We start from the raw sequence: 53,391 nt of genomic DNA on the forward strand, positions 1-53,391 counted from the left end.
AGATGGAGCATAAAAGGGTCAATAGTGCCACCTTCACGCAGCTAGAGGACATAGAAATTTCCTTCTTTTCAATGACTAGAAAGCAAGTCTCCTTCTATAGACATCAGATACATGGGTTTATGGCTCATATCAAGGCTAAATTTCTTATGTAATTGTTGAAACTGCAGTTCATGAATTTGAAACTCCAATGGTTTGAGCAATTTTATAGCCCTAAAACAAACTGTGGTTCTTTAGATATACTCATTGTCTCTCTCTCTCTCTCTCTCTCTCTCTCTCTCTCTCTCTCTGTGTGTGTGTGTGTGGTGTGTGTGTGTGTGTTGAGTTTCATATTTGAAAGGGTAAATGGTGGTTCAAACTTTAAGTTTTGCTATATTATCAAACAATCGACATCTCCTCTCTAAAAGTTGAACTGCATCTGGTATGAAGCATGAACATCAGTTGGTTCTTTATTCAAACAAATGGAGAAAACAAAGAAGACATTGTTATTTCAATGTGTTTTATTTAGTTTTACAAGCAACATGCTCTTCGCCTTTAAGTTGAAATTATCCCACCAGCTGTATCAATACAATATTCACACTACTCTCTCCATGCTGCAGTTTACTATTGTTCTGATGATACTAGTGTGCTCTAGCTTTCAGTCTTTTTAAGTCTTTAGTTGATAAAAAGATTTTCTTTCTATATCCTTTTTTATTATGTATATTGAAATCACAAGAGTCTCAAGTCGTACTTTTTACTCTATAAGAAGAAAGATTCTACGTTAGACATTGAACTACTGTACTTACACAAGATATATTCGCATGCACGCATGAAGTTTGTAGATCCTTGAGTATATTGTTTGATGGGTGAATTGGTGAAGGATCATATTTGTATTAAGCTTCACACGAGACAAGAAAACTTCAATTCATCCCTCATCAATAGGTAAAGCTACTAGGAAGCTTAGTACTGCACTTAAAGCTGCAACTAGTTCTGGCTGTTTATTCAAATGGACCATAGGATCTGTACAGTATCTGATAATCAACTTAGAAGCAGAGCAGGTTTATTTCTTTATTCACTCTAGTCATAGTGACCTATGCTCTTTGTTAACTGTGCCTTAAATTTCTTAAAATGCCCAGCTCCATTCCAGCTCAAAAGAAAATTGGAGAAACAAACTAATTAGAAATTTCTTAATCTCTTCCGAGAGAGTGTGGGGATGGAGCTCCCATTGTATGGACCGATCCGATTCTGATATCACCTTCTTTTGCCTTGCTCTAGAAAGGTGTGAGAATCGAGATATCTTGAGGTTAGGGTTTCGTTGGGAAGCAGCTCTGTTCTTTTACTCCATCATTTTAATTATAGTGGAGTCTCTAGTCCGACCATGAATGTAGGCCTATGGCCGAATCAAATAAATCTGTGCGTGCTGTATTTTTATTTCTATATTTTCGAATCTCTTTGTTCTTCTTTTATTTTGAACCTAAAAACCTTGTTTGTTCTAAACCCATTCCAACAATCCTTAATACATTCATTGAAAATGTATTTGTAATCTATAGTTATCTTTTCATTCACATTGACTCCAACACATGAACATAATTTGTGACAGACAACCCAAGAACTACCATTTTAGGCTTTTGTCAATCGTGCCTCTAAGTTGCCGTGCTCTTAGCATTTTTTTTTCATAGAATAACCACTAAACAGGATGAAATATGTTAAAGCCTCTTCTTAAAAGTATATAGGTTAAGAATCCCCTAATAATGGATGAAGAATACTGCAACAAAGATGCCCAAATAGAAGAAGCACGCTTTCATAACCCATTCTCTATGAGCCTATAAAGCTCTTTTCAAAATCCATTGTTGTGAGACCCGCTCCTTGGGCCTTGCCTGAACCAGGCCTGGTCCATTGACTGGCCTGACTTCGAGATGGGCCAAGCCCGATTAAGTGGGCCGGCATGAACTCCGCACGAGCTCTGTAGAAACGGATTCCCGATGGGAATATTCTTGCTCGGTGAACTCGAAGACGAAATCCTAGATCTTGTCGGAGGGGCGGAACCTACGGCGTACCCCCCATCGTCGAATCTTCCCCAGCCATCGTCGATTTCCATGGTGAAATCTCTTGGTTCTTGTTGAGATTCATCGCCAATCGGGCCTTGATTTCTCGCCAAAGCCGAGGTATTGGACCTCCATCATTAAGACTTTCTTCTTCCTCATCTTCCCCGGTCTTAAGGTTGCTGTTGCGGATGGATTGTCGCTGGATTCCATCAAGACAAACCTCCCTTGTTTCGATTTGCTTCTCCCCCGTCTTTACTTCTTAAGCTGTGATTTGAAGCAAGTATGCTTGCCGGAGCTCTGGCCGAGCTCTTAGCGACTCCTCGCAACTGTTCGAAGGAACCTCGGCTGCTGATGAGTGAGCCGAGTTGCTCCAGTCCCCTATTTTAGGCTAATCCATGCGTCAGTTTTTCTTTTCTCTTTCTTTCATCTTGCCTCCGGTCACTAGCGTCTCTACCGCCGTCGTAGCCTTCGCCGAAGGCCAAGCCTCTGCCCTCTGGCAAGTGCGCTCGCTGCCGCCGATGCCAGCCCTCCTCCACTCCATTTCAAGGACTTCAAATCCTCCCCTATTTTCGTTACCTTCTCTTTCTCTCTCGTTCTCTCTCTTTTTAATCTTTCTCATCGTATCTCTCCACATGGTTAATGGACCCAACAAGAGGGTCCCAAACTCTTTGGACTCGTTTGGTTCGTGGGAAAAAAAGAGAGGAGAAAAGTATGGTTAATGAGAAAGTAATGAAATGCCTCTTGTTTGGTTGGAGTTTTTAAAAGAGAGAGACGAAAAAGTTGTATTCTCATAGGAATATGATTCCCATATTTCGAGCTCGTTTGGTTTGCGGGAAGCAGATTCCCTCCTAGGAATATAATTCCTGGGAAACAAATTCCTAGGAAGAGGATGCATGGAAAAGTACTTTTGATATGTTTGGTTGACCATAGAAAAGTAACAAATTTCCAAAGTGCTTATATTTGGTTGGCCATCCACTTTTCTGGAAAAGTTATATATAATTCCTATTATGCCCTTAATAAAAATTAGGTCTTTAATGCCTCTTTAATGTTGAATGGCCTTTTTGGAAAAAAGTAAAAATGGAGTGATTCCCGCCTCATGGGAAAGTAACTTGATGCAGGACAACTGCAGGAATGAGAGGGAAGGGGGAAGAAGAGGAGGGGAAGAAGAAGAAGAGAAAAAGAGAAGGAGAAGAAGAAGACAAGGAGGCTAATTTTCTTTCATCATTCATCAAACCCTAAACATCAGGATGGACCCATATATATAGGGTCACAAAATAACAAATAACCCCTACAAATAAAATAATTCCAAAAAGCTCCTAAAATGACAATATGCAAATAAACCCAAATGACAATATGCAAATAAACCCAATCAACATAAAATAAATCAATCTAAAATAAAATCAGGCTGGCTGAATCGGCTGGGACCCGCTGAGCTGGCTGGATCCTGTGGCGACCGGCTGACCTGGCACTGGTGTCCGCACCAACTCTCCTCGGGTGGGAAGAAGTCGACCTCGACGAAAGCGGTTCGGTAAAGCCCCGGTAGTACTCCAACAAGTTCGGATCAATCGGCGGTATCTCCTCGCGCTGGATCCAAGTGTAGCCAGACCTTGGTCGTCCTCGCCAACGAACCAGAAAATGCTGGATGCCTCCATCACTGGTAAAAACTATTTGCTCGGCTAAAATAGAATCAATATACTCTTTTTGTGCTCGATGGAGGGTAAAAGGAAACGAAGATGGCATGAAATCAATAATGGGATGAACAACGGGCGCAGGAAAGTGTGCAGCAAAAGAGTCATCAGGGATTGCAACCAAATCTTTAACAGTAATAGTAAGGCTATGACCAAAATCAAATGGAAAGTCAATGGCATAGGCGTCAGTGCCATCCTTGTGCAACACCCTAAATGGTCCAATACTAAGAGACTGCAATTCCTTAAGATGGATCATTATGTAACCCCAAGTTTGAAATTCTTTAGCATGGAAATCAGCTTGCATCTTATACTGAGCAGTACATGCATGAATGCCCTTATGGATTTCCTGATACGACTTATGAATGTGTTGTGTAAATGCATATGCAGGCTCAGAAATCCTAACATCAATTTCGATGGGTTGTGCGAGGGCATATCCAACTACACTCATGGTAGACTGGTCAGACTCGTTATCTGACTGTGCAAGCAAGCTAGGTGGAGTGTGGGTGCATCCTAGGGTTTCAGGTTTGTCATCACACTCTTCCTCAATGTCCTGAATGTCATCGAGGTTTGGTTCATAGATTTGCTCCTCTAAGTCATCTATGTCACCTCCCTGCTCTTGCTGAGCAATAACGAAAAATTTGTTCGCACATTGGGAGGTAACGTGACCAAAACCTTGGCATTTGTAACACCGAATTTTGGAATGTGGTTTGGGAGGCTCACCAAGCATTCCCTTGCCATTAGTGTCTCGGCCTGTGACATGGGCAGTAGGAGGGGGCCTATGAGTAGTGGACCCTATAGAAGGTTTGGACCCTAAGGAATTAAGGCCGGTGGGAGTGCTCCGTGTGTCAGGGCGCCTTACAAATGTGGACTTAGTGTTCCATCGATATAGGAGATCGTCTTGGTAGTTAAGGGGCAGGTATTTTTCTTTAAGTCTCTCTTTCATCTCTACCCAATCAGTTACTTCATGTTGATGTCTCCTAGCTAACAGATGTTCGGTACTTTGCCAGAAAAGTTTAGCTCGACCAATGAGCTTCATTCTGGCGAACCGAACCTTCTTCTTTTCAGACAAATTATACCACTCAAAGAAGTGGTCCATCTCGCGTAACCAATCGGAAAAAACCTTCGGATCAAGACGACCATCAAAAGTGGGGGCTTCAACCCTAATGCCTCGCATTACATTTTCATCAGGATCACGAGGTTCTCTGGGTTCTACGGTATGTCGGTGACCTCTATCAACATGAGGAATGGGACCAGGTCCTCTAGGGCGAGGGAAGGCATAATGGTGACCTGGAACAAACCTATTATCAAAGTTGTCCTGCCGAACCGAGGCTTGTTGTTCTAGGATGTCGTCCTCATCAACACCCGGTAAATGGGGAGTACTAGCTCTTTGGGATCCAATAACCCTTTGAAGTGAAACCTCAATTGAATCGAGTCGGGCATTAACCTGGGTGGACATTGTGGTTAGGTCATGAATTTGGGCGTTGTTTGCTTGGACTTGGGCATTGGTATTTTGGACTTGAATATTAGTGTCGTGGATAGCTTTTAATAGGGCTTCGATTTTGGAATCCATGCCTAATTGGGACTTAGGATGAGATGCGACACAACCACTACGTAGATGCATAAAATGAATAACAAAATGTATGATCCTACCAACTATAGAGGTTCCTAAGTAGACCTAATGCATGAAAGTAATTTAATATAGCAAGGTATATGCTCAATATAATCGGAAGCTAACTCAAGCAATTGAAATTGGCTTTGAATTACGTAATAAATTCAGATAAGTAGTTGCAGTCAAATAGTACTAGTTTTCAGTGCGTTGCAGGGCTGCACAGAGCCTCAAAGAACTCCCAAAGCTTAGATAGCTCTACAATTAATGACAAAGATAGGCTACTACTAGGATTTTGGTGTTGTTTGGGGTGGATGTGTTGAATTTTCAGGAAGCAATATCAATAGAGCACTTAAGAGTTAATTAATTCTAAATTTAGACAAACAAATAAAATTTGTAGTAAGGGAAGAAACCTGACCTGGGTTGGGGTGACGACCAAAAATGCTGCACAGTAAGTAGGCTTGTCAAACGGCTCCAGTTGGGGTTGATCTCAGCAACACGGCAGGTCGAAATGGGCTCTGCAGTGGCGTTGCAGGCCGACGGGCTTGGGCCTGTGAGGAGGAAATCGGATTGGGCCCGGTGTTTAGGGCCTGAGAGTCGGGCCCGGTGGATTCTTTGGGGGTGCGGGCGCGGGCCCGATGAGAGAATCGGCTCGAGAGAGAAAATGAAGGTGGGGTGGGAGGTGAGGTGGGTTCGGCCGTGAAGGAAGAAGAAAGGGGAGGAGAGATGGGGTTACCCTTGATCCCACAGAGGGGAAGGGGGGGTGCGATCAGTGGAAGAAAGAGGAGGGAAGGGTTAAGGGAATCGTGGCACGGGGGAGGCGCTGCGTGTGGGTGGCGTAGGAAGGGGGCGGCGCTGCGGTGGAGGCGGAGGCGGTTGCAGCACGGGGGCGGCACTGCGGTGGAGGCGGAGGCGGTTGCAGCACGGGGGCGGCACTGCGGTGGAGGCGGAGGCGGTCGCAGCACGGGGGCGGCGCTGCGTGCGGGCGGCAGAGGAAGAGGGCGGCGCTGCGTGCGGGCGGAGGGGAAGCGGCGACGTCGGAGGCAGCGCTGCGGTGGAGGCGGAAGCGGCGTATGAACGGGGGAGGAGAGGCGGAGGCAGCAGTGGAGTTGCGGACGATCAGAGGAGGAAGATGAAAGGTACTCTTCTTTTTTTTTTTTCTTCTTCTTCTTTTTCTTTTTTCTTCTTTTTTTTTCTTTCTTTTTTTTTCTTTCTTTTTTTTTTTTTAACCCGATTGGGTTCGGGTTAGCGGGCGCACCCGCTCCGGGAACCCACTACGGGTTCGGCTCCATCGTGGGGCTTTGAGGGGAGGAGGTTGCAGGTGGTTACCTGCTTCCGCAGCAACCGGTGCATGGGGTGCGGTGGCGGTTGAAGGAGATGGGGGGCACAGGCGGGCGATCGCTGCGAGGAGTCGAGAATCGCAAAGAGGGGAAGGCAGCGACGACGATCGGGACGATGGGCGCTCGGGAGTGGCAGTGCCCCTTTCCTCGGATCCGGATGAGATCGGCGACCGGGGACGCACGGGAGCGTGTGGAAGCGGGATACAATGGAGCGTCGATGAGTGATCTGGCCACGGACGGCGACGCCGAGATGCAATGGAGCGTGGCAGCTGGCGACGGGGACGCGAGCGGAGCTGAGCGCGTCCTCCTCTCTTCCGTGCTTGGGTACGGCCACGGTTGGCCGGTGGCTCAGGGAGATCCTCTTCGTCGGGTCGCAGGGCGCGCGGTTGGTGCTCTCGGTAGCGGTTGCGACGGCGTTGGAGGTGTCGGACGTGCGCGGGGTGGGGTGGGGGAATCGTCTTAGGGGCTTTTCCCTTGGGAGGATGATGGCAACGGGAACATGGATTCTTTTTTTTTTTTTTCCCCTCTCGTTCGTAGCCTGACCCACGGCAGCCCAGAAAAGAAAAGGGTTTTGGCAACAGAGGCAAAACCGGGTGGCTCTGATACCAAAGCTGATGCAGGACAACTGCAGGAATGAGAGGGAAGGGGGAAGAAGAGGAGGGGAAGAAGAAGAAGAGAAAAAGAGAAGGAGAAGAAGAAGACAAGGAGGCTAATTTTCTTTCATCATTCATCAAACCCTAAACATCAGGATGGACCCATATATATAGGGTCACAAAATAACAAATAACCCCTACAAATAAAATAATTCCAAAAAGCTCCTAAAATGACAATATGCAAATAAACCCAAATGACAATATGCAAATAAACCCAATCAACATAAAATAAATCAATCTAAAATAAAATCAGGCTGGCTGAATCGGCTGGGACCCGCTGAGCTGGCTGGATCCTGTGGCGACCGGCTGACCTGGCACTGGTGTCCGCACCATAACTTTTCCATGTTTCTCATGGGAAAGACTTTCCCACGAAATGTGGAAATTATATTCCTATGGAAATTCAACTTTCTCGTCTCTCTTCTTTAAAAACTCCAACCAAGCAAGAGGCATCTCATTACTTTTTCGTTGACCACACTTTTCCCCTTTTTTTCCCCGCGAACCAAACGAGCCCTTCGGGGAAAGTATTTCCCATGTTTCATGGGAAAGTCTTTCCAATGAGAAACATGGAAAAGTTACTTTTCCATGAGACGAAAATCACTTTATTTTTATTTTTTCCTAAAAAGGCCCTTCAGCATTAAAGAAGCATTAAAGAGGCATTAAAGACCTAATTTTTATTAAAAGTATAATAGGAATTATACATAACTTTCTCAAGAAAGTGGATGGTCAACCAAATATTAGCACTTTGGAAATTTGTCGCTTTTCCATTGTCAACCAAACATGTGAAAAGTACTTTCCTAGGCATCCTCTTCCTAGGAATCTGCTTCCCAGTAATCATATTTTTAGAAGGAAAAATACTTCCCGCGAACCAAACGAGCCCTTAGTGGAACCTTGTTTACCCTAGCAGGGGGATTCTAAACCGACATTGCTATTACCCTAGCTTTCATAGGACATCCATCATTGACAATGCTTGTCTTATCACCTTTGAACTAATTGGATTCTGATCGAGTCACTCGAATCGGATCCACTCAAGTTGCCAGGTGATGTTATCCTGATAGCCATATCCTTCTCTTTCTTAATTTTTCCACCATCGACCATAATCACTTTATGATTTTTCCTGCTTATTGATTTCAAATATGTATAGGTACAATCGACTAGACGAGAAGATGTTGAGCAAAATGGCTTTATGCTTTAGTTAAGGTAAAACTCTAATCCTTTGTTTATCTTAATTTTGAATAAAGAAAGGATAGAGAAATTATGGATAATTCGAATATTAGGATTCTGAAATTAGGAAATTAGTGAGTAATTGGTTTATTAATGTTAGTGGTTGATCGGGAATAAGTTGGTTTTATATTAATGTTAAATTAATTGGACTTATTAGGTGTGCACATGGATTGGTAAACACTGTATCTAAATTTATCCATACAGATAAGAATTTCTGTACATGATCACCAGTATATATTTATAGATTTGTACTGTTAGATTTGTATCAATGAATTCAATTTTATATGAGATGATACTGTTTTATATGATTTTCGATATGAGTAAATTTATGTGTTTATTATACATGGATACTAGTTATTGAAGATACAGTGATAAAAATTATGAAATCAGTTATCTTGAAATTATAAGAAGTATACTGTTAAATTGAAATTGATTTGATAAGAATAATATGTAGTAATCAGATGGATAAGAAGTGGTTTGGACTAACCCCATTATGTGGATAGCTTCCTTAAGCTTATATGCGTTTGATAGTCTCCATGGGCTTACGCGTAGGATAGCCTCCATAAGTTTATACATGAGATATTCTTCATGGAGTTACATGTAGGATAGCCGCCATGGGCTTGCACATGAAAATTATATCTATCAGTCATGGACTAGGCATGATCCTTGTTAGTCTAAAGCCAGAAAGTAAATTATTATCAAATCTAAAATTGTGATAAAAGAGGAATGGATGATAAGGCACATGAAATCTACGTTAAATATAAGATTTTACTTGTTGGTATATTGTGATATATCTCTTTTGAAGATGGATACTTGATTTATGTTTATGCGGATATTTGTTGGTTAATTAAGTTATATAGGATGTTTGATAAGAGATTTCATGATTTATATTTCCACTTTGATATTGCTTATTGTTATTTACAAATTATATTATTATATTAGTGTGAATGTATGGAGATTTTGATTGGACTGTAAAGCTCATCCTATCCTTTTTCTTTTTCTTGACTATGCTTAGGATCACTGATGAAAGAAGGGCTAGATATAGCATATGCTAGCATAAGGCCTTTGCAACTTAATATGCTTCTTTATTGGCTAAGTTGAAAGACCTTCAAGTAAGATTGAGTTAAAGCTTGAAATTTTTAACTCTGATAATTGCAAATGAAGCTTAGGGCTAATATTTTGTAAACTAGATATCGAGTACAATCTAGTTACTTTTTTTTTTATGTAAGTATGGATGTTTTGATGATTTAGATTCGTTCCTAATCTAGTGTGAACAGTTATAAAGTAACTTCCCTATATTTGTTTTCAAGTACCTTGTAGGCAGACATATCATCTATAACCATTTTATAGTAATATTAGGAACTTACGTCATATTCATCTAAATTCAAAAGTAAAGACAGCATGTTTCGCCAACTTCATATGAAACTTGAAAGTGAAGGACTCGAGCAATTTAATGATTACTTAGGGAGATAAAAAAATATATATTTTTCTTAACAGCCTCTATACCTAGATATATAATATGATATTGAAAGCTTATTCTGGCTTTATATGAGACAGAATTTAGAAACTGAGTAGTATCCCTAAAGGGACTAGCATAGCAGGCCTAATTTTATATGGTGCTTGTTAACACAAGGAACTAGATCTCAGTTAAGGAAACAAATTATTTTCCTTCATCATCTCATATAAAGAGAATTCAACAAGTTTTGCTTGACTCTACAAAAAGTAACTTAAAAACTTGTAACTTTAAGAACCTAATTAGAACTTCAAAATGCTTTTCCTTTAACATATATTTCAGAGCCCGCCCAATCCAAAACGAAGTTCATAAATCATAACTCAATAACTTGCAAATATTTCAAGGATCAAAATACGAGTTGGGAAATAATTTTTTCCAACAATTCTATGCATAAAGTCCGCGAGCTCTGGCGATTCCATGCAAGGCTTGTAATAAACAGCTTATTAGCAATATTCCATCTAGCGGCAGCGGATCTGCCAACTTCTTACGAAGCTCAATACTCCATGGAAATACCTTCTTATGAAGCAATACCTTCGAATGATTTTAAAAGTACTACGAATCTTATGGAACTCGTGGGTGAGACCGGTAGGGAAAGAAATGGATACTATAGATTGCTTGAGAATGATGGAAGAGACCGTTAATTTATTTAAGTTTCTTTGGGATAATGAAAAACTAAAGAATTCCATTTGTCTTCCTGTATTACGTAGGATTTGTGGGACACCGAACACTAAATTTACATAAACGTTGAGAAGGAATGCGTAACTGTTGCATGAGAACTTTCTATGTGTAATTTACCATCAAGATCATCACAGTCATGATCATGTGGTTTGACATTAGATTGCAATATTACTACAAACACAAATACATACGTACTGAGGCACACACACACATGCACGTACGAGAGCGAGAAAGAGAGAGTGAGAGAGAGAGACATAATCATGTGTTGCGTTGAACACAACACAACGCTGTCGAGAACTTATATTGCTGCTGCCGGGGGGGGGGGGGGGGGGGGGGGGGAATGACTTGCGAGGAAGAGGTCTGGCTTGAGCTCCCCAGATTTTATAGAGAGCAGGTATTTGGTAGGGGGGGAGAGCAGGGCTTGTGAAGGACTTTTTCTTCTTTCTTTTCTTCTTTTTTTTTCCTTTTTTTTTTTTTTTGTCAAAGCGGCATTTCATAATTTCCAATAAATTAAGATTAAGTACATCCTGCCAAGTCAAGAGACAGTAAGCAGTGTAGCAAATGGGGAACGGCTGCTAGACTAGTCCAGATGACGTCCCCGGAGTGCCGAGCCATATATGAGGCGACCCAGTCTGCGGCTTGGTTCACCTCACGATATACATGACCAATCTGGACAGCTAACATCTCCTGAACTAGTCTGCGAGTATCCCGAATCAAAGGGTGGCCATCACCATATCTATCCACTCTCCGTATCCAGTCAATCACCGTGGCAGAGTCTCCCTCAATGCACAATCTGTCGGCCCCCAACACACATCTCGCATATCGGATGCCCTTCCCTTGTGAAGGACTTTGAAGAAGGGCCGGGAAGCGTGAGCTGGACGGTTTGAATAAGTTTCTCTCTTTAAATTAATTGTATTATAGTTATTGCAAAGCGCAACACAATTTATGGAGGCATGAAGAACAATATATTTCTAAAAGCATATACATGCAGTTTTAGTCGCATCAGTTTTCCTCGTACTCATAAAATTATTAGACAAGTGTATTTTGTCTCTCTCCCCCGTTTCTCTTACCCATTTCAGGTACATCTATTTCTTCCCACCTATTTATTAATTATTATTATTATATTATTTATTACTTCTTATCTTCTTTTCATGTTTAACTCCTCCCGAACGCTCTCTTTTTTCTCATGTACTAATTTAATTGTTGTTTATACCCTTGACATCATATCTCATCGACTTCATCTTCTTCGCGCGCTTCCTTAGAGGGATAGCAAGGAGGGATGTACTCTCATGGGAATCAATGATCGCTGGGTATGCACACTATGGGATATCCTCTGAATCCCTTCTGCTTGTGCTCATGTATCGAAGAAGGGATGCACTATTTTTGCTTTGATGAGCAAGGAAAGCAATAAAGAACCATGCGAGAATTGAGCATTATGCTTGCATGGTAGATCTGCTTGGTCGTGGTGGCCAATTTAATTTAGAGAGCGGAGGCTATTGTTTGGGATGGAATTTCTTGTCTGGGTTGAACCATAATTTTTGTTTATGCCTTTGAAAAGTACTCCTAGGCGCATGCCATGCATGCACGTAACCACTTGAGCTCGGAGTTCATGTCACAACTTGGATTTTAGAGCTTGAACCTGATGATGACAGTAAACATGTTCTCCTCTCAAATCTCTTTGTTTAATTTGGCTTGTGGGAAGATGCAATAAGTGTGAGGATGATGAAAGAGAGAGGATGGATTAAAGAAAAAAGCTAGCAGGAGATGGTTGCCACGAGATATCGCGTATGCCCACATGACAGTGTGGGCTCCATGATGTTGATGAGGCTCGAAAGGAAGCCACTTCAAGTTGTCATAGCGAGAAGCTAGCTGCATCATTTGCCGTACTACAGAAGGGAGCCACGAAGGGAGTAATTCAGGTGATCAAGAACCTCGACTTGCGACGGTTTCATGTTTTTGGGGATGAGAAATGTTCATGTGGAGATTGTTGGTAGAAAGAAAGGAGGTAAAATTAGAGGAGTTGGCTTGATTTTAAGCATGACTGTTTAAAAGGACCGCATGCTAGATCTTCTCAGACCCCTGAGAATAGGATATGCTGAGATGTTCAAATTCTAAAGAGACTGTGATGCCCTTGCCACAATGGTGAAATGCTGCTTTGGAAATGTCACTTTCTTTTCTTTTTTTCTTTTTTTTTTTTTTTTTTTTTTTTTGCTAGACCGGGTGATTCATACAACACATATACAGATGCACCCAATAAAATCGAAAAACAAAATATCACGGAGCTCCTGAGGCAGCTCCCCATCCCTCGCCCCCAGGGTGCTACTTGCATGGTTAGCCACGTACGTGGCCACCCAATCCGCAGTCCCGTTCGCTTCTCTAAACACAAGCTTCGCCTAGACCACCCCTCCGTCCCTCATCATCATCCACATATCACGAATCAAGGAATGGCTAGCAGCAACGACCCTCGGACCTTCCTGGATCCAACTGATGACCGTAGCCGAGTCACCCTCCAAAATGACTGAACTAGCTGAAAGCACATGCTTAGCGTATCGAAGATCCGCCCAGGCAGCTTTCAGCTCCGCACCAGAAACCGTACAGTCAAATAACTCACAGCCTCCCGCTGCCACGACCCTAGAGTTCGGATCCCTATTGACGAAACCCGCTCCACCCTTTGTGCCTCCATCCAGCACCAACCCATCAAAATTGACCTTGAGGAAGCTTAGGGATGGAGGCTCCTAGGTGAAAAACACTGTACGAGAAGCTGCCAAGACAGAATGGAAACTCCAGATATCCCGAGCTATCAAAAGTCCTTCTAAGGAGGAAATATGACTAATCTCTGCCGCCTGCGCCCGAGCGCTCTCCTCCACGAGCCTTGGCAACATGCTCTACTCGCCGAAATGTCACTTTCTAGATAAAGAATTAGTTGCATGAACTTGTGTCTTAATAAGTTTGCCGAGTTTTGCATAGAGCTCGAGGCAGATCAAATGTTTTGGAAAATATGATTCAGTTCAAGTTCATCCTACCATCCATCTACCTTCATCATCTGATGGTATGCACCCAATTGAGATGTCAGAATCTAGCATTATATATGACAATGGTATTAAGCAAGCAAAGTAATGCTGAGGGCATATCAAATATTTGGGAGTATAGGTGTGGCAAAACTAAAGCAATTTATTGTGATATTACTGAAGAGTGATGACAAATCAAGTTCAGAGCACAGTGATCGTTCATGAGGAGGAAGCGGGCAGCTGTAAGACACCTGATAAAAGGAAGGCTTCATGTCATAGCACGGAAGAAGGTTCTTGGTTTCTTGGTTTCTCTACCATCTATGGCCCAATAGGCATTTGCAACAGAAGTTTAAGGTATAATGGATATAGGAAAGTACATAACCAAACATGCAGGTTTTATAAATCCACGTTGCACAAACTACTCACATCTGAATTCCATAGGAACTGCGTTTGACACAACTTTATGATTACAAACAACTAATATCTATATTTTGACAGTGTGGTAAAGCATCCACCTTAAGCATATATTGAGAGGAAAGGTAGCAACATCTTCTCAAACCACAGCTTAACATTACTCTCACCATCAATGTTCCTCGGTAGGAAGACCTAGAATGCTGGAATCTCCTGGATTGCCGAAATGACTTCATTGATAGTTTGGAATCGGCGTCTTTCCTTGAGAAGCATTTTAGCAAAGTCAAGGGCACGGCGCTCACAATATGCTCGCTTGCTAGCATCAGCAATTGATTCAAAATCTTCAACATGAGCTACTCCCACTATTCTCCTGTAATCCAAGAAATTCAAGTGAATGTTAGAAACATTGAAATACCATGTGTGAGATGCATCATTTTTTCCAGTAGAAGAGTGCAGCACATATAGATGAAATCAGCTGAATTAAATATGAAAGATAGTTGCGGGGGGAGGGGGGCCGGTGGATGTTCTCCTATTTTGCTTTTTTGTCTTTTCAACATCATTATGGTATAATAGTAAATTCTGCTAAGGATGTAGATGATGTAGACTTGATAACTGTTTACACTTTCCAGTGTATGATTACCACTATTCAATCATTATTAAAAATATTATGATCATTAGAGAATCCTTAATTATCTGGTTATTTGCAAGAGTATTCATTATAATAAACTAGAGTGTGGCACATGCAATTCACATGGCCTTGGAAACTTTGGGCACATGCCTGGGAAATGTGGAGCTGCAGAGCATCTAGAACTCCCCCCATCGAATTCTAATTATATAGTATAATAGATTACCAACCATTTAAACAAAAGGACATGGTGGTGAAACTAAGAAAGTAAACGCAGACCCATGCGTGATGTCTCAACCAATATGAAGTTATAAATCTTCCAAATGTTTAATCCAAAAGGGAATGCCTGAATGTCTCATCAAACAAGCGTGCATGCAAATAGAAGTGGTACCCGAAGAAATAAAAGCTTGAGCATGGATATGCTAATGTGTATAATCCTATTAACATTGTCAATAGTATGTCTAGTTCCTATTATAAAACTTGTATTGAAAATCAACATATTAAAACTCTCATTTTTTTTTTTACTTTGGCAAGCAGAGCACGTGAAATTTTTGCCAAGATATTGTTGAAGGGGTATCAGAATAAAGTCTTAACATTATTTGCATAATTGTTCTTTATGAAACATAATCATCAAGAATAATTTGCTTCCTTAAGCTTGAATTAGTAATTCAGTAATTCTAAAGTTGAATAAAATGAATAACATAACAAGATATACTTCTGCAGGATTACCTTATCATTTTAGCAGCACCAAATCCAAGAGCATCATGGAATAAATTGGCCATGTACCTCTTCTGGGCAAGGAGTTGAAGTTCAGGCTTGTTGTATATAGACACAGGATATGCCTCACCATTCCCATCCTTGTGTTCATCCCAGAGCGAAATGAACTGCTTCTGAAAAAGATTCCAAGTTTCTTCAGTCGTCCTCAAAATCCACTGTTTGTATGCCTGCAAAATAAGACAGATACAGCTCATCAGAAAATAAAAAAATAGTTCCAGTGTCAGTAGAAAGATTGACAAATTGGCCTGGGCATGAACTACAATGTAAAAACACCAGCAATGCATTATTACAATCTTAAGACAACAATGAGAAACAATAATCAAGTGATCATGAAGTACATGAAACAACTTTCATGTGGAATTTAAAGGAACAATATATGCAACAACTGGAAAGTTCGTCGATCAGCAATTGCAAACATTAGCTGAAAGAAGGAGAAACGTCCAATCTCTAGTTGTCATATGTCAAGAGATGTCTACTCATGGGAAGTCCATGATATGTGTCACTTTCCCTTGACTGCACATAAGATTTTAGCGGATACAAGCTTAATTGAAAATTGGGAAATTTTGTCAAGTCATAGCTACTTTCATACTTCTTCAAGTAATAGCCTTAGATTTTGGTTGGTTAGCAATCCATTTTTGGATAGAAGAGCACTAGTCTCTGTTGGTGTCCTTAATAAGTCCTGGTAAAATACTAGGTTGGTCCTACAAGTCAGTCATTAAGAATGATTCTCTGGACTCGAGTGTATATAGTACTCCAAGGGAAATGATATTAATTGAAATCCATCAATCACTTCCCCAACCATTAAAAACGGGGTTTTTCCTTAGCACCTGCATTCTCTATTCCTATATTTCCTTCAATTTTGAACCTCTTATCCTTCTGCCTCCTTATCTCTCGTTTCCCTTATTCATCTTTTACTTTCTTCCTTGCTCTTTTCTTCACTTAAGCGGTATTTTTTACATGTTTGACAAACTTGACCTTGTCCACGTGTCTAAACCATGACTGCAAACAAAAGCAATCAAAAATTTAAGCTGAGAACAAGCTGCATTACGTACTGCAATTAAGCATTTCACAGATAACATCATTGTATTATAGACTGCAATTAGATCTTCAAATAGATTGCAATTAAGCTTATCATAGGCTGTATTATAGACTGCAATTAAGCATTTCACTGTTTATAGACTGGAACTAGATCTTCAATTAATCATTTCACTGATAACATCAAAGTATATCTAGCTGTATTATAGACTACAAACAAAACTTTTTTTTTTTTGCTTAAGACTACAGGTCAATTGTTCATTAGTAATAAAAACTATAATGCAACACCTATGATATCAAAGGAAAAGGCGATCAAAAATTATAAAAATTAATGCCTTTTAATGGATTTCTCAAAAATAAGTGGAATATGAAAAATAGAAATATGACAAAAGGTTGTAGTAAGAAGGTTCGTTTATATTTTTTTGTGTATGTAGTAAGAATTCACAAACAATGTGACATTCTCAAAAACTGTTCTGTATCAACTTGAGTTCAGAATACTAGTTTGGCCACTGGAAATTGATTAATTATGGAGATACATGGAGGACTTAAACATTTCATGCCTCGATTACTTACTACTAAATTGAAGAATTATGCCTACTGCACACAAATGAATACAAAGGAATAGTATCTGATGAGACAGAGAGAGAGAAGGAAGGGGGGGGGAAGATAAACATACTTGACGGTCATTCCCTTTATCAGCATGTCCGTCTTGTGCAAAGAAGGCCAATATTAGGTTTCCTAAAAAGGCTCCTAAGTCAAACCCCATGGGTCCATAAAAAGCAAACTCTGGATCAATGACCTGGGTAGAATCGCTAGTCACCATGATAGAACCAGTATGGAGATCTCCATGGATTAGGGCTTGCGCCCTCTCACAGAACCTACACAAAGGAAAATACGTCTCAAATGACTTTTCATATGCAGCATGATGCAAACGAAATATACATAGTAGTGTTCAGAAAGAAAGCATCATTAGCAAGACAGGGATTACTTAGATTTCAACTCAGCCACTTCAATCTTTAAACAATCATCATCTCGAACTGCCTCAGCATCACGATCAAGGTAAGGAGAAGTCCAACGATTATACTGAGACACCTTATATGGGTCTGAAAAGACAACCTGCTCAGTGAGCCTACAAAGCTCCACATTTCCACAAAATTCCGCAACTGCAAAATGCATTTAGAAGCCATGTTAACAAAATGATTATATGCATGCTACACTTAATCTTGTTAAGACTTTTGATACAGAGGAAACTACTAAATTTTATAAATGGTACAGAAAATGTCAAGCAATGCTTCTTGAGAAAAAAACCTCTTATTTGCAAGAAATAGCATTCAGCATGAACTGCAGAGACATCCATTTAGTATTTACATATATGTAAGAATCTAACAAAGTAGTAGGGCTAGCACATGTTTCACACTACCAAACAGGAAGAAAAACAAAATCGCAAAAAATCTGAATAAAATATGGAAGCATAACAAAGTAACACACAACTAAAACATTGAAAGGTGGAAAATATGAAGCAGTGCTTCTTGATAAAGACTCTCCAATTTCCAACATGTACTACTCAACATGAAGTGGAAATATACATTGCACTTCAGACCAGTATACACATATGCATAAGTTCTTAGAATATTAAGGGGCAAAAAACTTTATAAAATGTTCCTTGGGAGAAAGTCTATAATTAATAAGAATAGATACTAGCAAGAGGATGAGCGAGAACTGAAAGTTCAAGTAAAATCTATAAGGCTAACAAGTAAAGAAAGTTTAACTTGACGCATGTTAAAACGTTTTTAACCAAATTTTATGAATAGAACATTTTTAACACTGTAATTGATGTCGAAGTGTGTCGATCCATCAGTGTTGTGGGATTCACAGTTTGTAACAAACTTAGCAAATTACCTTATTCCAAGCACAAGTGCCAAGGTCTGTTAAGCACAAGCCACTTTTGAACTTTTTGCACACCCTTTGTTCTACGCCCTAAGACAAGTTTCAAGACTTCAGCTTCAATGCTACAGCCACACATCCAAGCACCAAGAAGAACACAAGAGACTAAGAGAGAGACATAAGTGGAAAGGTTATTCCTTCAATTGGATTACTTCCAAACTCTGTTTGCTCACAAACAAGGGTGACACTCTTATTTTACGCCCTTAATCCAGAAAAAACCACTGGACAGGAACCATGCAGAAATAAGGTTCAGCACCTATATAATGCCTAGATATTTCGCAGGAATTAGAAACTCTAACCTCCCAAAGAACTTCCACCATCTCACAAATACTGTCGTTTTCTGGAACCTTCCAGACTACCTCAGAGACCTCCACAAAGTGTAGGACTCCATTACTTTGGTAAATAATAAACAATCAGCTGGATCAATTGCTCCAAAAATTACAATCATTCTTTAAAGCCTTTGCTAAACATCATTTTAAAGACGATAATTTTCCTATAGAAAAGATAATTTGCTTAGTTAGTGGCGATGAGATCCGAGTTTGATCCGAAGTGTCATGGAGGGTCATCATATATCCAAGTGCGCAACACATCAAGAAATTGAAGACTTCTACTTTTGGGGTAACATTAGGAATCCTGTACAGCTGCAGAATAAACACAAAGTTATGCATATTCTCATCTTTATCATTGTTGTAAACCAAAAAAAAAAAAATGCACACTATGAGTTTGTAGCTCACCCAAAGGAAGCAGTGAGATTGCAGTAGAAGAATGCAAAAGAAATTTGAGAATTTAAGCCTTAACTGTTTCACAAAAATTTAGGAAACTAGCAAATTTCAGAAAGTATCAAATAAAAAGAATTAATAACTAATATAAAATGTAGGAGGATATCTACAAGATTATAGCTATCATCATCAGTCTTACAGTTGTGACTTTCAAAATATAATATTTTTAAAGTTAAAATCAAGAAAGGAAAAAAAAAAGTAAACTAAATGATGAGACAATTCATGCATTTTAATCAGCATTGTCAAAAAGCTTTACATAGAAGCCACACCTGCACGTTTATGCTCTGATGTAGAATGATAAAGAAGGGATGTGAAGAAAAGTGTCTTTGCCATGTAGTCTGACATATGTTGCGCAAGCAAGGGATATTCAATTCCAGCAATCAATCCTTTCCGCAAAATTATGTGTGGCGGCTTCAAGTAGCGCATGGCAATCAAAGACATAGGCCGGTCAAAATGGTAAACTTCTGGTACATGATTTGGACACACTCGGCCATGCTCTTGTAATGCCAATGTCTCAAAATACGCGCGCTCCTTTGTCATCGGCCACGATTCACCTATGCAGCGAATGTATGGAAGAGCCTGGTTTGTCATGAAGAAAGGATGGGATAATCTTGAAGCAGCATCAAGAAAAGGAAGGCAAAAGCCAACTCTTGTATTATACGATGAACAGCAAATATTGCCCATGCAGTAATCGACAAGAACAACAATTGTTCCATATATGAAGTAGTTCGTAACTTTTTTTTTGACTGAAGAATGGATAAATATCTGATACCAAGTAAGTGAGAGGATTTTCGCATGCCAAATGTCAAGGCATGCCTTCAAGCATGTTATAACACTCTAGCCAAACCAAATCTCATTTAAAAAGCAAGAGTTTTAGAAGCTTAACCTACTTACTCACCTGTGCATCTCCTATAGCTTGCATATGGATGGAAAAAAGATTATGCGTAAGATTTTTGTTTTTTTTTTTCTTTTTGTCTTATAATACATGGATACCTCAAGTCCCAAAGGGAAAATATATTGGAGGTCTTCCAAGATTGGTTGAGATTAGGTAGCAGACAGAACGGCCACTGATTTTTCGCATAGATGGCATATCAAACTAATGTGGCTAAGTATTAAAAAAAAGGTACTCTTCAAGTAAAGGACTCAGAAATAATAATTGGTTGCACAATCAAAACTGGCCCTTCCATGCTTGCTGCTAATCCTAAAGGCACATATTTTTGAGGGAAATGCTCAGGGCATGTTAATTATGAAAGTTTAATAGATTGTAGGACAATTACACATGTATAGGAACACCCCTAAAATATGGGACTTTGGGAGCCAGTTAGCCACACATTCACACACAAAGACGCATGCATGCATGGTCCCTGGAAATGCACACACATGCTATTGTTCATATATTATTTACTATTTGCCACCTACAATCTCACAATACTGACCAAACATTTTTTTATATCTCTATATAAAATTTAACCTAACCATATGCCAAGACTCATAGCAAAATCTATTCCGCTTAGCTTAACCCATATGTTTGTAGAATGGCAAGCTATGCGGAATAAATTGACCATGCCAGCCCAAGATCTAGAACAAACACTATACAAAAAACAGAAAAGAGATGCTGGAAGAAAACTAATTAGAAGAGAGAAAAAATATTTAATTAAAGAAATTAAGCCACACAAAAAGGCTCTCTCTCACTCCTCACCAAGAAAGACAACTTTCGCTCTCTTCTTTTCTCTCTTTTCTCATGCCACACTAAAGAAGACACCAAAAGTCCCTTTAAATAGAGTATCATATGTGTAGGATGTTTGATTCCTACTCAAATTCAAAAACCAACACCCACTAAAAGAGAAGACTTGATCACTACTAAAGGATAAGGATAATTATTCTAAAAGGAATAACTAAGTAGAATAAAACTAGAAATAGAATTCTAAAGTCATTAAAACTAATGACCAACTAAACAGAAATTCTAATAGAATTAGGACTTGGCAATGAATCTCAACACTCCTCATTACGAAATCCATGCCAACAACATTGAACTTGTCAATGTTGTTAAATGCCACAGCAGTCATTGCCAATATTGCCACAGTAACAATTATGTAATAACTTGTCGAACCAATAATTGAATAGTAGAACTCCTTCATTGGCTCGAATAATAACTTCTTTGCTAGCTCGTCCTTTTTAATGCATATGTCGAAATCGACAATGTCCTCTAACACTTCTTTTCAGCATTGATTCTACGGTACGATGTCGAGATTCCATAGAATGTGAACATCTAATTGCCAGTTGCAATTAATGTGAGCATCGACCATCACCTCCATAAGAAATATCCATATTTTGGATAGCTTCAACACAAAACTCTTTTGCGTTATTTGATTTCTCAGTATGAATTTTTACAGACAAATCAAATGTAGCATCCTTTGACTCTTCCTGAGCAACTTCAGAATCAATTGATTCTTTAATTATGATCTCTTTTAATATAATATCCGGCCGATTAAGCTCTTTCTACTCCAGATTTTCTTCCAAACCTGATTGATCCTTGAGCTGATCAATTTTGCTATGCTCTAAGTCTTTAAAACTTGAAGCGGCATCTAATTGATTAAGCTTCCCCTGACTTAAATTTTGAAGTCTGTTATAACTCATATGAGCCAATATAGCATGCTATAAATCAATGGTATGCTTAAGAATCTGGTCAATATAAGAATTATTGGCAGACATGACACAAAGCTTGTTCATTTTCCTACCTTGAGTAATAAGCTTTTCAGAAGCTTTGACATTAGCATAAATCTCCATAGTGTCAGGTCCAAACAAAACAGAAAATCTTATGTCCGTGAATTGTGAAACAGAAATCAAATTTTTCTTCACTCCAGGCACAATAAATATTATTTATAAAAATAGAAGAACCAGTAGATGATATGAGAGATAAATCACCAATATTTTTGATAGGATAAAGTGAATATTTGGCAATAGCAATAGCATCAGAACCAGTATAATCATGCAAAGAATCAAATATCTCTCAATGACTAGTCAAATGATTAGAACACCCAGAATCAATAATCCAATCATGAGCAAAATCAATATCTGACATATGACAAGAAGTAGAAATACATGCATGCTGGCTATCAAGACAATTGGAATCAACAATACTAGTAGTGAGAGACCAACTACCAGTTTTCTTCTCTCCCCCTGCTCTGAAGTAGAGGATGCAATATTAGATTGTTTGAGCTTCACTCTGCAATCTTGAATTTTTTGGCCAAATTTTCCATATCTATGATAATTCTCCTTGAATTTATAATTTTTCTTCTGATTAGGATTTTTATCCTTCTAAAATTTTCCAACTGGCCTTTTTTTCTGAATTTTTAAATTTGTTATTCCACTTTTTTTTTATTTTTTACTTTTAAAAAATAAGACCACCTCTTTTTGATGGGATATAGTCAAATCACGCATCTGAATATTGAATGCTTCTTGATCAACAAGTATATTTTCTAACTCTGCTAATGTAGATTGTTGAACACATCCATAAAAAGCAAGCATATAAGTATTATACTCCTTATTCAAACCATGAACTAACAGTCTACGCTATTTATTTTCATCATAACGAGAGTTTGGATCAAGCATACCAAACTCATCAAACAATTTCTTTCTTTTAAGAAAATATTAGGAGATTGTAAGATTACATTGTTTCAGAACACCAATCTCGTTCTATAAAAATTGAAGCTGAGCCTCATTTGACTTCAAGTGGAGAGCAGTAAGAATATCCCATACTATTTTTGGCTTCTCTATATCTTGAATATGCTGATGATTTTCTTAATCCATATTAGTCCTTAGAATATACATAGCATTTTAAGTTTTGATCTCACACTTTTTTTTCGTTTCTGCATTGTTAGAAATTTATGATGGCTTCACTATATCTGCCTCGTTCACAATCTCCTATAAACCTTGCCCGATCAAATAAGATTTGATGCAGGCCTTCCAATATGCATAATTGGTGTTGTTCAATCTTTTGATCCCAATGCTAGAGATGGTAGTGGCTTTAGTCATAATAATTCACTTCTTGAATCACTAAACAAGAGTCCACACGCTTGCACCGCCGCATGGTGAATTACTGGAAGCTCTTTAACCACGCCAAATTACAAATACACGAATAACCGATCTCCAAGCCTATAGCTTTGATACCATGTAAGACGGCACGCTATGCAAAATAGATCAACTATGCCGGCCCAAGATCTAGAACAAATACCAAACAAAAAACAAAAAAGAGATGTTGAAAGAAAACTAATTAAGAGAAAAAAATATTTACTTAAAGAAATTAAGCCGCACAAAAAAGCTCTCTCTCACTCCTCGCCATCTCTCACTCCTCACCAAGAACGACAACTTTCACTCTCTCCTTTTCTCTTTTTTCATGTCAGAGTATCATATGGGTAGGATGTTTAATTCTTACTCAAATTCAAAAACCGATAAAACTTAATCACTACTAAAGAATAAGGATAACTATTCTAGAACTAATAACTAAGTAGAATAAAACTAGGATTAGAATGACTTAGCAACGAATATAAATAATGTTCTATTCCGACATCCTATGAAGCTAAGCGTTTGCACTCAGCTCAAACACCATCGCCCAATTGATTAGGAGAGACTAGCATACCTAAAAACGTCGTTCAATGCATGCATCACAACTACATGAAGATCCATGAACCATTTCTACTGAAATCCACCGATAGATTGGACAAAAACCCCAGAAAAAAGCTTCCCCAATCCAATCATAAGCGATGCCAGAACTATGTAGAAGATCGCAAACAAATCACGAAGCCAGCATCCTATCGACTAATAGCCAAGAACCAGCGCAATAAGACCATAAGCAAGCCAAGAAAGCACCGAAGAAGAATACCTGCTTGATGACCAAGGATCCAGCAGCGCCGATGACGATGTAGACGAAGTTGAGGTTCCCGTCGCCAACTTCTTTGACGGCGAGGCCGTCCACCTGGTTCCCCAGCTGGGCGCAGAGGGTCGGCGTCGCCTTGATGTAATCCACGAGGGATTTCTCGTCCAGAGGCCTGAATCCATCTGTCGCCACCACCATGGCTCTCGGTTTCTCAAATCTAAACAGGACAGAAAGCTGAGAATTAGAAGAAGAAGAAGAAATGATCTACTGTTCTGAAAAGGTATAGCCGTTTTTATTTCCCTTCCGATTCTCTGGGGTTTATAACAGAGGAATAAAGAGGCCCCTGCCGCTCCTGAAGAATCGGATGCGGGCTTGGGTGGGCAGGAAAGCAAACCGGGAAACGGGAAACCGGAACCGTGTGGGAGAGCCGTCAATCGCCCGCCTTAACCCCTGCACCTAGCGGGCCCACAGTGCACGTGGAGAGGCTAGCTTACGCAGTTGACGTCCCGCTTGACCCGGAGGCGGATAGGCTTGATGTATATCCTCCTTATCCATTCTGCTAGATTTTGACGTGTTTTCCATGTTAGTTATTTGAAAAACATAACATGAATAATCTGATCATCGATGATATAAAATTAACATGATAATATATTTAATATTCAATAACGACAAATGTATAGAATCTTTCAACGAGATAGTGCTTTTTCAAATCTCTCAAAATGGCATATAGTATCAAAACAATCACTGATATATTGTATAAAAATATATTTATGAATTATATATACATTATAATAAAATATTAATATATTTATTAATATATTAATTATTAATATATTCTATAAAAATATATTTATTAGTCATATGAATTATTAACCCTATGAAGATATATTAATTTTAAAATAAAATTAATATTCTTATTTATACCTGTAATATATTATTTTTAATACTAATATTTATTTTGATTAGAAAAATAACACAACATAAGTAATATATTAAATAATTTTATTATACAATATAAAGTACAATAATATATTTCTACTATAATTAAAAATTATCATTGAAAAATAATATGATATAATATGAGTAATAATATATTGTAATTTAATATATCATAAATACAAACATATATATATAATATTGATATTATGTTAGCAGTATATTAATATATCAATTTTTTGTTGTTTAAGAGGTATTTTTATCCTCAAATTTCAGCCCAAGATTACTATCCTAGGGTGGTCTTGGATTTCCGACCTCAAGGACAAATATTCCATCACTGGATTGTATAGTGCTTTGAGAAGGAGGTCATTTAGATCACTGCCACGTAGGATCATCGTGGTGCTACTAAATATAATGATTTTATTACTTCCATCCACATTATCCTTAATCTTGTGATAATTATTCTATACCAAACACCTCAAAAAATATGCATTTTATTTGCTTTTATATAGTCATTCAAAAAGCATATATTAGTAATTCTTGATTTTATCTCTTGTGTGTATATATATAATATTTGATAAGATCTGGCATTTGATTTGCCTGATATTTATAATATAATTCTATATTAAGATTTTAGGAATCTTAATAATGATGCTATTTTGTTATGCTTCTCATAATTGCAGGTTGTAATTATTAAGAATGTTATTTTGCGCTAATAATGTTCCTCGCAACTTGCATCTTTCTCACAGCGCCACTTATTGCAGAGAGAATAATATTTATAATAGTAGCCAACTAGTTTATTGACCATCATTTTAGTTTTTAGCTTCTCCCTCAGACATTATATATTATACATCCATACATACATATATACATATATATATATATATATATATGAGAATTAAAGTATCATCTATCATTTACCTATATTATGGCTATTATATAACTATCAAATTTATTTTTTATCTTTGTCTTTTCACCAAATCAAAATATATTTTATGAAATTCAATCTCACATATCAATCCCATAGTTACTAATAAAACAAAATTTGATTTACCTTATCCCATTACAATGGATCCCCATCAAAATTGTCACTGATCATTGTAATAGTTATAATAGTCAATATGCGCCAAGTCCATCAAAATTTGTATTACCTATGTTTAAAAGAATAGTTTATAACAGTATTTATTCGTCATTATAGTTGAAAAAAAATGAATAATAATAAAAAAATCATTGTTGATCAAATGAGTTTACTAATTATTGACCAAATAAAAAAAATATTTTTGAACCCATAGAAAAAATTAAGTTATTGCCATTATCTTATTTATCTGATGACTTCAACTATTTCGATAATGATTATTTTTTAGATATCAATTATTAATATATCTTAGCATTACCGATCCAAAATCATCATATTTTTGACTGCTTTCAATGAAATAGAGTGAAAAGCAATGATTAAAGAAATCTAGCATCCCATTATTATGGACCGTACCAAAAAATCATTTTTAACCATTATAATGATCTAACGACCTCATTTTTTTTCTCTTTGTAATGGGAGGCAATGGTATTTTAGCCCCAAAAAAATTAGCGGTGCAAAGTTGCATGATAGCTAATTAGCCATTGTTTTTGTCACGCTATTACAATGGAACAATAGCTAATTAATGACCATATTTATTATAAAAATATTGAGACACAAGACAACATATCCCCTCCTAAACCAGTATAAAGGCTGAAATTTTTTAAAGCATGCAGTGAATGTTATAAGAACCGTCGTCCTTGTTCTTGTGGATATCCTGATAGAGGGTCCGAAATCGTCGTGCCGGCGTGAAACCATGATACAATTATTTAAAAGCAAAAAAGTTTTACCACCGCCACAATGAACGATGAAATGGACAGGTGTCATCGAGAAGCCAGCTAACGCCAATATCGGAAGAAAAGAGGCGGGAATAGTTTGATATTATAATTTTTAAAGTTTTCGAAAATGATAAAATCTATATTTTGATATCGTGTAAATAAATTATTATGAATATAATTATAAATATGAGAATGGCAGCGGCGAGATTAGATTACTATTGTTTTACTTGTGCAGCTTTTGATGGCTGTGATCCGACGATAGACGGCCATCAAATATGATAGTCCACAAGCATGTATAATATCATATTCGGTATATATTGTTTGATGGCCGTCTGATGACAGCCATCGAGAATTGTATAGCAGTACTTTATGGCGTGCGGAAGTGTGAGTGTGTGACCCATGCACCGTGGTGGCCAATATAATTAAGAGAGGGGAGGCTATTGTTTGGGATGGAATTTCTTGTCTGGGTTGAAACATAATTTTTGTTTATGCCTCTGCAAAGTACTCTAGGCGCATGCCATGCATGCACATAACCGCTTGAGCTCGGAGTTCATGTCACAACTAGGATTTTAGAGCTTGAACCTGGGGATGAGACTAAACATGTTCTCGTCTCAAATCTCTTTGCTTAATTTGGCTTGTGGGAAGATGCAATAAGTGTGAGGATGATGAGAGAGAGAGAGGATGGATTAAAGAAAAAAGCTAGCGGGAGATGGTTGCCACGAGATATCGCGTATGCCCACATGACACAGTGTGGGCTCCATGATGTTGATGAGGCTCGAAAGGAAGCTACTTCAAGTTGTCATAGCGAGAAGCTAGCTGCATCATTTGCCGTACTGCAGAAGGGAGGCACGAAGGGAGTAATTCAGGTGCTCAAGAACCTCGACTTGGGACGGTTTCATGTTTTTGGGGGTGAGAAATGTTCATGTGGAGATTATTGGTAGAAAGAAAGGAGGTAAAATTAGAGGAGTTGGCTTAATTTTAAGCATGACTGTTTAAAAGGACTGCATGCTAGATCTTCTCAGACCCCTGAGAATAGGATATGCTGAGATGTTCAAATTCTACAGACTCTGATGCCCTTGCCACAATGGTGAAATGCTGTTTTATAAATGTCACTTTCTGGATAAAGAATTAGTTACATGAACTTGTGTCTTAATAAGTTTGCCGAGTTTTACATAGAGCTCCAGGCAGATCAAATGTTTTGGAAAATGTGGTTCAGTTCAAGTTCATCCTACCATCCATCTACCTTCATCATCTGATGTGAGATATCAGAATCTAGCATTATATATGACAATGGTATTAAGCAAGCAAAGTAATGCTGAGGGCATATCAAATATTTGGGAGTATAGGTGTGGCAAAATTAAAGCAATTTATTGTGATATTACTGAAGAGTGATGACAAATCAAGTTCAGAGCACAGTGATCATTCATGAGAGGGAGCAAGCGGGCAGCTGTAAGACACCTGATAAAAGGAAGGCTTCATGTCATAGCACCGAAGAAGGTTCTTGGTTTCTTGGTTTCTCTACCATCAATGGCCCAATAGGCATTTGCAACAGAAGTTTAAGGTATAATGGATATAGGAAAGTACATAACCAAACATGCAGGTTTGATAAATCCACGTTGCACAAACACTCACATCTGAATTCCATAGGAACTGCGTGTGACACAACTTTATGATTACAAACAACTAATATCTATATTTTGACAGTGTGGTAAAGCATCCACCTTAAGCATATATTGAGAGGAAAGGGATCAACATCTTCTCAAACCACAGCTTAATATTACTCTCACCATCAATGTTCCTCGGTAGGAAGACCTAGAATGCTGGAATCTCCTGGATTGCCGAAATGACTTCATTGATAGTTTGGAATCGGCATCTTTCCTTGAGAAGCATTTTAGCAAAGTCAAGGGCACGGCGCTCACAATATGCTCGCTTGCTAGCATCAGCAATTGATTCAAAATCTTCAACATGAGCTACTCCCACTATTCTCCTGTAATCCAAGAAATTCAAGTGAATGTTAGAAACATTGAAATACCAAAGTGTGAGATGCATCAATTTTTCCAGTAGAAGAGTGCAGCACATATAGATGAAATCAGCTGAATTAAAAATGAAAGATAGTTGCAGGGGGGAGGGGGGCGGGGTATGTTCTCCTATTTTGCTTTTTTGTCTTTTCAACATCATTATGGTATAATAGTAAATTCTGCTAAGGACGAAGATGATGTAGACTTAATAACTGTTTACACTTTCCAGTGTATGATTACCACTATTCAATCATTATTAAAAATATTATGATCATTAGAGAATCCTTAATTATCTGGTTATTTGCAAGAGTATTCATTATAATAAACTAGAGAGTGGCACATGCAATTCACATGGCCTTGGAAACTTTGGGCACATGCCTGGGAAATGTGGAGCTGCAGAGCATCTAGAACTCCCCCCATCGAATTCTAATTATATAGTATAATAGATTACCAACCATTTAAACAAAAGGACATGGTGGTGAAACTAAGAAAGTAAACGCAGACCCATGCGTGATGTCTCAACCAATATGAAGTTATAAATCTTCCAAATGTTTAATCCAAAAGGGAATGCCTGAATGTCTCATCAAACAAGTGTGCATGCAAATAGAAGTGGTACCCGAAGAAATAAAAGCTTGAGCATGGATATGCTAATGTGTATAATCCTATTAACATTGTCAATAGTATGTCTAGTTCCTATTATAAAACTTGTATTGAAAATCAACATATTAAAACTTTCATTTTTTTTTATTTTGGCAAGCAGAGCAAGTGAAATTTTTGTCAAGATGTTGTTGAAGGGGTATCAGAATAAAGTCTAAAATTATTTGCATAATTGTTCTTTATGAAACATAATCATCAAGAATAATTTGCTTCCTTAAGCTTGAATTAGTAATTCAGTAATTCTAAAGTTGAATAAAATGAATAACATAACAAGATATACTTCTGCAGGATTACCTTATCATTTTAGCAGCACCAAATCCAAGAGCATCATGGAATAAATTGGCCATGTACCTCTTCTGGGCAAGGAGTTGAAGTTCAGGCTTGTTGTATATAGACACAGGATATGCCTCACCATTCCCATCCTTGTGTTCATCCCAGAGCGAAATGAACTGCTTCTGAAAAAGATTCCAAGTTTCTTCAGTCGTCCTCAAAATCCACTGTTTGTATGCCTGCAAAATAAGACAGATACAGCTCATCAGAAAATAAAAAAATAGTTCCAGTGTCAGTAGAAAGATTGACAAATTGGCCTGGGCATGAACTACAATGTAAAAACACCAGCAATGCATTATTACAATCTTAAGACAACATTGAGAAACAATAATTAAGTGATCATGAAGTACATGAAACAACTTTCATGTGGAATTTAAAGGAACGACATATGCAACAACTGGAAAGTTCGTCGATCAGCAATTGCAAACATTAGCTGAAAGAAGGAGAAACGTCCAATCTCTAGTTGTCATATGTCAAGAGATGTCTACTCATGGGAAGTCCATGATATGTGTCACTTTCCCTTGACTGCACATAAGATTTTAGCGGATACAAGCTTAATTGAAAATTGGGAAATTTTGTCAAGTCATAGCTACTTTCATACTTCTTCAAGTAATAGCCTTAGATTTTGGTTGGTTAGCAATCCATTTTTGGATAGAAGAGCACTAGTCTCTGTTGGTGTCCTTAATAAGTCCTGGTAAAATACTAGGTTGGTCCTACAAGTCAGTCATTAAGAATGATTCTCTGGACTCGAGTGTATATAGTACTCCAAGGGAAATGATATTAATTGAAATCCATCAATCACTTCCCCAACCATTAAAAACGGGGTTTTTCCTTAGCATCTGCATTCTCTATTCCTATATTTCCTTCAATTTTGAACCTCTTATCTTTCTGCCTCCTTATCTCTCGTTTCCCTTATTCATCTTTTACTTTCTTCCTTGCTCTTTTCTTCACTTAAGCGGTATTTTTTACATGTTTGACAAACTTGACCTTGTCCATGTGTCTAAACCATGACTGCAAACAAAAGCAATCAAAAATTTAAGCTGAGAACAAGCTGCATTACGTACTGCAATTAAGCATTTCACAGATAACATCACTGTATTATAGACTGCAATTAGATCTTCAAATAGATTGCAATTAAGCTTATCATAGGCTGTATTATAGACTGCAATTAAGCATTTCACTGTTTATAGACTGGAACTAGATCTTCAATTAATCATTTCACTGATAACATCAAAGTATATCTAGCTGTATTATAGACTACAAACAAAAACTTCTTTTTTTTTTGCTTAAGACTACAGGTCAATTGTTCACTAGTAATAAAAACTATGATGCAACACCTATGATATCAAAGGAAAAGGCGATCAAAAATTATAAAAATTAATGCCTTTTAATGGATTTCTCAAAAATAAGTGGAATATGAAAAATAGAAATATGACAAAAGGTTGTAGTAAGAAGGTTCGTTTATATTTTTTTGTGTATGTAGTAAGAATTCACAAACAATGTGACATTCTCAAAAACTGTTCTGTATCAACTTGAGTTCAGAATACTAGTTTGGCCACTGGAAATTGATTAATTATGGAGATACATGGAGGACTTAAACATTTCATGCCTCGATTACTTACTACTAAATTGAAGAATTATGCCTACTGCACACAAATGAATACAAAGGAATAGTATCTGATGAGAGAGAGAGAGAGAAGGAAGGGGGGGGGGGGGGGGGGGGGGGGAGATAAACATACTTGACGGTCATTCCCTTTATCAGCATGTCCGTCTTGTGCAAAGAAGGCCAATATTAGGTTTCCTAAAAAGGCTCCTAAGTCAAACCCCATGGGTCCATAAAAAGCAAACTCTGGATCAATGACCTGGGTAGAATCGCTAGTCACCATGATAGAACCAGTATGGAGATCTCCATGGATTAGGGCTTGCGCCCTCTCACAGAACCTACACAAAGGAAAATACGTCTCAAATGACTTTTCATATGCAGCATGATGCAAAAGAAATATACATAGTAGTGTTCAGAAAGAAAGCATCATTTGCAAGACAGGGATTACTTAGATTTCAACTCAGCCACTTCAATCTTTAAAGAATCATCATCTCGAACTGCCTCAGCATCACGATCAAGGTAAGGAGAAGTCCAGCGATTATACTGAGCCACCTTATATGGGTCTGAAAAGACAACCCGCTCAGTGTGCCTACAAAGCTCCATATTTCCACAAAATTTCGCAACTGCAAAATGCATTTAGAAGCCATGTTAACAAAATGATTATATGCATGCTACACTTAATCTTGTTAAGACTTTTGATACAGAGGAAACTACTAAATTTTATAAATGGACAGAAAATGTCAAGCAATGCTTCTTGAGAAAAAAAACCTCTTATTTGTAAGAAATAGCATTCAACATGAACTGCAGAGACATCCATTTAGTCAAGGTCCGCCGTACCGGTACCGGTCGGCGTACCGGTGGCGGCCCGGACCGGTACGTACCGGTTCCATACCGGTCCGTACCAGTTCCGTACCGGTCTGTACCGGTTCTCCAACAATAAGCTACCGGTACCGGATTTCACGTTGATCCGGTACCAGTCCCAGGCCGGACCGATACATACCGGCCCGTACCGGACCGGTACGGCAGACCATATATTTAGTGTTTACATATATGTAAGAATCTTACAAAGTAGTTGGGCTAGCACATGTTCAAAAGTAAAGACTTCTCTGGTATACGAGAATTCACACTACCAAACAGGAAGAAAAACAAAATCGCAAAAAATCTGAATAAAATATGGAAGCATAACAAAGTAATGCACAACTAAAAAATTAAAGATAGAAGTGGAAAATATGAAGCAGTGTTTCTTGATAAAGACTCTCCAATTTCCAAGATGTACTACTCAACATGAAGTGGAAATACACATTGCACTTCAGACCAGTATACACATATGCATAAGCTCTTAGAATATTAAGGGGTAAAAAACTTTATAAAATGTTCCTTGGGAGAAACTCTGTAATTAACAAGATTAGATACTAGCAACAGGATGAGCAAGAACTGAAAATTCAAGTAAAATCTAGAAGGCTAGCAAGTAAAGAAAGTTTAACTTGACGCATGTTAAAATGTTTTTAACCAAATTTTATGAATAAACCATTTTTTTATAAAAGAGAAAATTAAATATGATAAGTTAACACTGTAATTGATGTCGAAGTGTGGCGATCCCTCGGTGCTGTGGAATTCACAGTTTGTAACAAACTTAGCAAATTACCTTATTCCAAGCACAAGTGCCAAGGTCTGTTCAGCACAAGCCACTTTTGAACTATTTGCACACCCTTTGTTCTACGCCTCGAGACAAGTTTCAAGACTTCAGCTTCAATGCTACAGCCACACATCCAAGCACCAAGAAGAACACAAGAGACTAAGAGAGACACATAAGTGGAAAGGTTATTCCTTCAATTGGATTACTTCCAAACTCTGTTTGCTCACAAACAAGGGTAACACTCTTATTTTACGCCCTTAAATCCAGAAAAAACCACTGGACAGGAACCATGCAGAAATAAGGTTCAGCACCTATATAATGCCTAGATATTTCGCAGGAATTAGAAACTCTAACCTCCCAAAGAACTTCCACCATCTCACAAATACTGTGGTTTTCTGGAACCTTCCAGACTACCTCAGAGACCTCCACAAAGTGTAGGACTCCATTACTTTGGTAAATAATAAACAATCAGCTGGATCAATTGCTCCAAAATTACAATCATTCTTTAAAGCCTTCGCTAAACATCATTTTAAAGATGATAATTTTCCTATAGAAAAGATAATTTGCTTAGTTAGTGGCGATGAGATCAGAGTTTGATCCGAAGTGTCATGGAGGGTCATCATATATCCAAGTGCGCAACACATCAAGAAATTGAAGACTTCTACTTTTGGGGTAACATTAGGAATCCTGTACAACTGCAGAATAAACACAAGGTTATGCATCTTCTCATCTTTATCATTGTTGTAAACCAAAAAAAAATGCACACGCATGAGTTTGTAGCTCACCCAAAGGAAGCAGTGAGATTGCAGTAGAAGAATGCAAAAGAAAATTGAGAATTTAAGCCTTAACTGTTTCACAAAAATTTAGGAAACTAGCAAATTTCAGAAAGTATTAAATAAAAAGAATTAATAACTAATATAAAAACTAGGAGGATATCTACAAGATTATAGCTATCATCATCAGTTTTACAGTTGTGACTTTCAAAATATAATATTTTTAAAGTTAAGATCAAGAAAGGAAAAAAAAAGTAAACTAAATGATGAGAGAATTCATGCATTTTAATCAGCATTGTCAAAAAGCTTTATATATAAGCCACACCTGCACGTTTATGCTCTGATGTAGAATGATAAAGAAGGGATGTGAAGAAAAGTGTCTTTGCCATGTAGTCTGACATATGTTGCGCAAGCAAGGGATATTCGATTCCAGCAATCAATCCTTTCCGCAAAATTATGTGTGGCGGCTTCAAGTAGCGCATGGCAATCAAAGACATAGGCCGGTCAAAATGGTAAACTTCTGGTACATGATTTGGACACACTCGGCCATGCTCTTGTAATGCTAATGTCTCAAAATACGCGCGCTCCTTTGTCATCGGCCACGATTCACCTATGCAGCGAATGTATGGAAGAGCCTGGTTTGTCATGAAGAAAGGATGGGATAATCTTCAAGCAGCATCAGAGAAAAGGAAGGCAAAAGCCAACTCTTGTATTATACGATGAACAGCAAATATTGCCCATGCAGTAATCGACAAGAACGACAATTGTTCCATATATGAAGTAGTTCTTAACTTTTTTTTGACTGAAGAATGGTATAAATATCTGATACCAAGTAAGTGAAAGGCTTTTCACATGCCAAATGTCAAGGCATGCCTTCAAGCATGTTATAACACTCTAGCCAAACCAAATCTCATTTAAAAATCAAGAGTTTTAGAAGCTTAACCTACTTACTCACCTGTGCATCTCCTATAGCTTGCATATGGATGGAAAAAAGATTATGCGTAAGATTTTAGATTTTTTTTTTCTTTTGTCTTATAATACATGGAAACCTCAAATCCCAAAGGGAAAATATATTGGGGGTCTTCCAAGATTGGTTGAGATTAGGTAGTAGATATAACGGCCTCTGATTTTTCACATAGATGGCATATCAAACTAATGTGGCTAAGTATTAAAAAAAGGTACTCTTCAAGTAAAGGGCTTAGAAATAATAATTGGTTGCACAATCAAAACTGGCCCTTCCATGCTTGCTACTAATCCTAAAGGCACGTGTTTTTGAGGGAAATGCTCAGGGCATGTTAATTATGAAAGTTTAATAGATTGTAGGACAATTACACATGTATAGGAACACCCCTAAAATATGGGACTTTGGAGCCAATTAGCCACACATTCACACATAAAGACGCGTGCACGCACGGGTCCCTGGAAATGCACACACATGCTATTGTTCATATATTATTTACTATTTGTCACCTCCTTCTACAATCTCACAATATTTACTGACCAAACATTTTTTTTTATGAATATATCTTCCTCAGTTCCGCCTCCAAGTCAAGCCAATTCATCCATATCTCTATATAAAATCTAACCTAACCATATGCCAAGACTCATAGCAAAATCTATTCCGCTTAGCTTAACCCATATGTTTGTAGAATGGCACGCTACGCGGAATAAATCGACCGTGCGGCCCAAGAGCAAGAACAAATACCATCCAAAAAACAAAAAAGAGATACCGGAAGAAAACTAATTAGAAGAGAAAAAATATTTAATTTAAAAAAAATAAGCCACACAAAAAGGCTTTCTCTCACTCCTCACCAAGAAAGACAACTTTCACTCTCTCTCCTTTTCTATCTTTTCTCGCGCCACACTAAAGGAGACACCAAAAGTCCCTTTAAATAGAGTATCATATGGGTAGGATGTTTGATTTCTACTCAAATTCAAAAATCAACATCCACTAAAAGATAAGATTTGATCACTACTAAAGGATAAGAATAACTATTATAGAAGAAATAACTAAGTAGAATAAAAGTAGGAATAGAATCCTAAAGTCATTAAAACTAATGACCAACTAAACAGAAATTCTTATAGAATTAGAACTTGGCAATGAATCTTAACACTCCTCATTGTGAAATCCATGCCAACAACATTGAACTTGTCAATGCCGTAAAATGCCAGAGCAGTCATTGCTAATATTGCTACAGCAACAACAATATGTAATAACTTGTCGAGCCAATAATTGAATAGTAGAATTCCTTTATTAGCTCGAATAGTAACTCCTTTGATAGCTCGTTCTTTTTTATGCATATATTGAAATTGACGATGTCCTCTAACACTTCTCTTTAGCATTGATTCTATAGTCACGATGTCAAGATTCCATAGAAAGTGATCATGTTACCAGTTGCAATCAATGTGAGCATCGACCATCACCTCCACTTGAGCAGCTTGAAGTATCTGCATATAGCTTGCTCCTACACGCCAAATCAAATCTTCATACATATAGTCTTCTAACAACTTAAACTTTGGAGCAAGCTCCGCCGAACCGGGACCGAAACCCGCACCGGTCGGTGGCCGGTACAGGTCAGTACCGGTTCGGCACCGTACCGTGAGTCGGTATAGGTAGGGCGTGCCGGTTTCGTACTCGGTACGGGTCAGTACCGGTTCGACACCGTACCGTGAGTCGGTATAGGTAGGGCGTGCCGGTTTCGTACTGGAACACCCAAATTTTTTTGGAGTTTTCAATAATATTTAATTAGTAATCATTTTTTAAAAAAAATTAATAATTTTAAGCCTAATTTGATTTTTTTTTTTTTTTAATATTTTTTGATGTTTCTATGATCTTGGTTTAACCTAAATGATGCATTCTATTATTTTAAAATGATACAAATAATAAAATGATTAGTGAGACGTTGCATGCTACAAGGAACAACATAAAATATTCTCAAATCAAGTAATAATGTAAAAATTATAAAATAATACAATCAATTACATACATTTAAAATATAATAAACATACCGGTATCTAAAATCGGGTCAGGTGGTGATATCTCTCGTAGATATCCAGATCATCAGCATAGTCAGAAGGCAAATCAGCCCACCCCTCTAACCAAGTCGTGTTGCAGTCTTGTATGTTCATCCCCTAAGGAATATGTGTCGGATTATAAAGACTCTCGGATCTCTCGCTGAAGTTCTGACTCTAATCAAAAATTTTGGCACGATCTTTTCTTATTTTGCAATTTTCGAACTATTTTTTCAAGCCTCCAAAAAAATGAAGGAATGAGCTAGAAGAGAGGAAGCACGCCTCATTTAGGCTTGAATCTTTCTTCTGAACTGCTAAATCGGTATGATTTTTGAGTTGTTGGAAAGGAGAAGCGGCGGAAACCGGTGGAGAGCTTTCAATTATTATTGGGAAGGCCCACCAAAACCGAAAAAAGAAAGGGAACTGGCCCAATTTCACACCGAATCGGCTCGGTACTACCCGAACGGGACGGTTCGGCTCGTTTCGGCAAACCATGCTTTGAAGTAGCTTCAAAATTAATTGATATACCAAAAACCTTGTCAAATACCAAGGCATAACATGAATCATCTCCACTAAGCATGCTTCTTCCTACTTGATCTCTGAAAATACTTCAAAATTAGTCAGATTTTCAACCTCATGGCTGACTAAATCTTCATAAGAAATATTCATATCTTGGATAGCTTCAACACAAGACTCTTCTGCACTATTTGATTCCTCGGTATGAATCTTTACAGACGGATCACTGGAGCATCCTTTGACTCTTCATGAGCAACTTTAGAATCAATTGATTCTTTAATTATGATCTTTTTTAAACTTGATATAATATCCATCCGATTAAGCTCTTTCTGCTCCAAATTTTCTTCCAAACTTGATTGATCCTCGGGCTGATCAATTTTGCTATGCTCCAAGTCTTCAAAACTTGAACCAGTATCTAACTGATCAAGCTTCCCCTAATTTAAATTTTGAAGTCGTTATAACTCATATGAGCCAATATAGCATGCTATAAATCAACGGTATCATGCTTAAGAGTCTGGTCAATATAAGCATTACCGACAAACATGACATAAAGCTTGTTTACTTTCCTGCCTTTAGTAATAAGCTTTTCAGAAGCTTTAGCATTAACATAAATCTCCATCTCCATAGTGTCAGGTCCAAATAAAATAGAACATCTTATGTCAGTGATTTGTGAAACAAAAATCAAATTTTTCTTCACACTAGGCACAAAATAAATATTATTTATGAAAATAGAAGAACCGGTAGATGATATGACAGATAAATCACTAATATTTTTGATAGAATAAAGTGAATAATCAGTAGTAGCAATAGCAACAGAACCAGTATAATCACATAGAGAATGAAATATCTCTCTATGACCAGTCAAATGATAAGAACACCCAGAATCAATAATCCAATTATGAGCAAAATCAATATATGACATATGACAGGAAGTAGAAATAAATGCATGTTGGCTATCAAGACAATTGGAATCAACAATACTAGTAGTGAGAGCCCAACTACCAGTTTTCTTCTCTCCCCTATGCTTTGAAGTAGAGGATGCAACATTAGATTGTTTAAGCTTTACTCTGCAATCTTGAATTTTTTTGCCAAATTTTTCACACCTATGACAATTCTCCTTGAATTTATAATTTTTCTTCTGATTAAGATTTTTATCCTTCTCAAATTTTCCAGCTGGCCTTTTTTCTGAATTTTTAAATTTGTTATTCTACTTCTTATTTTTATTTTTACTCCCAAAAAATAAGACCTCTTCTTTTTGAGGGGATATAGTCAAATCACGCATCCGAGTATTAATTGCTTCTTGATCAACAAGTATATTTTTTAACTCTATTAATGTAGATTGTTGAGCCCATCTAGAAAAAGCAAGCATATAAGCACTATACTCCTTATTCAAACCACAAACTAACCATTTATTTTCATTATAACAAAAGTTTGAATCAAGCATACCAAACTCATCAAACAATTTCTTTTTTTAAGAAAATATTGGGAGATTGTAAAGTTACACTGCTTGAGAACACCAATCTCATTCTCTAAAAATTGAAGTCGAGCCTCATTAGACTTCGAGTGGAAAGCAGCAAGAATATTCCATACTATTTTTAGCTCCTCTATATCTTAAATATGCTGATGATTTTCTTAATCTATATTAGTCTTGAGAATATACATAGCGTTTTCAGCTTTGATCTCCCACTTTTTTCTTGCTTCTGCATTGTCATGAGTTTCTGGTGGCTTCATCGTATCTGCTTCGTTCACAATCTCCTATAAATCTTGCCCGATCAAATAATATTTGATGCAGGCCTTCCAATATGCATAACTGGTGGTGTTATAATTTTTTGATCCCAATACTAGAGATGGTAGTAGCTTCAGCCACGATGATTCATCTCTTGAATCACCAAACAAGAGTCCACACGCTTGCACTACCGCACAGCGAATTACTGGAAGCTCTTTAACCATGCCGAACTACGAATATATGAATAACTGATCTCCAAGCCTATGGCTTTGATTCCATATAGAACGGTATGCTATGCGAAGTAGATCAACCATGCTGGCCCAAGATATAGAACAAATACCAAATAAAAAACAGAAAAGAGATATTGGAAGAAGGCCATGTTTGGGGGAGCTGTTGGCAGTAGAGCTTTTGAAAGTAGAACTGTTGGAAGTAGAGCTTTCTGAAGTAGAGCTTTTATAAAAAGTTGTTTGCTGTTTGGTAACTACATTTATGAAGTGTTGTGACACTTTAACATGTATTTGGTAAACAAACTGAGAAAGTATTTTTGTATGATAAAATTACCATAATGGATATTACATAGTATTATACAACAAAGCATAATAAAATATAATATATATTAATACATAAATATATAATATAGTATAATATTATTGTAATGTAATATAATATTATTATAATATAGTAATATAGCATTGTATACTATAGTATAATAATTTAATATAATATTAAATTATTTCATATAACATATCAATGTGTTACGATATAATATAATATTATATTATATTTATAGTATAATACAATAATAGGATACAAGAATACCTTTTCTTGCAGGAAGGAAGTCTGATCCACGGCTAGGATTCTTTGTTAGGGCTCCATCATATTTTTAGGTTTATAAAGGGACAAAGTATGTAATTGTTATATTTTATTAAGGATATTTTGGTCAAAAAAATAGTTTTCTGACAAAGCTCAAAACAGCTTTTTCGGAAAGCTCCAAAATGGTGTTTTTTCCAAAAGCTATTTTTAGCTTTCTGAAAAAACTAAAACAGCTTTTCGAAATTTTGACCAAACATTTTTTTTCATCCAAAAGTGCTTTTGAAGAGCCAGAAAGTGCTTTTTGGCCCTCCAAAAGCTCCCCTAAACAGAGCCGAAAATTAATTAGGAGAGATAAAAAATATTTAATTAAAGAAATTAAACCACACAAAAAAGCTCTCTCTCACTCCTCACCAAGAACAAGGACTTTCACTCTCTTCTTCTCTCTTTTCTCATGCCACGGATCTCTTTAAATAGAGTATCATATAGGTAAGATGTTTAATTCTTACTCAAATTCAAAAACTGATAAGACTTAATCACTACTAAAGGATAAGAATAATTGAATAACTAAGTAGAAAAAACTAGAAATAGAATCCTGAAGTCACGACCAACTAAACAGGAATATTAGGACTTAGCAATGAATCTCAACAATGTTCAGCCTACAGCACAGCACCCATCGTATTCCGACATCCTACGGTGAAGCTAGGCGTTTGCACTTCAAACACCATCGCGCATCTCCTTCCAATTGATTAGGAGAAACTCGTACACCTAAAAACGTCGTTCAATGCATGCATCACAAATCCATAAACCATTTCTACTGAAATCTGAAATCCACCGATAGATTGGACAAAACCCCAGAAAAAAGCTTCCCCAATCCAATCATAAGCGATGCCAGAACCATGAAGAAGATCGCGAACAAATCACGAAGCAAGCATCTTATCGACTAATAGCCAAGAACCAGCGCAATAAGACCATAAGCAAGCCAAGAAAGCACCGAAGAAGAGTACTTGCTTGATGACCAAGGATCCAGCAGTGCCGACGACGACGTAGACGAAGTTGAGGTTCCCGTCGCCAACTTCTTTGATGGCGAGGCCGTCCACCTGGTTCCCCAGCTGGGCGCGGAGGGTGGGCGTCGCCTTGATGTAATCCACGACGGATTTCTCGTCCAGAGGCCTGAATCCATCTGTCGCCACCACCATGGCTCTCGGTTTTTCAAATCTAAACAGGACAGAAAGCTGAGAATAAGAAGAAGAAATGATCTGGTGTCTTGAAGAGGGATAGCCGACAACCGATTCAATGAACCTAACCGGCTTTTTTATTTCTGTAACAAAAAATCCTTGTTGACTAAATCTCAAACATCTGGTCCAGAAACTTTCTAAAACTGTAATTCCCGGTTCCTGAGCCCCTCTTATTTAGGAAAAAAAAAAAGATGCCGAAAATGCCCCCGCCCCTCCAGATCTCGCATCCCCCCGAAGAAGAAGATGAAGAAGAAAACGGCCAGCATCGGCCGCCGCCGACCACGGCCCGCCCCCTCCCGAGCCCCCTCCCGCGGCCGCCGCCGGCCCCGGCCAGCCCCTTCCCGCGGCCGCGCCGCCGGGAATGCCTCCGCCCCCGCCCCCACGGTGGGGTGGTGCCGAAGAAGAGGAAGAAGGGCGCCCTCCCGCGTCCTGCGGCCGTCGCCGGCCGCGGCCCACCCTCCTCCAGCGTCCACCATGGCCCGGCCCCTTTCCGGCGCCGCCGGCCTCGCGGGAGGAGAGGAATTCTCCGCTGGCCAGCCGCGGCAGCCCCAGGCGGCGGCCCGGCCCCCTTCCGGCGCCGCCGGCTCGCGGGAGGAGGAGAAAGAAGAAAGAAGAAGGGAAGAAGAGAAGAAAAAAAAAAGAAAAAGAAAAGAAGAAAAGGAATGAAAAAGAAAAAAAAAAAAAAGAGAAAAATAAAGAAAAATAAATAAATAAATGCATACATAAATATTTATATTTATATGAATCAACTAATAAATAAATAAATAAATAAATAATATAATAAAAAATATATTGTATTGAAATAAAATAATAAATAAATAAATAAATAAATAAAGCCGCCGTGGCCTGGCCTTCTTCCGGCGCCACCAGGCTTAAGGGAGGAGAAAATAGAAGAAGAGCAAAAAAAAAAAATAGAAAAAAATAAAAATAAATATATATATATTATATGAATGAACGAATAAATAAATAAAATAATAAATAAATATATATTAAGTGTGTTTTAAGCTTATTTAACTGTGTGCCGAGATGATTTAATTGTGTGCCAGACTAGATTAAGTATATTCCAAGTTTATTTAAATGTGTGACGAGATGATTTAACTGTGTGCTAGACTATATGAAGTGTTCAAACATTGATTAATTGTGTGCCAAGCTTACTTAAATGTGTGTCATGCATTTGATGCCAAGCTTACTAAACTATTTTTCTTTTATTTTTTATTTTTATTTTTTTCTTTTTTTCTTTCCTTTTCTTCTTTCTTTTTTTTTCTTTTCTTCTATTTCCTCCTCCCGTAAGGCCGGTGGCGCCAGGAGGAGGCCGAGTTATGGCAGTCGCGGCTGCAGCGGCTTTTATTTATTTATTTATTCTTTCATTTATTTATCATTTTATTTCAATACAATATATTTTTATTATTTTATTTATTTTATTTATTTTTTTATTTTCTTTTTTTTTTCTTTTTTTTTCTTCTCTTTTTTCCTTCTTCTTCTTTCTTCTCCTCCCACGATGTCGCTAGCACCGGAAGGGGGCCGGGCCATGGTGGCCTCATGAGGGGGCTTGGGAGGGGGCCGGGCCGCCGGCAGCGGCAGCCGCGACTGGCTAGCGGCCGCGAATAGCCAGTAAAGAATTCTTCTCCTCCCGCAAGGCCGACGGCGCCAAAAAGGGGTCGGGCCGTGGTGGACGCGAGAGGAAGGTGGGCTATGGCCGCGCCCTTTTTCCTCTTCTTCGGCGCCTCCCCACCGTTTTGGGGGGGGGGGGTGGGCTGCGGGAGGGGACCCAGCCACGCCCCCTCCCCCCTCTTCTTCAGTGGGATGCGAGATCAGTAGGAGCATTTTTATCTCAAAATAAAATATTAAATTATGGCTGAACTGGTCGTTAAACAATCGGTAGGAATTAAAAGTAAGAAACCGGTCAAAAAAAAAGTACCAGCCAGTGATTTTCCCTTATTTCGAAAAATTACTTCCCCATCCTTCAAATAACTCCTCTGTAACAAAAAAAAAATCTGTAATTTCCACTTTTCGAAAAATTACTTCCCCATCCTTCAAATAACTCCTCTGTAACAAATAAAAATCTGTAATTTCCCCTTTTTATTTCCCCTCCCATTCCCTGGGGTTTATAGCAGAGGAATAAAGAGGCCACTGCCGCTCCTGAAGAATCGGATGTGGGCTTGGGCGGGCAGGAAAGCTAACCGGGAAACGGGAAACCGGAAGCGTGTGGGAGAATCGGCAATCACCCGCTTTAACCCCTGCACCAAGCGGGCCCACAGTGCACGTGGAGAGGCTAGCTTACGCAGATGACGTCCCGCTTGACCCGGAGGCGGATAGGCTTGATGTGTATCCTCCTTATCCGTACTGCTATTTTTTGATGTGTTTTCCATGTGAGTTGTTTGAAAAGCAGAACATAAATAATCTGATCATCGGTGATATAAAATTGTCATATTTCTTGGATATGCTATATTTCAGTAATTAATTTTTTTAAAAAAATATTTATGATAATCTATTTGATATTCAATAGAAATTCAAAAATACTAACCATAAAATACCGATATATTCTATAAAAATATATTTATGAATTATATATACATTATAATAAAATATTAATATGTTTATTAATATATTAATTATTAATATGTTCTATAAAACATATTTATTAGTCATATGAATTATTAATCCTATGAAGATATATTAATTTTAAAATAAAATTAATATTCTTATTTATACCTATAATATATTATTTTTAATACTAATATTTATTTTGATTAAAAAATACCACAATAGAGGTAATATATTAAATAATTCCATTAGATAATATAAAGTACAGTAATATATTTCTACTATAATTAAAAATTATCATTGAAAAATAATATGATATAATATGATTAATAATATATTTTAATATAATATATCCTAAATACAATCATATATATAATATTGATATATTATGTTAGCAGTATATTAATATAACAATTTTTTTGTTGTTTAAGAGATATTTCTATCCTCAAATTTCAGCCCAAGATCACTATCCAAGGGTGATCTTGGATTTTCGACCTCAATGATAGATATTCATCACTTGATTGTATGGTGCTTTGATGACGAGGTAATTTAGATCACTACCACATAGGATCATCATGGTGTTACTAAATATGGTGATTTTATTACCTCCATCCACATTATCTTTAATTTTGTGATAATTATCCTATACCAAACACCTCAAAAAATATGCATTTTATTTGCTTTTATACAGTCATTCAAAAAGCATACATTAGTAATTCTTGATTTTATCTCTTGTGTGTATATATATAATATTTGATAAGATTTGGCATTTGATTTGTCTGATATTTACAATATAATGCTATATTAAGATTTTAGGAATCTTAATTAGGATGCTATTTTGTTATGATTCTCATAATTGCATGCTATAATTATTAAGAATATTATTTTGCGCTAATAATGTTCCTTGCAACTTGTATCTTTCTCACAACGCCACTTATTGCACAGAGAATAATATTTATAATAGTAACCAACTAGTTTATTAACCATCATTTTAGTTTTTAGCTTCTTCCTCGGACATTATATATTATACATACATACATACATACATATATCCACATATATATATATATATATATATATATATATATATATATATATATATATATATATGTGTGTGTGTGAGAATTAAAGTATCATCTATCATTACCTATATTATGGCTATTATATAACTATCAAGTTTATTTTTTATCTTTGTCTTTCACCAAATCAAAATATATTTTATGAAATTTAATCTTACAGATCAATCCCATGGTTACTAAGAAAACAAAATTTGATTTACCTTTATCCCATTACAATGGATCCCCATCAAAATTGTCATTGATCATTGTAATAGTTATAATAGTCAATACGCGCCAAGTCCATCAAAATTTGTATTACCTATGTTTAAAAGAATAGTTTATAACAGTATTTATTCGTCATTATAGTTGAAAAAAATGAATAATAAAAAAAATCATTGTTGATCAAATGAGTTTACTAATTATTGACCAAATAAAAAATTATTTTTGAACCTATAGAAAAAATTAAGTTATTGCCATGATCTTATTTATCTGATGATTTCAATTATTTCTATAATGATTATTTTTTAGATATCAATTATTAATATATCTTAGCATTTACCGATCCAAAATCATCATAATTTTGACTGCTTTCAATGAAATAGAGTGAAAAACAATGATTGAAGAAATCTACCATCCCATTATTATGGGCTCGTACCAAAAAGTCATTTTTAATCATTATAATGATCTAACGACCTCTTTTTTTTTGTCTTTGTAATGGGAGGCAATGGTATTTTTGTCCCAAAAAAATTAGCGGTGAAAAGTTGCATAATAGCTAATTAGCCATTGCTTTTGTCACGCTATTACAATGGAACAATAGCTAATTAATGACCATATTTATTATAAAAATATTGATACACAGGACAACATATCCCCTCCTAAACCAGTATAAAGGCTGAAATTTTTTAAAGCATGCAGTGAATGTTATAAGAACCATTGTCCTTGTTCTTGTGGATATCCTGATAGAGGGTCCGAAATCGTCGTGCCGGCCTGAAACCATGATACAATTATTTAAAAGCAAAAAAGTCTTTACCACCGCCGCAATGAACGATGAAATGGACAGGTGTCATCGAGGAGCCAGCTAACGCCAATATCGGAAGAAAAGAGGTGGGAATAGTTTGATATTATAATATGTTTTTTTATAAAAATAATAATTAATATAACTACATCCTGCCAAGTCAGAAGAAGTAAAAAGTACAATAAGAGCGGAAGCCCTACAGTGGGCGTCTATAAGAACTCTCCAAAATATCGTGCAACATACGAGGCGATCCAGTCTACTATCATGTTCGTCTTTCCGGAAGACATGTGCTATTTGGTACATACCCAACTCCACTACCAGTCTGCGTGTCTCACAAATAAGTAGATAACCATCTTCATACCTAGTACATATTTTTAAAGTTTTCAAAAATGATAAAATCTATATATTGATATCGTGTAAGTAAATTATTATGAATATAATTATAAATATGAGGATGGCAGCGGCGAGATTAATGAGAAAACAGATTCTTTTACTTGTGCATCTTTTGATGGCTGTGATCCGAAGATGGATGGCCATCAAATATGATAGACCACAAGCATATATAATATCATATTCGGTATATATTGTTTGATGGCTGTCTGATGACAGCCATCGGGAATTGTATAGCCATACTTTATGGCGTATGGAAGTGTGACCCATACACCGTCGAGGAACCTGATTGTATTGTGGAATCAGGAGAAATAACCATCACCGATGACTATGAGGAGCCACAAGGTTTCAACCATATACGCTCTAATCACTTGGGATACCATCGCCCGCACCATTGATTGCTTTCATAATATACCTGACAATTTGATCACATATTGCCACTGCCACCTATATGAATGCTCCGATTGGAGTCTAGAACGAGATGCCTTTGGACTTATGATCAAAGCCCCTAGACTTGTCCTCCAATGCCGATAAAATTAAGCTTGTAAGGTTGTTGCTGAGAATTACATATGAGATTTCGTTCCATATTAACTAATAAGTGGACGGAAAATGAAATGATATAGATGATTGAGCCCAGGTAGTTTCAGTTTTTAAATTGAATTGAATTCTAACTTATATATCAAGATTTTTTTCTAGTTGGACTAAAACTTTTTGCTTCAATGTCCAGTTAGGTTCGAGTTGTATATCAAAATCTTCTTTTGGTTGGAGCCACACCATACGTTTTCATCCCTCCAACAACTCCTTTTTGGGAGACCTACCATAATGGAACTCCCAACTATGACTGTAGGTGAGAAGGGAATCGTCAATGGCCACATCTTTGAGATGAAAAAGAGTTGAGAAAGATACAAGGGCCAAGATCTCTAGTAGAGAGAGAGAGAGAGAATGATAGCAATTTAGAAGAGATTTTTCTTGGATAAAAAGATATTTAACCAGTTAGACTTAATAACCTATTACTCGATCAGAATTTAACTCATCAACGCCATGTTTAAGACAACAGAGCAGGTTGATCTTTTCTGATCTGCGCGTATATGTAGGTCTAGCATGGCTCTGCAACTATTTAGTTTATAAAAGAAAAAAACATCGTATTCATAAATGGTAGGTTGTTAGCTGCCTAAACTTAGCTGCCTAAACTATTCACAATCTGATCCGGCATCAATTAGTATTTCAAGAACAAGTTATAGGTACTAAAAAAAACAGTAAAAAGATGGCATATCAATGGAGAGCTATCACTAGATGAATGAGAGGTTACTGAATATGGATGACAATGATCTATAATAACAATTCTTTGATAGCTAGATACATTCTAAAACTCATTATCTACACCAAATAACTAAATAGCAAATGAAATTCATAATATGTATGAAAAAAGGATTGTTGGGATTTAACACGACCAGTGATATCATAAATAGATCCTCGCCATCTAAAAGAAAAGGCCTGTAGGTAGTCTTTGTCTAGGTGCTAACCTACAAGGTCGGGAAGCCACCCCTCCGAGCAACATAAAAAATGCTACATGCAAAGGCTTGTTAAGTAATTAAGTTGTGCCGATACCTTGACAGCATATGGAACAAAGCTTCTTTTTGGCTTGAAGATTCTTCACAAAATAGAGGCTGACGAAAACATTGACATATTGTGCCTTTTTTTATATAAATAATAACATTTTATTTCCTTAGTATATATTAAATGGACTCAACCGAACAAGAAGCTTGCTATTTAAGATGTGAATCAGCGTCTGACCCATACGTCATGCCTAGCCATGCAAATGTAGACATTGTTTTCTATGTTAAGATACTGAGCATCTACTATAGCCATTTAGCACCATCTTAACAAACAATCTACATGTCAAACCACTCACTCTCGTACATCTCCACTCCACCGCCTAAGGTGATGTTTCTTGTCGCACCCGCGAAGTTAAAAACGCCATGATAGATAATCTTTTTGCTTGAGTTGCATCTCTTTGTGGTGGTATGCGGTGAGATTGATCAAGCAAGTCTGTAGCCATATGAGATTTTTTTTTTTATAATAAAACTGAAATTTTGTTCATACCAACCTAGAAGAAATACATCTATATACATCTGATAATAAAATATACAAAAAAATCAATAGTAGAAAGTAGTTTAAATATGTTTAGCCATATATATTACCACCCAAAAAGAATCGATCTCTTTCCATTTCAGCCTTAATACACTACTACCTAATCAATAATAGATGTTAGAATTTGACTTGCCATGCCTACGTGCTAGTCCAATGAAGAAAGATACACTTTAGCGAGAGTTCAGCAGCATCAGAGGACGTTGCCAGTGTGATCCCATGTATATAGTTCATTCATACTCCCGAAGGGTGGGTCTGAATTACTATTCTAGTTACCTGATCAAGGATAACTTGTGGTATTAAAAATTTAAACGAAGAAAGATAAATTGGCCGTTGTTAGCAACTAGTTTGGTTGATTTTGGCCAACGTAACGTTAATTTGGAGCAGATTACTTGGCTCCACCATGATACATGGAGACAAAAAAGTGTCACATTCCTCTCACGTCTCACCCACCTGCTCTCACAAACTTTACCGGCCCAAGTGGCTGAGCAGTGGTCATTTCCACGCCTCGGAACAAATGAGAGAAGGGCAACAGCCCCAAGCAAAGCGCATTTATTTTGCTTCGGCTTGTCGTCAGGGAAAAGCCAAACCGCCGGGCACTCCCGTAATTCCTCCCGATCTCCATGCCTTGTTTAATGACGAAAAGGCCGCGACTCCATAACGCCGTCTTAAAAGCCCCTTCGGGACGGACGACAGGACACGAGACGAACAAAAGGGTACCCTTTTCCAGATCGAAATCCAGACGGCCCAATCCCGTTCTCCCGGAGTCGCTCGCCGGAGGAGCGATGAAGAGGCGTTGCGACGGATCCGACGGCGGGGGTCTCCAGATCGCCGCCGAAGAGGCGAACAAGAAGCGGAAGAGCGAAAAGGGGGCGGAGGCGGAGATGGCGGCGGTGGAACTGGGGGAGGACCTGGTGTTCGAGGTGCTGAAACGGGCGGACGCGAGGACGCTGGCGGCGGCGGCGTGCGTGAGCCGGCGGTGGCGGATGATGGCGGAGGATGAGCGGCTTTGGGAGGCGGTGTGCGTCCGCCACTGGGCCAGCATCGGGTGCGGCAACCAGCAGCTCCGGTCGGTGGTGCTCGCCCTGGGGGGGTTCCGCCGCCTCCACTCCGTCTACCTTCTCCCCCTGCTCAAGCCCTCCCTCCGCCGCCCTGCGGCCATTCCCCCACTACACCTCCCAGCCACCGCCACCGCCGCCGCCGGTGGGGGGCTGCCGGCGCGGTGGGGGAAGGACGAGGTCCAACTTTCCCTCTCCCTCCTCTCCATCGGCTACTTCGAGAAGATGAACCCCAACTACAAGCGGGGCGGAGACGGGTCTTGACGAGGACCGCGGGCGAGCCACCGGATCTCGTGGATCTCGGTTTTAGACCCACCCTCTTTTTCCTTCTTCTTCTAATTTCTAATTTCGATTTTTTTATTTTTATTTTTATTTTTATTCTCTGCCGTTGCTGTTGTGGTTTGCTCCAGAGGTGTGTGTTCTCTTTGTTTCTAATTCTGTGTAAACTTTATGGACCGTTGAATCCAACTTCCCCCACGTTTTCTCTTTTATTGTGTAAATTTTACTGCCTGATTTGGTTTGAGTCTTGGCCTTTGGGGATGTGGGTTATTGGGGGAGAAGAAAACTTGGGGGTACGGAAAGGGGAGCGGAAGAGGTCGAAGGGAAAGTGGGAGTTAGTGCTGGGTTGAAGGCGGGTATTCCCATTTTTTCTTTTTGTTCTTCTAATTGGATAGTTTAATAAATGTGGATTGGTTTCCATTGGCAGTGTTGGATTTTATTTGGCTGTAAAGACAAAAGAGAAGGGCGACGGGAAGGAACACCGAAGAGGCAAAAAAAAAAAAGGGCGGACTTCTTATTATTTAGTCATATTCTTTCCTTCTTTTTTTTTTTTGTTGAATCGGCAGCTCAGTACTGCTTTGTACTGCTTTAGTTATATTCTTTTAATGCACATCTTAAGGAAAAAATTCTAAAATTCTAAATTCTTTCTACTGATAAAATCATTTTATGATTAAAAAATTGTAATACATACTATGTATCTAAATAATATATATTAAGTAAATTAGTTATTTAACAAGTTAATATATATATTTAAGTAAATAGATATATAGTTAGATGCACACTTAATAAACTAGTCATATTTAATAAATTAGTCATCTAATAGTTTAATATATATTTTTAAATAAATTAATACATTGTTTTCATAATATCATATTTATCAATACATACTATATGACCGACGATATGCATTTGTTCACTTTCTAATACATACTGAAAGTTTATCTGATATATATCTAGTAATGATTCAATACACACTGCCAAGTAAATCGATTTATGATTTTCAGAATATTTTTTTTATCAGTACGCATTATATGGTCAGATAATACATGCTAAGTAATTAATTATTTCGTATTTATTTTTAAAAAAGTTAGAGGTTGACGGGCTCTGTTAGTAGTATGAGTTTTATTTTTATTTGACTTTTAGGTATCATTTTTAAGATGGATGCAGGAGAATTGGTGATAAAATAAGAGTTTTGTCTTATATAATTTTTGTTCGAAAGGAATACGGACAAAGTGGTTTTTTCTAAAGTATTTTGGGCCGCTTCTGGAGGAGGGCTTGTGCAATTATCCATGTGGATTGTTAGAAGAAAGTATGTGGAGTTTCCCTCGAACTCTGATATTGGATTATCTACTTCAAATTGAAGAGAGTATTTTTTTTTTGAAGGTGGGTTTAATTAATGCATTTGTATGCTATTTGCCTCTTCATGGCATATGATTGGTTATAATTAGTCATAAATAGCGTAGCAGGTATGCCAATTGACACTTGACAGAGGACAAGCATTCAAGCATGCGAGAGGTGGGAGACATTCAATAGTATGGAATGGACAATTGTGACTATTTGAACCAATTAAAAAGAAAAAGAATTGCCTCCAAAAAAAAGAGTTAATTGATGTCTATTATTGATCTGGAATCAGGAGAGGGTTTGATGGATCTTGTGATCATATTAATTGGTGTTGCTCTTAGGAATATGATGATTATGCTTTTAATAGCTCAAAGTTTTTTTTCCTCAAAAAAAAAAAAAAAAAACTAATCCCCAGAGCTTTGATCAATTGCACAAAAGGATTTTCCATGGCAGCATAACAAAATGTATCAACCATGATGCAAAAACCCTAAGCCTTTTAAAAAATACACATCAATAAACCAAGACAAGCCTTTTTATCTAGCATAGACAATCTGGTTAGCCATTTACAAGGGAGTGATAGAATTGAATTAGCCAAGTCCGTACATCCTAATAATGGATGCATAATTTGTTATGAAATAAATAAATAAATTTTAAGTTAAAAGCACAAAGGCAAAACTAGTGCACATTGTGACACCATTAAATTTATTAATATACCATTAATAAATTTATATAGGTACACATATAGTTAGGACCATGTGTATTAATGTAATTCTCAATCTTGTAGTAGCACCTTATCTGATATAGTTGATTACCTTTTAGGATAACGTGGATGATATTGAAGAGAGGCTATTTTTGTGTTTTAAACCCATGACCATTACATCCAATATAGTTGATTACTTTTAGGATAACATGGATGATATTGAGGAGAGATTATTTTTGTGATTTGAATCGTAACCACCAGGTCAAAATGGAATGATCTTACTATAACCCTTACTACATCCAAGAGAAGAAAATTTCTTAAAAGGATAAAAATTTGCTTCTCGGCTCTTGTTAACCCTCAAAATAGTAGAATTTAATATTAAATTTTGGATTGTTAGAAGTTTCTCAAATTTACTTGTGGGCTCTTGTTGACCCTCAAAATGATGAATTTCATATTGAAACTTTGGATTGATGAAAGTTTGGCGGCTCATGGGAGTTCAAATACGAATTTAGATTGGAGCATAATGATGATCTCACAAATAATTTGTTACCCTCATCTTGGTAGATGTTGTGCAAAATCATATCTCTTGTCCACTAACCACACTAATTTTCAACAATTTTAGCCCAACTTTATAAAATTTATAGTTATGATGGGTTTCTCTTCTTGAATCTCCCAAATTTCTGGAATTTTTGAGGATCATTATGATAATTCCTTAGTAATTTGCTTTATAAGGAAAAGCTAGAAGCTTATGCTTGGAATGCCTAGTTAAAAACATGGGAAAAATTAATTATGACCTTTCCTTGAATCACCATATAATGATTGGGGTCTAGCAATATTTCATTTTAGTCCCCTGTGTGCATGTGCAAGAGAAGTGAATAAGTGTAAGCTACGCTGCCCGACAGTATGGAGTATTGACCACATCGAGAGATAGGCCCTGAAGCAATTAGGAATAAGCGGAACCAATGTATTCTAATTTCTTGCCTTGCACTAGCCATCCTTGCTTTATACATGCATGTCACTGTTTCATATGCATTGTGCCCTTCTTTAACACGCTTATACTTTATTTCGTGCACAAGCCAAAACTTAAGTTTACATAGCCATTAAAACAAGGGATTAAGAATAAAATTCTTGATTAACAAGCCCCAATCATTAAATGACATTTTAATGAGGGGCACGAAGTTACTTTCTTAGTTAATTTGTAGGCTCAAGTTTGTCTTCACCTTTTTGCTCTCGTCTCTTTTTCTTTGGTTTGAGGTCACAGACGAAACAAAGGCTTGGTGCCCCTCATTGGCTTAAGGAGTTCACACAGGTGAGACGAACTGATGATGATGTTTAGAGTGCTGTGGATTGGTGAACCTCGTAGGCTTGATCTTCAATAATCAAAGGCTATATGCCTCTATATGTTGCCCAACCATAATACTTCATATATGTAAGCATGTACTTACAGCTTTTTGTTTCAAGGCTTTTGATGTTACTCAAGAGGGTGGTGGTTGAACCATCAAGTGCCACGGACCCTTTTATCACCACTTGGAATTGTACAAGTATATGTGTGGGATATCGTAGCATTTTTTTTCTTT

General features: G+C 37.6%; 3 protein-coding genes across 7 annotated transcripts; 1 reads left to right on the top strand and 2 right to left on the bottom strand.

Moving 5' to 3' along the window:
- Nucleotides 1–14,076: 14,076 nt before the first annotated feature.
- On the bottom strand, nt 14,077–41,369 carry LOC103714136 (methylthioribose kinase-like). 2 transcript variants are annotated; one of them, XM_039122494.1, is made up of 7 exons: nt 41,351–41,369; nt 24,182–24,392; nt 19,569–19,878; nt 17,565–17,739; nt 17,253–17,454; nt 15,494–15,708; nt 14,077–14,509 (listed from the first exon to the last, which is right to left on the bottom strand). In XM_039122494.1, the coding sequence occupies exons 2-7, from the start codon at nt 24,371–24,373 to the stop codon at nt 14,335–14,337; spliced, it is 1,269 nt and encodes a 422-aa protein (XP_038978422.1). In that variant the 5' UTR covers nt 24,374–24,392; nt 41,351–41,369; the 3' UTR covers nt 14,077–14,334. The 2 variants fall into 2 exon arrangements, with proteins under 2 accessions (XP_038978422.1, XP_026663231.2); XM_026807430.2 differs by lacking the exon at nt 41,351–41,369 and having other exon boundaries at nt 24,182–24,473.
- On the bottom strand, nt 28,509–41,441 carry LOC103714112 (methylthioribose kinase). Of its 4 annotated transcripts, XM_008801276.4 has the most exons (7): nt 41,351–41,441; nt 41,051–41,261; nt 34,305–34,614; nt 32,019–32,193; nt 31,707–31,908; nt 29,932–30,146; nt 28,513–28,949 (listed from the first exon to the last, which is right to left on the bottom strand). In XM_008801276.4, exons 2-7 carry the CDS (start codon nt 41,240–41,242, stop codon nt 28,775–28,777), a joined length of 1,269 nt encoding a protein of 422 aa, XP_008799498.2. In that variant the 5' UTR covers nt 41,243–41,261; nt 41,351–41,441; the 3' UTR covers nt 28,513–28,774. The 4 variants fall into 4 exon arrangements, with proteins under 4 accessions (XP_038978423.1, XP_008799506.2, XP_038978424.1 ...); XM_039122495.1 differs by lacking the exon at nt 41,351–41,441 and having other exon boundaries at nt 28,509–28,949; nt 41,051–41,328; XM_008801284.4 differs by lacking the exon at nt 41,351–41,441 and having other exon boundaries at nt 28,510–28,949; nt 41,055–41,272.
- Nucleotides 41,442–49,110: 7,669 nt separating this feature from the next.
- Nucleotides 49,111–49,985, top strand: LOC103714146 (F-box protein GID2-like). Its single transcript, XM_039122492.1, has one exon. It carries the CDS (start codon nt 49,222–49,224, stop codon nt 49,756–49,758), a length of 537 nt encoding a protein of 178 aa, XP_038978420.1. The 5' UTR covers nt 49,111–49,221; the 3' UTR covers nt 49,759–49,985.
- The last annotated feature ends 3,406 nt before the right edge of the window (nt 49,986–53,391 follow it).

Source organism: Phoenix dactylifera, unplaced genomic scaffold (assembly GCF_009389715.1).
Source record: "Phoenix dactylifera cultivar Barhee BC4 unplaced genomic scaffold, palm_55x_up_171113_PBpolish2nd_filt_p 001547F, whole genome shotgun sequence".
NCBI lineage: Eukaryota > Viridiplantae > Streptophyta > Magnoliopsida > Arecales > Arecaceae > Phoenix > Phoenix dactylifera.

Excerpts from the sequence above, each read along its gene's own strand:
- LOC103714146 (XM_039122492.1), top strand. The coding sequence starts at position 49,222 with ATGAAGAGGCGTTGCGACGGATCCGACGGCGGGGGTCTCCAGATCGCC.
- LOC103714112 (XM_039122495.1), bottom strand. The coding sequence starts at position 41,242 with ATGGTGGTGGCGACAGATGGATTCAGGCCTCTGGACGAGAAATCCGTC. Across the intron at positions 31,909-32,018 it reads GTGGCTGAGTTGAAATCTAA|GTTCTGTGAGAGGGCGCAAG; the intron begins GTAATCCCTGTC and ends TCCTTTGTGTAG. Across the intron at positions 28,950-29,931 it reads GGTGCTGCTAAAATGATAAG|GAGAATAGTGGGAGTAGCTC; the intron begins GTAATCCTGCAG and ends CTTGGATTACAG.
- LOC103714136 (XM_039122494.1), bottom strand. The coding sequence starts at position 24,373 with ATGGTGGTGGCGACAGATGGATTCAGGCCTCTGGACGAGAAATCCCTC. Across the intron at positions 17,455-17,564 it reads GTGGCTGAGTTGAAATCTAA|GTTCTGTGAGAGGGCGCAAG; the intron begins GTAATCCCTGTC and ends TCCTTTGTGTAG. Across the intron at positions 14,510-15,493 it reads GGTGCTGCTAAAATGATAAG|GAGAATAGTGGGAGTAGCTC; the intron begins GTAATCCTGCAG and ends CTTGGATTACAG.